At 45.1% G+C, this 71199-nt stretch overlaps 2 protein-coding genes, 1 long non-coding RNA gene and 1 pseudogene across 17 annotated transcripts; all 4 read left to right on the forward strand.

Moving 5' to 3' along the window:
* The first annotated feature begins 20440 nt into the window (after positions 1-20440).
* LOC123139532 (DNA (cytosine-5)-methyltransferase 1) lies at positions 20441-25978 on the forward strand. 2 transcript variants are annotated; one of them, XM_044559321.1, is made up of 20 exons: positions 20441-21037; positions 21120-21216; positions 21703-21810; positions 21893-22024; positions 22109-22208; positions 22664-22818; positions 22898-22963; positions 23045-23257; positions 23353-23411; positions 23489-23555; positions 23638-23967; positions 24051-24119; positions 24198-24284; positions 24354-24441; positions 24566-24687; positions 24763-24867; positions 25033-25076; positions 25168-25237; positions 25316-25419; positions 25510-25978. In XM_044559321.1, the coding sequence occupies exons 1-20, from the start codon at positions 20559-20561 to the stop codon at positions 25712-25714; spliced, it is 2700 nt and encodes an 899-aa protein (XP_044415256.1). In that variant the 5' UTR covers positions 20441-20558; the 3' UTR covers positions 25715-25978. The 2 variants fall into 2 exon arrangements, with proteins under 2 accessions (XP_044415256.1, XP_044415255.1); XM_044559320.1 differs by having other exon boundaries at positions 24198-24441.
* Positions 25979-26202: 224 nt separating this feature from the next.
* LOC123139530 (uncharacterized) lies at positions 26203-34945 on the forward strand. 13 transcript variants are annotated; one of them, XM_044559308.1, is made up of 11 exons: positions 26203-26808; positions 26889-27117; positions 28339-28449; positions 28533-30829; positions 31583-31655; positions 31796-32286; positions 32380-32475; positions 32558-33577; positions 34020-34165; positions 34455-34558; positions 34655-34945. In XM_044559308.1, the coding sequence occupies exons 1-6, from the start codon at positions 26648-26650 to the stop codon at positions 31943-31945; spliced, it is 3021 nt and encodes a 1006-aa protein (XP_044415243.1). In that variant the 5' UTR covers positions 26203-26647; the 3' UTR covers positions 31946-32286; positions 32380-32475; positions 32558-33577; positions 34020-34165; positions 34455-34558; positions 34655-34945. The 13 variants fall into 13 exon arrangements, with proteins under 13 accessions (XP_044415243.1, XP_044415240.1, XP_044415249.1 ...); XM_044559305.1 differs by having other exon boundaries at positions 32569-33577; XM_044559314.1 differs by having other exon boundaries at positions 32569-33577; positions 34020-34134.
* A 2952-nt stretch (positions 34946-37897) lies between these two features.
* On the forward strand, positions 37898-45391 carry LOC123139534 (putative disease resistance protein RGA1; annotated as a pseudogene). Its single transcript, XR_006469597.1, has 2 exons — positions 37898-38213; positions 42354-45391. The product of XR_006469597.1 is annotated as a putative disease resistance protein RGA1 (transcript).
* A 14377-nt stretch (positions 45392-59768) lies between these two features.
* Positions 59769-60278, forward strand: LOC123134967 (uncharacterized). The gene is made up of 2 exons (XR_006465785.1): positions 59769-59884; positions 59981-60278. It is a non-coding gene; the product is annotated as an uncharacterized lncRNA (long non-coding RNA).
* The last annotated feature ends 10921 nt before the right edge of the window (positions 60279-71199 follow it).

Here is a 71199-nt window from a genome sequence, read left to right on the forward strand (position 1 = left end):
CTCCCCATGCGCTCCGGTGAGCCCTGCCACCGCTTGCCTCTCCCTTCGCCTCGCGCCCTTTCTCCTTCTCTCACCTCTCTGACGCTCTCTGTGTTTGTACACAGGAGTAGCAGCCGCCATGGACGCCAGTCCTGCCGCCGACCTGCCAAGTTCGTCCCGCCAGAGTTCCTCATCGCCGGGAACCGCCTCCCCAACCCTCAGATTGCCCGATTCCGCCGCGTCCGCGGGTCCCTTGCCTCTGCATCGCGCCTCTGCCCGTCTCCTGCATCGCCGCCTGAACCTGCTGCTGTCACCTCTGTTCTTCAGTTACGAGAGCAGCAGCAGCTCGCCCGCCCGCTCGCATTGACCATGCCGCCAGCGTGCCTGGGCCACCGCGTCGCCCCTCACCCGCTTCAGCCCAGCAGCCTCCAAGGCCCAGCCGCGCCAGATCCGGCCTGCTTGGCCTCCTCCCCACCGAGCCGGCCCATGAGGCCTGGTGAGCAGCCCCCGCCCCCTGTGCACTATTGGCCCTGCCAGATTCGGCCCAGTGTAGTTTTTATTCAGATCTGCGAATTTGTCTTTTATCCAGTGCATGCATAATTACAGGAGGATGCCATTATTTTAAATTGCTCACAAGTAAATAACCGTGCATCGGATTTAAATGATTTAAACATGTAAAACTCTTAGAATTTCATCTAGTTTCATAATATGTCACTTTCATCCATGCTAAATATGTTTAAATTGCTGTTTGCATTAATTTGCTTAAATCACATGCTAAAATGATTCATTTCATAACTAAATAACCGTAGCTCGGTTTTAAATAAACTTTATATGTAAATGGGGTGGAAAAATGCCTAGTTTAACTTGGTGCACTCATCTTGCATGTTTAACAACTCTAAAATATGGTTTAGGGCAGAACAGTACCAAACTTAAAATATGCACATGGGGATTTTCCGGAATTGTTGTTCGTTGTTCCGGCCTCATTTAAATTTGCCTAGATAGGTAGTTTAATTATGCTTCACCTCTTGCCATGTTTAACAACATTTAATATTGTTTGGTAGCTTAAACGAGATCAAACTAAATAATTGCTTGTGGTGTTTCGTCAATATGCAACTCGTTGCATATTGAGCTTCACTTATGTAGTTTTGTTTGTGCACTTTGCCATGCCATGCCTCATTAAACCGGACATGCATCATACTTGTTTGTGCATCATGCCATGTTTATGCTTGTGCATTTACCATGTTGTTTGTTTCTTTCCGGTGTTGCTTCATAGTTCCGGTAATGTTGCGATTGTGAGGATTCGTTCGACTACTCCCGTTCGTCTTCTTCATGGACTCGTTCTTCTTCCTTGCGGGATTTCAGGCAAGATGACCGCTACCCTGGATCTCACTACTATCATTGCTATGCTAGTTGCTTCGTTCTATCACTATGCTACGTTACCTATCTTTTGCTCATCAAACATCCCAAATTGCCATGAACCTCTAACCTTTGACACCCTTCCTAGCAAACCGTTGCTTGGCTATGTTACCGCTTTGCTCAGCCCTCTTATAGCGTTGCTAGTTGCAGGTGAAGTTGAAGATTGCTCCATGGTGGACATGATTTTGGTTGGGATATCACAATATCTCTTATATTATTTATGCATCTATATATTTGGTAAAGGGTGGAAGGCTCGGCCTTATGCCTGGTGTTTTGTTCCACTCTTGCCGCCCTAGTTTCCGTCATACCAGTGTTATGTTCCCGGATTTTGCGTTCCTTACGCGGTTGGGTGATTTATGGGACCCCTTTGACAGTTCGCTTTGAATAAAACTCCTCCAGCAAGGCCCAACATTGGTTTTACCATTTGCCTCACCACCACCTACTTTTCCCTTGGGAGTCGCTCTCTCGAGGGTCATCTTTATTTAGCCCCCCCCCCCCGAGCCAGTGCTTGTCTAAGTGTTGGTCCAAACCGAGCAGCCTGCGGGGCCACCTCGGGGCAACTCGAGGGCTGGTTTTACTCGTAGCTTGACTTATCCGGTGTTGCCCTGAGAACGAGATATGTGCAGCTCCTATCGGGATTGTCGGCACATCGGGCGGCTTTGCTGGTCTTGTTTTACCATTGTCGAAATGTCTTGTAAACCGGGATTCCGAGTCTGATCGGGTCTTCCTGGGAGAAGGTATATCCTTCGTTGATCGCGAGAGCTTATCATGGGCTAAGTTGGGACACCCCTGCAGGGTATAATCTTTCGAAAGTCGTGCCTACGGTTATAGGCAGATGGGAATTTGTTAATGTCCGGTTGTAGATAACTTGACACCAGATATGAATTAAAACGCATCAACCGCGTGTGTAGCCGTGATGGTCTCTTTTCGGCGGAGTCCGGGAAATGAACATGGTTTCTGGGTTATGTTTGACGTAAGTAAGAGTTCAGGATCACTTCTTGATCATTGCTAGTTTCACGACCGTTCCGCTTGCTCTCTTCTCGCTCTTATTTGCGTATGTTAGCCACCATATATGCTTAGTCGCTGCTGCAACCTCACCACTTTACCCCTTCTTTTCCCATTAAGCTTTGCTAGTCTTGATACCCATGGTAATGGGATTGCTGAGTCCTCGTGGCTCACAGATTACTACACAACAGTTGTAGGTACAGGTTTTGCGATGATCATGACGCGATAGCGATGGTTACTTGTTTTGGAGTTCTTCTTCTGCTTCTTCTTCGATTAGGGGATAGGTTCCAGGTCGGCTGCCTGGGCTAGCAGGGTGGATGTCGTTTGAGCTTCTGTTTGTGTTTCATCTGTAGTCGGATGTTGATATTGTGTATGATATATTGTTGTATTTGTGTGACATTGTATGCCTCTTGTATGTATTCCCATCTATTATGTAATGTTGATGTAATGATATCCACCTTGCAAAAGCGTCTCAATATGCGGTTCTATCCTTGGTGGGACCTTTGAGTCTCTTTAGGATAGTATCGCATATTGGGCGTGACAAGTTGGTATCAGAGCCTCGACCGACCATAGGAGCCCCCTTGATTATTGGCCGTTGTTGAGTCTAGAACAAAAATGTTTTGAGTCTTAGGATTATATATATCGGAGAGTAGGATTCTTTTTACTCCTCAGTCCCTTCGTCGCTCTGGTGAGGTCTCCTGACGTAGATGTTTTGACTTTCCTCTCCTCAAATTTCACTAAAAAAAATTTAGGATCACGCGGGTATCTTGGAATTGTTCCGATGGTTTTGTGACGAGAACATTGTTCTTGGTGCCTCCTGTCTATTATGTGGCTTTGACCCAGGGAGTTGAGCTCCGAGGTGTTGTCGTCACAATTTTATCATTGCAGTTCCGGAATACCTGAGTTTTGCCGACATCGAAAATCTCTTTTATGCAGTTGTTGGTGATATAACCTCGACGCCACCCAGTACTAGGGCGGGAGTTCGGTAGTATTGCCATAACTCGTATAACGGATGCTTTTTGAAGGTTGAGGTACACGATTTCCAGAGTTTTCTTGGTTATGTGTTGACGGATGGATACAGCTAGATATAGGGATTGTTAGTTTGGGTGAGATATATTGCTTCCCCTGTATCCCCAACACCAGATTGCATAACCAGAAAGTTTCGGGAGTTCATAGGTGGGAATTCAAGTAGCTCCTAGAATATCTTTCCAACAGATGCATGATATGGGATTGGGTAAATCTCTATCATATGTATTTGTTCCGGCTTATTCTGCAAGCCAAATCCTTTGTTTTGTTTTATTTGTGGTATTCGAGTTGCTTCGAAGTCAAATGTTGAATCCATACCTTTCATAAATGGTGTTCTCATATTGCTATGCGAATACTAATCCTTCTTGATCATCGAGGTCGTCATGTTAATTCTTTTCCAACCAGTGTGCTTCTCTTCAAGTGGATTCGATCATTTTCAACATCTGCAAGATCAATTCTAAGTTTTCTCAACGGTGTTTGTTTCGTTCATCCCAAGTTGTCTTTGTTTTTCCCCACCCTCCCACCCTTTTCTTCAAGGACTCATTTTTCTAATCAAGTATCCATTTATTCATGTGGAGTCACTTCACTCTTTTCAATCAATGTTCTGATCCGGTGATCCCTCGTGAAGATGCTCACGAGCTTCAAGTTCATCATCCTTCGTTCTTTTTTCTTCTCCGGTGGATCCAATTCAAGCTTTCAGTGTTCATCATATTCCTTTCCTCGTGTCAAATGTTTTCTCATGCCGGTGCACCTCTCAATCACTCACCTCTTGCTATTCATTTGTTCCAGAGTGTTGAAGATATCTCAGAAGATTTGTGTCTCCATTCTTAATCCGTTCGAGATATTTCGAGGTTTTTCTCTCTTTCAAGCTATTTAATTCTACCGGTGCAATCTCTATTTCAACCAATCCTTCAACGGTGTTTCTTTTGAGTGGGCCCTAACCCACAGGTGTTTTCCAGGATCTTACCTGACTCTTCTAATTTTCTCGGAGCAATTCCCAAAGTCTTTCAAAGTTTGACGTAAGAATGGGTTATCATCAGTCATATGTCTTTCTCCAAGATCTTTCAAATTCTTTTCATCATTGGTTCAACCTTTCCAATTTTCATTCCGGAGTGCCTCAACAATTGTCATGGTGGTTCTCATCATCATTCTCAACATGTGAAGACCGAAGAAGAGTTTTCCTCTAAATCTTGTCTGTCCTCTCGAAGATTCATGGTTCTAGCTTCATATCATCCTCTCGAATTATTCCATTTGTCAGATATTCTTTTCTTATCCTATCCGGACTATTTCAGGAGTTGATTTCTGTTTTGCTTCACTGGAGGCCATCGTTCTAGAAGAATTCTTCGCCCTCACATTTCAGCTATCGTTATCCAATTATCCCGGTGCTTCGTTCAAGTGTTCTTTAATTAGCTCATGATCTCTTTGTTCTTTTGCATCTAAATCCCCTCTAGCATATTTGTTCTTATAATTCTTCCCGGTGATTCATTCTCTTTCATCAGTCATTTTCCGAATTCTTACGGTGGTTCGTTCAAGATTTCACTTCCTTTGTTATCATATCAAATATTCGTTGTTTCCAAATCCCACTGGTGGCTCCATCAATACCTTCTCAAGTTTACGCTATATCTTTCTTAATCCTTTTTCAATGGGAATAAGTAGTATGTCAAATCCGTTGCTTGTCATCAATTAAATTTGATGAAGGATAAGCATACAATAAATCTTATTTTTATTTCCTCGAGGTGACTCAATCCTTTTTACGGAGATTATTCATGATGAATAAATTATTGATTACAAGTGATTCATCTTTCTTTCCAGAGTTGGTCATCATATCACATTCTCGGTTCGAGAGGCTTCATCTTTCTTTTCGGAGTTCCAAGCTCTCTCAATTATCTCGTCGCGAAGCTCCATCTAAATCATCGCAAGGGTTCACCTTGTGTTTTCAACCTCTCTTTCTTTCTATCATCCTTTTATTACCGGAGTTCTTCATGGAGGCTCTACATGGTGGTTCGTCAAGGATTCCTTTCATTCTTCAATTGTTCTTCAAGATTTCTCTCGAAGTTATGACCCGCCAAGCTACACTCTAGAATAAACATGGTGCTCAACACATGTTGTTTCTAAGGAGTTCAAGTATTCTTCTTCTTGTATTTTCGAAGTGCAATTCTTTCTACCTTAGCTTTTGAGGTGGCTTATATCATTCTTGGCAATTTCCATTCATGTTTCGCGATTCACATGTTGTCAAGAATGAGGTATTTTAAATCCATCAATCTCTTCGTTGGAGTTATCTTGTGTCATATTTCACCTAAAGCCTTCCCTAAGGAATGTTGCTATTTGTGGTGCTTATCAATGATCCGAGTTTTCTCCTATCCTCTCGGCGAAAGAAGTTTTCATCTCTTCTTTGATCTCAAAAAAGCAATTGTTTTTCGTTAGTGGCAGAATTTCACCTCAAGCATTAAGATGTTTCCATAAGCCCACTACAAGTTTATTCATTTCGTTGTTGGTTTTACAACAACTCCGTTATGACCTTCTCGGAAGGATGCTTTCTAAGTTCTTTTGTGGCAGAAGTTGGCATTTTCTTCTCCATTCTGTTATTCGAATGATCTATCTTCTATTCTTTCTTCTGGAGGCATTGTGATGTTGCTCTTTTCACTCATCAGCTCGAATTGTGAGGATCATGTTTTTCGTGCTTATCCATTTAACTAGAGTGTTGTGTCATCTCTTCAAGTGCTTTTCATATTATCAAGGTTTCCTTCTTCTTTCAGTCGGAGTGCTGCCCAAATTTTATAAATCTTAATCCTTCTCTATCTAGTTTTAACCGGAGTGGTTTCAATATCTATCTTATCATGAAACCTCTTGGTTCTCATCGTATCCCTTTTTCCTCTTTTCTAATGGAGTGTTTTCAACTTTGCTCATCTTCGTTCTTTTCTTTCTTTCATTTTGCTCAACATCTCAAGGTTCATGGTTTCACTCGTTTGTCGAAGAAGCAACTTAGTTTTACCTCTTCTCTTCCTCTTCCGTTTCTCTCCGGTGCCATCCTAGATCTCGGGACGAGATCCTCTCGTAGTGGTGGAGTGTTGTAACGCCCTGGATACAACTTTCCATATTCGTAACTCCAACTCTTGCCTTTTCCGGAGATGTGTTTTGATATTTCCTTCGTGGTTGGGTTTTTGTCTTTCGTTTTGCATTTTGTTCATGTCAGGCATTTCATCTCATGGCATCATGTGCATTGCATCCGCATGTTTTCATAAAACCTCGTAGCCGTTCGTAGTTACCGCTTCTCTCTTTATCTTCGTTGACCTGTTGTCAGACCGCTTGTCTTCGTTGACCATTCTAAGACCAACCACCCACTCGCACGCGATCGCCTTGTTCCTCTGCTCAGCCACCGACCACCTCCGCAACCTAGTCCGAAAACTTCTCCCGGACCCGACCCGCTCGGTCATCATCGTTGGATCCGGATCATCCCCAAACATCCCGGAAGTATCTTCGGTTATTTGTTGGACTCTCCCTAACCTATTTATTTTCGACCGTTCGATTTTAATCGGAGGGTCCGTTTTGCCCTAAGCTAACCAACCTACCTATATATAACGTCCAACCCTAGAAACTAGGGATCTTGTCCCATCCATCCTTCCCTCGCGCTGCCACTCCACTTGTCTCCCCTGTTCCTCGGGATCCTTCCCCGATCCAGACAACCAGTCCCCTCCTTCCTAATTTTTCAACGCTGCCCAAACGCCGCAGCCATCCATCCTTTCCGATCCAGGCGCAGCTCACCCCGAGCTCCACTGCCTGCACGAGCACCCGCGCTCCCGCAGGAGAGAGCCAGGGGCTCGATCCCCTGCTCATACCCAAGCTTCTCCCTACATGGCCCCGTCGCCGCCGGCGAACCCCACCACCTGGATTGCGCCTCGTTTTCCCCGTCGACCAGGCCAGTGCTCCGCCGTCCCACGCCCTTCCCTCTCCTTCCTTCTCCCATCTCGTTTCTTCTCCTCCTCTCATGATTTCTCTCCCGTGGATCACAGGAACCTCACCGCCGCCGTTCGAGCTCTCCGGTCGTGCTGCTAGGAACAGGTTCCAGCGCCCTGATCTGCCTTCACTGCGTCGCCGCGCGACCACCTCGCCTTCTTGTCGGCCTCCTCCTCCAACCCACCGTGTCGAGCAGCAGCTCGTTGGAGCGCAAGCTAACCCGGTCCGCCTCCCTCTGCCCATCGAAGCCACCAGGATCCTGGTTCCGCTGCGAGTAGCTCTTCCTCGCCTCCCCATGCGCTCCGGTGAGCCCTGCTGCCGCTTGCCTCTCCCTTCGCCTCGCGCCCTTTCTCCTTCTCTCACCTCTTTGACGCTCTCTGTGTTTGTACACGGGAGTAGCAGCCGCCATGGACGCCAGTCCCGCCGCCGCCCTGCCAAGTCCGTCCCGCCGGAGTTCCTCATCCCTGGGAACCGCCTCCCCAACCCTCGGACTGCCCGATTCCGCCGCGTCCGTGGGTCCCTTGCCTCTGCATCGCGCCTCTGCCCGTCTCCTGCATCGCCGCCTGAACCTGCTGCTGTCGCCTCTGTTCTTCAGTTACGAGAGCAGCAGCAGCTCGCCCGCCCACTCGCGTTGACCGTGCCACCAGCGTGCCTGGGCCACCGCGTCGCCCCTCACCCGCTTCAGCCCAATAGCCTCCAAGGCCCAGCCGCGCCAGATCCGGCCTGCCTGGCCTCCTCCCCACCGAGCCGGCCCATGAGGCCTCGTGAGCAGCCCCCGCCCCCTGTGCACTATTGGCCCTGCCAGATTCGGCCCAGTGTAATTTTTATTCAGATCTACGAATTTGTCTTTTATCCAGTGCATGCATAATTACAGGAGGATGCCATTATTTTAAATTGCTCACAAGTAAATAACCGTGCATCGGATTTAAATGATTTAAACATGTAAAATGCTTAGAATTTCATCTAGTTTCATAATATGCCACTTTCATCCATGCTAAATATGTTTAAATTGCTGTTTGCATTAATTTGCTTAAATCACATGCTAAAATGATTTATTTCATAACTAAATAACCGTAGCTCGGTTTTAAATAAACTTTATATGTAAATGGGGTGGAAAAATTCCTAGTTTAACTTCGTGCACTCATCTTGCATGTTTAACAACTCTAAAATATGGTTTAGTGCAGAACAGTACCAAACTTAAAATATGCACATGGGGATTTTCCGGAATTGTTGTTCGTTGTTCCGGCCTCATTTAAATTTGCCTAGATAGGTAGTTTAATTATGCTTCACCTCTTGCCATGTTTAACAACATTTAATATTGTTTGGTAGCTTAAACGAGATCAAACTAAATAATTGCTTGTGGTGTTTCGTCAATATGCAACTCGTTGCATATTGAGCTTCACTTAATTTGTAGTTTTGTTTGTGCACTTTGCCATGCCATGCCTCATTAAACCGGACATGCATTATACTTGTTTGTGCATCATGCCATGTTTATGCTTGTGCATTTACCATGTTGTTTGTTTCTTTCTGATGTTGCTTCTTAGTTCCGGTAATGTTGCGATTGTGAGGATTCGTTCGACTACTCCCGTTCGTCTTCTTCATGGACTCGTTCTTCTTCCTTGCGGGATTTCAGGCAAGATGTGCGCTACCCTGGATCTCACTACTATCATTGCTATGCTAGTTGCTTCATTCTATCGCTATGCTGCGTTACCTATCTTTTGCTCATCAAACATCCCAAATTGCCATGAACCTCTAACCTTTGACACCCTTCCTAGCAAACCGTTGCTTGGCTATGTTACCGCTTTGCTCAGCCCTCTTATAGCGTTGCTAGTTGCAGGTGAAGTTGAAGATTGCTCCATGGTGGACATGATTTTGGTCGGGATATCACAATATCTCTTATATTATTTATGCATCTATATATTTGGTAAAGGGTGGAAGGCTCGGCCTTATGCCTGGTGTTTTGTTCCACTCTTGCCGCCCTAGTTTCCGTCATACCAGTGTTATGTTCCCGGATTTTGCGTTCCTTACGCGGTTGGGTGATTTATGGGACCCCCTTGACAGTTCGCTTTGAATAAAACTCCTCCAGCAAGGCCCAACATTGGTTTTACCATTTGCCTCACCACCACCTACTTTTCCCTTGGGAGTCGCTCTCTCGAGGGTCATCTTTATTTTAGCCCCCCCCCCCCCCGGGCCAGTGCTTGTCTAAGTGTTGGTCCGAACCGAGCAGCCTGCGGGGCCACCTCGGGGCAACTCGAGGGCTGGTTTTACTCGTAGCTTGACTTATCCGGTGTTGCCCTGAGAACGAGATATGTGCAGCTCCTATCAGGATTATCGGCACATCGGGCGGCTTTGCTGGTCTTGTTTTACCATTGTCGAAATGTCTTGTAAACTGGGATTCCGAGTCTGATCGAGTCTTCCTGGGAGAAGTTATATCCTTCGTTGATCGCGAGAGCTTATCATGGGCTAAGTTGGGACACCCCTGCAGGGTATAATCTTTCGAAAGCCGTGCCTGCGGTTATAGGCAGATGGGAATTTGTTAATGTCCGGTTGTAGATAACTTGACACCAGATACGAATTAAAACGCATCAACCGCGTGTGTAGCCATGATGGTCTCTTTTCGGCGGAGTCCGGGAAGTGAACACGGTTTCTGGGTTATGTTTGACGTAAGTAGGAGTTCAGGATCACTTCTTGATCATTGCTAGTTTCACGACCGTTCCGCTTGCTCTCTTCTCGCTCTTATTTGCGTATGTTAGCCACCATATATGCTTAGTCGCTGCTGCAACCTCACCACTTTACCCCTTCTTTTCCCATTAAGCTTTGCTAGTCTTGATACCCATGGTAATGGGATTGCTGAGTCCTCGTGGCTCACAGATTACTACACAACAGTTGCAGGTACAGGTTTTGCGATGATCATGACGCGATAGCGATGGTTACTTGTTTTGGAGTTCTTCTTCTGCTTCTTCTTCGATTAGGGGATAGGTTCCAGGTCGGCTGCCTGGGCTAGCAGGGTGGATGTCGTTTGAGCTTCTGTTTGTGTTTCATCCGTAGTCGGATGTTGATATTGTGTATGATATATTGTTGTATTTGTGTGGCATTGTATGCCTCTTGTATGTATCCACATCTATTATGTAATGTTGATGTAATGATGTCCACCTTGCAAAAGCGTCTCAATATGCGGTTCTATCCTTGGTGGGACCTTCGAGTCTCTTTAGGATAGTATCGCATATTGGGCATGACAATATACTTTAACTGAGATGTGAGAAAACATAAACCATTACATTGTCTTCCTTGTCCAACATCAACTCTTTTAGCATGTCATACTTAATGAGTGCTCACAATCATAAAAGATGCCCAAGATAATATTTTTGTATGAGAAAACCTCTCTTTCCTTATTACTTCCTATTAATTGCAATGATGACCAAAACTATGTTTGTCAACTCTCAACAACTTTTATGCCTCATACTTTTTATGCGTGAAGTCATTACTATCCATAAGATCAATATGAACTCTTTTATTCTTTTTATTCTTTCTACTTCCTCAAGATCATGGCAAGATAGAAAAGCCCTTGACTCAACACTAATCTTTATTATAGATAGCTCACGGACTCGATTACATAAAGAGATCACAAAGCAAAACTCAAAACTAATTGATACTAAAACTTCAATCTACTAGATCAAGATACTACTAAAAGGATCGAACTAAATAAAACGGTAAAGATAGGAGTGTGATGGTGATACGATACCAGGGCACCTCCCCCAAGCTTGGCAGTTGCCAAGGGGAGTGCCCATACCCATGTGATTATGTCCTCGGAGGTGATGGAGGTGGTGATGATGATGGTGGATAATCGCACATCGAGCGTAAAAGCTCCTCCAACTTGCGGATAATGCCCTTAAGTCTGACGATACAATCCTTCAACAAAATATTCTCCTATGTGAGATACTTATTTTGTATGCGAGCTAACTCAATCATCTTGAAAGCTTCAATCTCAGTTGGAGTAAAGAGGTTAGGTAAGGGTTGAGGGATGTCTTCTTCTTTCACCGCCGGAGCTTGAACCTCCATGGCCTTCTTGATCCCTTTATCCTTGTTGATCTCTTTCGGTTCTTCTCTTTTTAGCTCTATCTTCAATAGCCAAGCATCCTTGTATTCATTGTTGAAGGAGGGCGACGTCATAGTGCTCTAGATACGGTGGTCAAAGCCTTCGGGAGATTATACAATGAATTTTTACCGACCAATATACGTAACGTGCAAGAAAACGGAGTCTGGGAGGCACACGAGGTGGCCACGAGACAGGGGGGCGCGCCCAGGAAGGGTGGGCGCGCCCTCCACCCTCGTGGAGGGCTCGTGTCCTTCCCGGACTACTTCTTTCTTTCCAAAATTCTTAAATATTCCAAAATGGATAAAAATTGCCATTAGAATTGTTTTGGAGTCAGTTTACTTACCGTACCACATACCTATTCCTTTTCGGAGTCTGAAACGTTCTGGAAAGTGACCCTTATGTATTCCTTCGGGGTTACGGTCTCAATAATATTAGTTTCAACATTGATTGGATTACCTGAGATATAATGTTTGATTCTTTGACCGTTCACCACCCTCGGACTCGTGCCTTCAAAGTTGCTGATTTTTATGGCACCGGAACGATAGACCTCCTCGATAACGTAAGGACCTTCCCATTTAGAGAGAAGTTTTCCTACAAAAAATCTTAAACGAGAGTTGAACAATAACACATAATCACCTACATTAAACTCAGCTTTTGTATCCTTTTGTCATGCCAACGTTTGACTTTTTCTTTGAACAGCTTGGCATTCTCATAGGCTTGGGTTCTCCATTCATCAAGTGAGCTAATATCAAACAACCTCTTCTCACCGGCAAGTTTGAAGTCATAGTTGAGCTCTTTGATAGCCCAATATGCTTTATGTTCAAGTTCTAGAGGTGAATGACAAGCTTTTCCATAAACCATCTTATATGGAGACATGCCCATAGGATTTTTGTATGCAGTTCTATAGGCCCATAATGCATCATCAAGTTTTTTGGACCAATTATTTCTAGATCTATTCACAGTCTTTTGCAAATTTAATTTGAGCTCTCTATTGCTCAACTCTACTTGACCACTAGACTGCGGGTGATAAGGGGATGCAATTCTATGATTAACATCATACTTAGCAGGCATCTTACGGAAAGTCGCATGAATAAAATGTGAACCACCATCAGTCATAAGATATCTAGGGACTCCAAACCTCGGAAAAATAACTTCTTTAAGCATCTTAATAGAGGTGTTATGATCAGCACTACTAGTTGGAATAGCTTCTACCCACTTAGTAACGTAATCAACAGCAACTAAAATATGTGTGTAACCATTAGAGGCAGGAAAAGGTCCCGTATAATCAAAGCCCCAAACATCAAATGGTTCAATAACAAGAGAATAATTCATAGGCATTTCTTGACGTCTACTAATATTACCAATTCTTTGACATTCATCACAAGATAAGACAAACTTACGAGCATCTTTGAAGAGAGTAGGCCAATAAAAACCAGATTGCAATACCTTATGTGTAGTTCTATCTCCAGCGCGGTGTCCTCCATATGATTCAGAGTGAAACTTGTGTAGGATCTGTTCCTGTTCATGCTCAGGTACACAACATCTAATAACACCATCTACTCCTTATTTATAAAGGTGTGGGTCATCCCAGAAGTAATGTCTTAAATCATAAAAGAACCTTTTCTTTTGCTGGTATGTGAAACTAGGTGGTATAAATTTAGCAACAATGTAATTAGCATAATCAGCATACCAAGGAGCAGTACGAGAAGCATTAACGACCGCTAATTATTCGTCAGGAAAGCTATCATTAATAGATAGTGGGTCATCAAGAACATTCTCTAACCTAGACAAGTTGTCTGCAAAGGGGTTCTCAGCTCCCTTTATATCAATAATATGCAAATCAAATACTTGGAGCAAGAGAACCCATCTAATAAGTCTAGGCTTAGCATCTTTCTTTTCCATAAGGTATTTAATAGCAGTATGATTAGTGTGAATAGTAACTTTGGAATCAACAATATAAGGTCTAAACTTATCACAAGCAAACACAACTGCTAAGAATTCTTTTTTAGTAGTAGCATAATTTCTCTGGGCAGTATCAAGAGTTTTACTAGCATACTGGATAACATTCAATTTTTTGTCAACTCTTTGCCCTAGAACAACACCTACAACATAATCACTAGCATCACACATAATTTCAAAGGGTAAATTCCAATCAGGTGGCTGAACAATAGGTGTAGTGATCAAAGCTTTCTTAAGTATTTCAAATGCTTCTACACAATCATCATCAAAGATAAAAGGAATATCTTTCTGCAATAAATTGGTCAGAGGCCTAGAGATTTTAAAGAAGTCCTTAATGAACCTCCTATAAAAACCGGCATGACCAAGGAAACTTCTTATACCTTTTATGTCCTTGGGACATGGCATCTTTTCAATAGCATCAACTTTAGCTTTATCAAATTCAATACCTCTCCCAGAAATCTTATGCCCCAAGACAATGCCTTCATTAACCATAAATTGGCACTTTTCCCAATTCAAGACGAGACTAGTGTCTTCGCATCTCTGCAAAACTCGATCAAGGTTGCTCAAGCAATTATCAAAAGAGGATCCATAAACGGAGAAATCATCCATGAATACCTCACAAATCTTTTCACAAAAGTCAGAGAATATAGCCATCATGCATCTTTGAAAGGTAGCAGGTGCATTACATAAACCAAAAGGCATACGTCTATAAGCAAAGGTACCGAAAGGGCAAGTAAAATTAGTTTTTGATTGATCCCCCGCTGACACAGGTATTTGAGAGAAACCGGAATAACCATCTAGAAAGCAGAAATGTGTGTGTTTGGATAGTCTTTCTAGCATTTGATCAATAAAAGGTAAAGGGTAATGATCTTTCTTAGTAGCTTTATTTAATTTACGGAAATCAATTACCATCATATAACCTGTAATAATTCTTTGCGAGATCAATTCATCTTTATCATTAGGAACGACAGTAATACCTCCCTTTTTAGGAACACAATGGACAGGGCTTACCCAATCACTATCAGCAACGGGATAAATTATACCTGCCTCAAGGAGCTTTAGTATCCCCTTTCTTACCACTTATTTCATCTTAGGATTCAATCATTGTTGAGGATCTCTAACTGGTTTGGCATCTTCCTCCAATTTAATTTTGTGTTGGCATAGCGTGGGACTAATGCCCTTGAGATCATCCAGAGTATATCCGATAGCAGCACAGTGCTTCTTCAGAGTTTTCAATAATCTTTCTTCTTCTTGCTCTGAAAGGTTAGCACTAATAATAACAGGATATATTTTCTTTTCATCAAGATAAGCATACTTAAGATTATCAGGTAATGGTTTGAGTTCAAACACGGGATCACCCTTGTGTGGAGGGGGATCCCATAGAATTTCAACGGGTAGGTTGTGTTTCAGAATAGGTTCCTGTTGAAGGAACACTTTATCTATTTCCCTTCTTTCATTCATAAACATATCATTTTCATGGTCTAGCAAATATTGTTCTAACGGATCAGTAGGAGGCACGACAATAGAAGCAAGACCAATAATCTCATCCTTACTAGGTGATTCTTTATTACGGGGTTGTCTATGAAACTTAGCAAAATTAAACTCATGAGACATATCCCCTAAGCCAATTTCAACAATATCCTTTTTGCAATCAATCCTAGCATTAACAGTATTCAAGAAGGTCTACCAAAAATAATGGGACAAAAGTCATCTTGTGGGGAACTAAGAACAAGAAAATCAGCAGGATATTTAACCTTCCCACACAAGACTTCAACATCTCTAACAATCCCAACTGGTGGAATAGTATCTCTATTGGAAAGCTTGATAGTAACATCAATACCTTCCAATTCAATGGGTGCAATATCATGCATAATTTCTTTATATAAGTCATGGGGTATTGCACTAGCACTAGCACCCATATCACATAAGCCGTGATAACAATGATCTCCTGTTTTAACATAAATAACATGCATGCCTACAACAGGTCTATGTATCTTAGCATCTGGTCTAACAATATTAGCAGTCTCACCACAGAAATAAATAACATGCCCATCTAAATTATCATCCAAGAGATCTTTAACCATAGCAATACTAGGTTCAACTTTGATTTGCTCAGGAGGTGTATAAGTCCTAGTATTACTCTTACGAACAACAGTCGAAGTTTTAGCATGATCATTTATCCTAACAGGAAAAGGAGGTTTCTCAACACAAGTAGTAGGAACAATAGGATCACTATAAGTGAAAGTCTTTTCTTCAACTGTAATAGGTGCAACTACTTTTACTTCAATGGGAGGATTATAGTTAAACCACTTCTCCTTAGGGAGATCAACGTGAGTAGCAAAAGATTCACAAAAACCAGCTACTATCTCAGAGTCAAGTCCATACTTAGCGCTAAATCCACGAAAAACATCGGTATCCATAAAAGATTTAACACAATCAAACTTAGGTGTTATACCTGACTCCTTACCATCGTCGGAACCCCAATCTTCAGAGTTGCGTTTAATTCTTTCCAATAAATCCCATTTGAATTCAATAGTCTTCAGCATATAAGAACCAGCATAGGAAGTATCGAGCATGTTGCGATCATTGGGAGAAAGTCGAGCATAAATTTTTTGAATAATCATTTCTCTGGAGAGCTCATGATTGGGGCATGAATATGACATTGACTTAAGCCTCCCCCAAGCTTGAGCGATGCTTTCTCCTTCGCGAGGCCAGAAATTATATATGTAATTACGATCACGATGAACAAGATGCATAGGATAGAACTTCTGGTGAAATTCCAACTTCAATCGTTTATAATTCCAAGATCCCATATCATCACATAGCCTATACCATGTCAATGCATCTCCCTTCAAAGATAAAGGGAAGACCTTCCTTTTGACAACATCATCGGGAATACCTGCAAGCTTAAATAATCCACAAACTTCATCCATAAAGATAAGGTGTAAATCGGGATGCAATGTTCCATCTCCTGCAAAGGGATTAGCTAGTAGTTTCTCTATCATACCCGAAGGAATCTCAAAGTAAATATTTTCAGTAGGTTCAGTAGGTTGAGGAGCAACTCTTTGCTATTCCGGTCGGGGTGAAGATACCCCGAGCAAGCCCCTCAAAGGATTAGTTTCCATAGTAACAAGTGACAGAAAATTTCAGCACACTATATAAATGTTTCCTTACCAAGTTCCACTCACAAAAGGTGCTTCACTCCCCGGCAACGGTGCCAGAAAAGAGTCTTGATGACCCACAAGTATAGGGGATCTATTATAGTCCTTTCGATGAGTAAGAGTGTCGAACCCAATGAGGAGCAGAAGGAAATGACAAGTGGTTTTCAGTAAGGTTTTCTTTGCAAGCACTGAAATCGTAAGTAACCGATAGTTTTGTGATAAGATAAATTGTAACGAGTAACAAGCAATGAAAGTAAACAAAGTGCAGCAAGGTGGCCCAATCCTTTTTGTAGCAAAGGACAAGCCTGGACAATTTCTTATAATGAGAAAAGAGCTCCCGAGGACACATGGGAATTATCGTCAAGCTAGTTTTCATCACGCTCGTATGATTCGCGTTCGGTACTTTGATAACTTGATATGTGGGTGGACCGGTGCTTGGGTACTGCCCTTACTTGGACAAGCATCCCATTTATGATTAACCCCCATTGCAAGCATCCGCAACTACAAAAGAAGTATTAAGGTAAACCTAACCACAACATTAGACATATGGATCCAAATCAGCCCCTTACGAAGCAACGCATAAACTAGGGTTCAAGCTTCTGTCACTCTAGCAACCCATCATCTACTTATTACTTCCCAATGCCTTCCTCTAGGCCCAAATAATGGTGAAGTGTCATGTAGTCGACGTTCACATAACACCACTAGAGGAAAGACAACATACATCTCATCAAAATATCGAACGAATACCAAATTCACATGACTACTAATAGCAAGACTTCACCCATGTCCTCGGGAACAAACGTAACTACTCACAAAGCATATTCATGTTCATAATCAGAGGAGTAATAATATGCATTAAGGATCTGAACATATGATCTTCCACCAAGTAAACCAATTAGCATCAACTACAAGGAGTAATCAACACTATTAGCAACTCATAGGTACCAATTTGTGGTTTTGATACAAGATTGGATACAAGAGATGAACTAGGGTTTTGAGAGGAGATGGTGCTGGTGAAGATGTTGATGGAGATTGACCCCCTCCCGATGAGAGGATCGTTGGTGATGACGATGGTGATGATTTCCCCCTATCGGAGGGAAGTTTCCCCGGCAGAACAGCTCTGCCGGAGCCCTAGATTGGTTCCGCCAAGATTCCGCCTCGTGACGGCAGAGTTTCGTCCCGTAAGCTTGCCTCCGATTTTTTCCAGGGTAAAAGCCTTCATATAGCAGAATATGGGCACCGAAGGGCCACCAGGGGGCCTAGGAGACAGGGGGCGCGCCCAGTAGGGTGGGCGCGCCCCCACCCTCCCGGCCAGGGTGTGGGCCCCCTCTGGTGTTTTCTTCGCTCAATATTTCTTATTAATTCCAAAATTGATTTCCGTGGAGTTTCAGGATTTTTGGAGCTGTGTAGAATAGGTTTCCAATATTTGCTCCTTTTTCAGCCAGAATTCCAGCTGCCGGCATTCCCCCTCTTCATGGCGAACCTTGTAAAATAAGAAAGAATAGCCATAAGTATTGAGATATAATGTGTAATAACAGCCCATAATGCAATAAATATTGATATAAAAGCATGATGCAAAATGGACGTATCAAAGACTGTGTCTTCTTCATCTCTTGTTACCATTGATCCGATCTCACAGCTCAGGCACCCTACATTGATGCTTTCATTGAGAGCCCGATGTGGGACCGCAAAGGATCAATGGGTCATCTGCAGATTGACAACATTTTTTTTCTGGACAACAGATTCATGTTCGCCGTCCCTGTCTCCTCGAGTGTCACTTTGACGATTGTTTCGGTGGAATTATGAGGAATTGAGTATAGAACAACCTTGGAAAATTTCACCGTGTTCCGATGGAGGGATCTCTGGCAAACTCCGATATACCGGAGCCCTGTCGAATCTGGATGAGAATCTAGATGAGTTTAGGGCGAGGGGTCCAGCATACAGCTCGGAGATCCTTTAGCAAATCCCACCGTTCACTGGCTGCGGAATTACTATATCAACACCCCCTCAAAATTTCAGCTCGATTCGACCGTTCAAACTCCGGGAAACGTCCAATGAGTACATCAATTTTCGGATTTGTTTTTTGCGCGAAGAATTCGACCCGAGTTCATCTTTTTGACGAACGGGTTATCAGACGTCCTTTTTGAAGATTTTTTTTTCAAAGTATTGTATTTTGTACACAAACGTGTGCCGCAAAATTGATCCTTTTCCGAGGAGATCTTCATTGTCACGTCAGTGTAAAACCAGGCGGACAATGTTGCTCCACGGTTGCCGACCTGTGCTAGAAAGGTCGTCGCTTTGTCAAGCCGAGGTCAACCTCATTGGATCATCAATCCGGCGAGGCGACCAAGAGTTCAGCATGGCGAATTCTAAGTCATCACCAACATCGTCGCCCTACTGATTACACAGGGAGGGCATACCAGTGTCGCCGCGCGGTCACTTCGTCAAGCTGACATCGACCGTGTCACAAACTTTGACTTGCATTGGCATTATTGTGCCACCTCTTCTTCAGGTCGATGTTTTAACACACCGACCTGCTTTGACATGTCGGCTGACATGGGGACTTCAGCGTCACCGGCCGACCAACTTCGTCACGTCGGCTAGACCAGGGGCTTCCTCACGAGACCTTTCGAAGAAACTGTGCACTTTTTTTTGGCACATCCTATTTGGCACCTCAGGCGCCCCGATATAGTACAATTGGCAAACGGGTGCACACACCTCCTGCGAGCTGGGCCGACCCATCTAAAGTTTTCCTCTTCGGATTTTAACCCGCAAAAACTAGGCGCGTAACGGGATCGAACTGGACACCTCACTGTTCGAAGGAAGCACAACAACCACCGGGCTATCTAACCCGCTTTTGCACAATTATGTTGATTCTTCCTTTTATTTATTTCTTTAGTTCAGTTTTTCTTTTATCTTGTTTCTTTTACTTTTTTGTTTTCTTAAATGCATGTTTTTTTTCCTTAATTCATGTTTTTTTAAAATTAGATGAATTTTTTTCAAATTCGATATTTTAAAAATTCAATGAACTTTTTAAAATAAGATGAACTTTTTTCAAATTCAATGAACCTTTGCAAATTAGATGATTTTTTTCAAATTTGATGAACTTTTTTTAAATTAGATGTTTTTTTTTCAAATCCGATGAACTTTTTTCAATTTTGTTTTTTTAAATCAGATGAACTTTTTTTCATAATCGGTGAAACTTTTTTCAAAATTGTGAATTTTGTCCGTGAACTTTTCCCAAATTCATGATCTTCCTTTTCAAATTCTTGAACTTCTTTCAAAATTAATTCGTTTAAAATTTTCGTTAGTCAATGTTCACGAAAAGAAGCCAGACAAGCGATCCGGCTGCTTGTGCGCTTACGGGGCCGGCCCAGTTGGCAGCGAGCGCCAGCGGGCGAACCGGCGCCTGATTCGCCAGTTAGGAGCTTTTTCTTCTTCTTCTAAAAAGGAAGGAGCTCCCCAATTTTCTCACATCCTCCATTCGTTTTCTCTTGTGTTGAGGCTCTCAGCCTCTCACACCTATGTTTTTTTTACAATGCTTTCACACCCTTCCTTCCCAGTTTTCACACTGTGGGGCCAGGTGGGGTAAAAACCCTGCCCTGTTTCACACGGCGGTGCGCGTGTGCCCCACCCACCCACCCACGGCCCATCATTCAGACAGGGACGACAGAGCGCGGACACACAGACGGTAAAATTCAAATCCCGAATCCCCCCGAAAATTCGAACCGTCCCGCGCTCCCCACGCGCTCGCCCCCCAAAAATTTCGGCTCCGGGCACCCCCTCCCGCCCGCTATTTCCATCGCCGCCCGCCCGCCCGCCCCGATTCTAAAACCCCCAGCCCTCCCCCCTCCCACCCCCATTCCAATCCCAATCCCCAAACCCCCAGCCGCCTCCCCCCTCCATCCCAGATCCGGACACTCCCCCGGAACCCTAGCCCGCCGGCCGCACGCGACCCAACCATGGCGCCGCCGAGCTCGCCGCCCTCGGCCGCCGCGCCCGCGCGGTCCTCCTCGCGCAAGCGCTCCGCCTCCGCCAAGGCCGCCGCGCCCGAGGAGGCCACGGTCACCAAGCGGCCCCGCAAGGGGACCACGTCCGGCAAGAAGAAGCCGCCGGCGCCCAAGGCCAAGAAGCAGCAGAAGGCCACCAAGGCGCCGCGGGAGAAGAAGGAGGAGAAGCCGGCGCCGGAGGACGAGGTGTGCGGGGAGGAGCCCGACGAGGAGGAGCTGGCCCTCGGGGAGGAGGACGAGCCCTCCGCCTCCGGCGAGCAGCAGCAGGCGGGGCAGGCGGCGGCGGCCAAGAGGCGCGTCGCGCAGCCGTCCAAGAAGGCCCGGAACGTCGCCGCCGGAGACAAGGAGCCCGAGTTCCTCGGCGAGCCCGTCCCCGCCGACGAGGCCCGCGCCAAGTGGCCCCAGCGCTACCAGCGCGGCTCGCCCAAGCGGTGCGTGCGCCGCCCGTCCCGGATCTGATCCCCGGCTTTACATTTTTCTTGGTTGTTGAGCCTTGTGTGTTTGCCCTCGCAGGCCCGAGGATGAGGAGGACATGAAGGCGCGCGTCCACTACCGCTCCGCCATGGTCGACGGCGTGGTCTACGCGCTCGGCGACGACGTCTACGTCATGGTAAAAGATCCACTCCGCCCCTTCTTACCATAAAAGTGCCTGCTTTCCTCCGTGAAACTGTACTTGGGTTCTGATGCTTGCCTCGTTCAACGGAGCACGACGGAAAGCCCTGTTTTTTTTCATCAAAATAACAGTAATTGCTCCAATTGCATAGACTAGTTACTGCTAAGGCCTGACACACATAAAAATGCTCCTGATAGGATTTGAAACGGATGCACTCTAAAAAATACTCAGATTTTCTTACAAAATGTCTTTCCATTTCTGGCATTAAGATTTTTCTAATTATACAGTGGATACTCTAAATGTTGCTTAACGTGGATTTGGTTGGCAAAGTTTGTACTACTTGTTTTCACATTGTTCTTCACTGTGAACTGAATTATTAGGCAGAAAATGTATAACAACCAGATAGTCGAGCTCTTGTAATTTTAACATCCTTCAGTAATCACTTCCTATCTTAAATTGTTATCTGTTTATTGCTATTTATAGGCTGGGGAAAACGAGGCTGATTACATTGGCCGAATAACCGAGTTTTTTGAGGGTGTTGACAAGACCAGCTACTTCACCTGTCGTTGGTTCTTCCGTCCAGAGGACACGGTGCGTATTGATTGACCATTGCTGTAGTATGCACTGTCTGTACTAATGCCTGGATAGCTTATGAATACCTGTTATCTTGCAGGTCATATCTAGAGCCAAATTTGTCAATGATCACACGCATGACCCAAAGCGTGTCTTTCTCTCCGAGGAAAAGAATGATAATCCACTTGACTGCATCATATCGAAGGTCAAGATAATCCATGTTGATCCCAATGTAGGTGCCCCTGTTCAAAACTTTGTCAAGTGTTAACGCGCCATTTATACATTGTTTCTCACTGTATGTTCTCCTTGGTTTCAGATGGACCCAGCAGCCAAGGCCAAACTGGTGGCTCGCACTGACTTATACTATGACATGTCATACACTGTTGCTTATTCTACATTTGCTAACATCCCATCAGGTAATTGCAGTTTCTGTTATTGATCTGTGCATTGTGTGCTGCTGCTGCATGTTTCCCATAATGTTGTTTATATTTATTTTAGCTCCTCTACAGTTCATTGCAAGGGGTGCTTTGGTTTTTGGTTAACTTGTAAGCCTTGAAAATAATAATAAAAAGATATTCTTTCACCATTCCTTGGTGATCGTAATCATGTCTGGTTCTGAGTTTTGTCACTTGAATGTGTATGTAACTTTCAACATATGTTGCTGAGCTAAAATTTCTATGATCCTCCAATGTTAAATCTAATCAAAGTTGTTAACTTGTGATCTAAAAAATGATTACTTTATGACTAAATGGCTTATTAGTGACAGATAAACTGGTTGACAGATTCACTCCTAGAATTTAAACAATTGATTTGCCCCTGTATTCTTCCATCTTATGATCAATATTCACTTTGCAATTTGCATTTTCTGTAGACACCACAGAGAATTCTGGTATTTCTACTGATGCTGATTCAGAGAATGGGGCCCCAGTAAAAACGGCATCCCTCCTTGACCTGTATTCTGGTTGTGGTGGAATGTCAACAGGGCTGTGCTTGGGTTCAGCGCTTGCTGGCCTGAAACTTGAAACAGTAATAAGCCTGCCCAACATTTTGTTTAAGACTGTTTTTGTCATTTCTCAGCACTAACTCTTCTATTTCTTCTTTATAGAAATGGGCTGTTGACCTGAACAGCTTTGCATGCAAGAGCCTTAAATATAACCATCCCAAAACAGAGGTGCGGCTTCTAAATTTCATTCTTAGATTCTAGTATTTGTTCTTTAGACCTGGTATGAAAGATCTTTATCTCTGATTGTAGGTTCGAAATGAAAAAGCCGAGGATTTTCTTGCACTTCTTAAGGAATGGGCAATTCTATGTGACAAATATGTCCATAGCAATGATTCTGATGCGGCAGAACCTGTTGAGGAAGAGGAAGCTGATGAGCCTCTTGGAAAGGATGAGTTTGTGGTTGAAAAGCTACTTGAGATCTGCTATGGTGGCACCGGGAGGAAAAATGGAATCCATTTTAAGGTGCTAATGCATTCTCTTTGGCCTTCCCCTTGTGGTAGTGTTAGTACCTGTGGTTTTTATGCATAGATCAATTTATCTAATATAATCTGTTACAGGTTCAATGGAAAGGATATGGCCCAGAAGAGGATACCTGGGAGCCCATAGAAAACCTGAGGTAGGTACCTCATTTGCTGTATGCTCACAGCATTCTAATTTCAGTTTGCAGTGCACTGACTTTTGTTTTGTACCTAGTGACTGCCCATTGAAAATTAAAGAGTTTGTGCAAGAAGGGTACAGGCGAAACATTCTACCCCAGCCTGTGAGTAACTTTGTTTCTCTCAGTTTTTTGGTTCCACTCCAGATTGTCTGATTCCATTTACTTGTGCTGTCAAAATCCACAGGGTCAGGTTGATGTTATTTGTGGTGGCCCGCCCTGCCAGGGGATAAGTGGGTTCAACCGATTTAGAAACCGTGACAACCCTTTGGAAGACGAGAAAAATCAACAAATGGTTACCTATATGGACATTGTCTCTTACCTGCAACCAAAGTTTGTCCTGATGGAGAATGTGGTGGACATTCTGAAATTTGCTGATGGCTATCTTGGTAGATATGCATTGAGCCGTCTTGTATCTCTGAACTACCAAGCCCGCCTTGGAATGATGGTAGCTGGTTGCTACGGGCTTCCTCAGTTCAGAATGCGGGTGTTCCTTTGGGGAGCTCTCCCAACCATGGTTTGTTCTGTTTCTTCGTCACTATAAATTTCTGCTACAAATATGTTGCCTCATGGAGTGACATGACGTATTTTGCCTGCCAGGTCCTCCCAAAGTATCCTCTCCCTACTCATGATGTAGTAGTACGTGGTGGTGCTCCAAATGCTTTCTCGGTAAGTCTGATCACAAATTTAATGAAATGATGAATAGGGAGAAATGTAAATCTGCTGACTAGCTTGTTTCATTTGCAGCAAAGCATTGTTGCATATGATGAGACGCAAAGACCGACCTTGAAGAAAGCTCTCCTTCTTGGTGATGCCATTTCAGATTTGCCCAAGGCAAGTGCCTTTCTTCCCTTGTTCATTTCTTCCTCTTCTACATTTGTTCTAACATCCATTATTATGCAGGTAGACAACTATCAACCTCATGAGGTAATTGAATATGGTGGTCAACCCAAGACTGACTTCCAGCGCTACATACGACTTAGTCGTAAAGGTAATACATATAGCTCTACCAATAATATGAATTTCATCTTCTTTGCATTGTAAACGGCCTTTCCCTTTTCATTTCAGATCTTAGTTTCTGTCTTATGCCTGAATTTTGTTCTTGCTGCTTCCAGATATGTTGGACTATTCATTTGGTGATGCCACTTGTCCTGAAGAAGGAAAGCTCTTGGACCACCAGCCTTTGAGGCTAAACCAAGATGACTATGACCGCGTCCAGCAGATTCCGATAAAGAAGGTAGGTGACCGAATAGTTTCAGTGCTTGTTCTCCCCCTTTGCCTTCTGTGTGACCATGCTGGACCTGTCTTCCAGGGAGCGAATTTCCGTGACTTGCCAGGAGTCAAGGTCGGAGCGAATAACATTGTGGAGTGGGATCCAGAAGTTGAGCGTGTCTACCTCAAGTCCGGCAAACCTTTGGTACAGATTCCACTGCCTAATTCCTTTTTGAATGTTTGTATGCTGGTGCAAATTCTGTTACATAACCTAGGATGCTACCTGAACATAGGAGTATAGGACAATTGCTGCTAGTAATGAAAGTTACAATGTACAATTGCTTAAATGCTAGCTTGTTCATGTGCACAGGTTCCTGACTATGCAATGTCCTTCATCAAGGGCAGATCACCAAAGTAAGTGCCTTTGAATGTCTTCTTTCATCTCTCCATTTCTCCAACTGTACATCTTATGTTACTCACACAATGCGTTATGATGTTTTTGCAGGCCGTTCGGTCGGTTGTGGTGGGATGAGACAGTTCCCACGGTGGTGACTAGAGCAGAGCCGCACAACCAGGTCAGTTTTGGCGCAACTTCCAATGCCGTCAGCAATCAGTTTTGTGCTTGTTGCTTAGTTTGTTTGTGCTGCCCGCAGATCATACTGCACCCGAATCAGGGACGTGTTTTGACTGTCCGTGAGAACGCAAGGCTGCAGGGTTTCCCTGACTACTACCGGATGTACGGTCCCATGAAGGAGAAGTAAGTTCCTCTATGCTGTTGAAAATTGAAAACTGAAACCATTGCGAAAAACTGGAGACAGAAACTGAAACATCTCGATGATGGTTGCAGGTACATCCAAGTCGGCAATGCGGTGGCGGTCCCTGTTGCAAGGGCACTGGGCTACTCCTTGGGCCGAGCATACCAGGGTGAGGTGGATGTGGGGTATGATGCGCTCTTTGTTCTCCCTGACAGCTTCACCAACATCGGGCAGACCGGTGCGAGGGCGAGGGCCTCCTCCGTTGGCACCCCTGCGGGCGAGGTTGTCGAGCAGTAGAGCAGAGCCTATCTTCTGTTGTGTTATGTGGGGTGGGGGTTCGAGTCTAGTCCATTTGTCGCGGGAACTAAATTGCTGCAGCATGTAAGGATTGCTCGAGTTGTTGCTGTGTGTCAGCTGGTTGAACTTGTGATCGTTGAGATCCTTGGTTCTAGATGAAGAAACTAGTAGTAGTATGTTGTTGCATTGTTGCTACCCATTGACAATTATTATTGTCTGTTGCTCCATCACTGGAATTGGTCTGGTGTATGTGGGATTTGTCTATTTGCTGGAGATTTACTGGCAGTTATGTTATTCTAAGCTCAAATTATAGATTTGGGCATGGAATAATGGTTGATTAGTACTCCCTTTGCAAAGAAACATAAAAGTGTTTAGATGACTACTTTAGTGATCTAAACATTTATATTTCTTTATGGAGGGAGTACAAAGTTAATGTAGGGGATTCACACATGTTGATGGGTGTGTTGTAATCCTTTTCAGCTGCACTTAGTCAAATCATGTCTAACATAACTGTATGAAAAGAAAGAATAAAAAAGGTGCAAAAAAAAGTCTTCTGCTTTTTAAAATATACGGGTAAAAAAAGAGAGAAAACATCAGAGGGAGAGAAAACATTTAGCAAATTTTCTATTTGAAACAACATTATGCTTTATCTAAAAAATGGGAAAACACACCACGGTCGATAGGTCACATGCCTCTTGCAGATAAAGCATAACTGTGATCCCAGGGGTCGTCTTCTCCGGCGAATCAACCATTTTAATTGGGAACTCTATCGCCGAGTCATCGATTTTTTAATTTAAAACGAAGTTACACAAAGGACATCATGTGTACAGCAATTATGAAGGGAACACAATAGACAATACAGTAAAAATTCAACAAAATGCAAAACGGTTAATAAAACTTGCAGAAAACCATACACATACTAGTAGAAATCTGATGTACCAGGACAAAGAAGGGAACATTTTGCAGTTTTGCCCCTCAAACTCCTCCGGGTCTCTCAATGCCGCCCCGCTCCGGTCGCCGCCTCGCCGCCCACTGGCACTGGGTCGTCGACGCCCTCGCCGGCGACGAGGCCCTCGACTTCTCCCTCATCCAAGGTAACACCAGACCCTAAGAGGATCCATTGCGTACCCCGTTCGCCTCGACCGGCGCCTTCGGTCATCTCACCTAGGGTTAGCTATCGGTGCTCCGCAGCGCTGGTGGGCGCCTCGCCGGAGCCCCTCGCGGGCGCGCCGGAGGCAACGCGGGAGAGGTTCGCGCTCCGATGCCTGCGGGAGGTCGCCTCCGTCGCCGCCCAGGGCGAGGTCCCGGTTGCTGCGGCGGCGGCGGCGGCGGGGGGCGGGACGATGCTTAGGGTTGATGCCACCCGCTCCTGCGAGGAGTTGCTGCTCGAGCTACTCGGACAGGTATGCAGCGTGCACTCGTTCTGGTTGTTCAGAACTTCAGATTTCTGATTTACCTTCTGTCACTGAAGTAATATCTGCGTAGTGGAGTGGTTGAAGTTTCATTCATCCAGGTGGACAATTCAAGATGCAACATACCGTCGCTGCATTTACTACTCAGTGATGTTGCTAGTTGAATTAAATTCTGCCCAGATCCTGATGCAAACTCAACCGGAAATCATAATCTTGATTACTTCTTGCAAATCATACACTCATTCAGACTTGATTCTCCCAATGGCCAAAGTGTGTAGCCCTTGCAGTTAAAAGTTGGAGATGACAGGCTACACTGTACAGCAATTGATCCCATGGATAGTCCTGCTTACTTAATTTTTTTGTGCGCGGTACACTGAATCATAAAGTGATTGTGTCTAGCGACAATAGCTGTGAACATAACATGGGAAGACCTTGTATATTGTTTGTACTCTGTAATAACATTTGTATATTAAGGGCTCAAAATATGGCAGCATTCTAAATTCTGACTGGCATCTCATTGCTGGTATTTTAGTCAAATAGTAGTGGGCTCTTGTGTTCTCTGTGGAGAACTTATCTGCTTCTACCTGATGAGTTGTTCACTGATCCATTGCTATAGTTCACCAATGTTGCTATGCTAGATGATGTTATTATTTGGGCTCATGTTTTCTTGTGATATGAAATATGATATATCCCTATCAATTATGTCTCAAGTCCTGCCAAGTGCCAATGGTATTCTAGCTACTCCATCCGTTTCTAAATATAAGTCTTTTTAGAGGTTCCACTACAGACTACATACGGAGCAAAATGAGTGAACCCACACTCTAAAGTATGTCTATATACATCCGTATGTAGTCTATAGTGGAATCTCTAAAAAGACTTATATTTAGGAACGGAGGGAGTAGTTATACATTTACGATGTCCCCAAAGGTCAAAACAGCATCACTTTACAGATTAATACATTCTTCAATTTGTGGAAGGAGCAGGGATGTGGTGGATGCCATGTTAGATACTTGCATCAGATAATTATGCATGTGTTCTAATGGCTACACTTTTTTTTTGTGTGTGTGACTAAGCTCTCCTATATTTTGGCAAAATAATCATCATATGTTTTGGTGTCTTTAATGTGTGGAAGCTAATACATGCTGCAGTTTAGTTAGTGCCTAGATGTTTATCTTCTTGAGGTTTTGCTTTACATGAATGTAACATCTGCAGGTTGGTAGTTCAGGAAGCTTGGAGAAAGATATGGTTCTGCCTTTTATCAAGGATATCCAAAAGTTTATATGTACCAAAACACCGGCTTTACCAGAAACTTCTTTTGAGTTGGTATGTGAAAACAGTTATTCTCAAAACTGTAAATAAAAATGCACTCGATTCACGTATGATTAAGCTTCTCGTTTTATGTTCAGCTTAGAGAAGTGAACCCAGAGATCGCATCTATGGTCCCACCGTCCCCAATGGAGCAGGGTGGCAAGAACAATGACAATGACCGGTCGTTCTGCAGCATCAACCCTGATCATGTAAATACAGAGAGGCATGGGTGCCATACAGATAGTTCTGATTTTCAGCGACAGAAGGATCCTATGGAGCGAACTCCAGATTTGCATGAACCATCTAGGCTGCACAATAGGTGTTACGATCGCCCTCAAGAAGATACCATTGGTGCCATTGGTGTCAGTGTCAGATCCGCACAAACGAGTCCTAGTAAAGATAGTAGAAACATGTCCATTGCAACTGAGCCTGCTTCAGCTAGCTGCAGTGGTGCTTTGGTCCGAAGTAATACTGAACTTATGTCAAAGCAGGATGCGGTGGAGACTACCATGTCCCAAGAAAAGAGTCCAACTACCATTCTTCAACGAGAATCCTGTGGAGACAAGTACAGAAATCCATGCCGCGATAATGATGGAGAGAGACCACATGGTCATGACACCAGCATTCATTTATCAAAGAAACTCAGTCATGAAGGATTGATCATGCAGGCTATGGTGGCTCTAGATTCTGAGAGAGCTGATGCTTTACGGACAAATATATCTGAAACAAATCACTTGCCTGAGTTTGTTTCTGCAGATGTTACAGGCATGATGACAGAATTACATGGCAGAAAAACTCAAAGGAATTCACCACAACATGACAGTGGCGAGACAGCAGTTCAAGTTATGGATGATGGTAGTGCCAGGATTCAGCCAGTGGAAAAGGATCCTGGTCATAATGAACTGAATCTGCAAACTGCTGGTGTTTTACCTTCTGTAAGCTGCAACAGGGCTGTTCAAGGAGATAAATCTGAAACCAACCTTCAACAAGAGAATGCTACAGGGCATTCTAAAATATTTGAGGAGAAGAATGGCGATAAGGCTCATCTCGAGGTCAGTTGTGCTGACAAAGCTAATCCAGCACTACTTGATGATGTCAGCATCTTGGAAAATAATACATCCGGTGGTAGGCAGACTGCTCTAGATTCTCCTTGCTGCAATGTGCCGTCCTCTAGTCAGGATAAAGATGCCAATCGTGCCATCAAGGGCCTTACGGAGCAAGATTTGTGCATAAAATGTGGTAAAGATGGACAGTTGCTGAAATGTAGCAGCTGCTCATTAGCCGCCCATGATGGCTGTTTTGGTTCACCAGTGACTTTTGATGCTTCTGGCCAGTTTCATTGCCCTGTATGCTTCTATACTAAAGCTACCGAAGCATATCAAAAGGCTAAAAAAGCATATTTGGAAGCTAGGAAGAACCTATCTGCTTTCCTTGGCACAAAGCAATTCCCAAAGCTACATGAACAATCTACTGTAAAACAACAAACAGCTACCAACAACAAGGATCACTTGAATGAGTGTAATACATCCAAAAGGCAAGGTAACCATCAATCTGAAGCGGATAATCTTTCTCATATGGACGAAGAACCTAGTCAGCAGAGGAATAAGCAGAGAACTAATGATACAAGTGTTGCGTGTCCTGAGGATCAGTTGAATGGGTGTAATACATTCGAAAGGCAAGGTAACCATCAGTCTGAAGCTGACAACCTTTCTCATAAGGATGAAGAACCTGGTGAGCAGAGGAAGAAGCAGAAAACAAATGATACAAGTGATGCATGTCCCAAGGAGGATCAGTTGAATGGGTGTAATACTTCCGAAAGGCAAGGTAACAATAAGTCTGATGCATATAACCTTTCTCATAAGGATCTAGAACCTGGTCAGCAGAGGAAGAAGCAGAAGACAAATGCGACAAGTGATGCTTGTCGTGAGGAGGTAGTCACTGAAAAGGCATCTTTTGGTCTGAATTCTAATATTGCACCAAATAAAGATTCTGTACTCCAAAATAAAAGAAAACAAGTTCATGTTACAGAGCATGAGCAGTCTGTGGAAAATGCAGAAGCCCATGAAGATGGTAACGGCAATTCATTTTGTGAACCGCAACATTCATCTCAGAACAGGTGTAGTCCTGTTGTCAGTCAGAATGTTGAGGCTGATAAACATGTCAGTCTTACAACTTCTCATGAGTGTGAAAGTTCCGATGAAATAGAAGCTACGTCTTCAAATGATTCTGGCAAGCAGTCGTCACCCCCTTGGCGAAACATGAGACACCACAAAGCAAAATTTCAAGAAAGGGAGACTGTAGTATCAAAAAATTCTAAAAAGGCATTGGGATGCCAGGATCAGCACATGCCTTCACCATCAAGAAAACGGAAGTGTGCATATCCACCCAAGCGTTAGTAAGTGTTATGACGGTGCTTCATAAACACTTCTTTTCCTGATTCTATTCTTTGGTTTAATTAAAAATGTCTTTGAGACTGATTAACCTAGAATTAAGTGACATTGAACATCTTTTTGGACTTGTGATAAATAGAGTTGTAGGGTGGATGTTTATGAGATCAAACCTACTGAGTCCCAGTGCTCTTGCACTAGCACTTTCTATTATTCGAAGTTCTTAGTTCAACACCATAGATAGTATGGTGCTAATTAGCTTCATGATGATCGAAACTTTAGGAGATGTTGTATCTCTAGAGGAAGTGGCAACTCTATGTCATGATATTGATACAAGGGTAAGTTGCCTCTGTATTCATGGTTAATTTCAAGTTCAAGAGCTTTCGAGAACTCATGGTCAGAATGAAGTTACATACGGGATAGTGAAGTGAAGACTGTAGTTAACTGAATATGGTACTGAATGCTGGCATATATTAAGGCACGTTATTATTTTAAAGCTGTTTTGCACAAGCACAACTGGGCATTACTCTCGTCTGTGAGAGAATGCCTGCATTAACATAATCTGCACACATAGAATGGTAGTGGAAATGTATATTTTGCTATTTTTTCCTCATACTTCATTTAGAGTACTAATGTTTCTTAGCACAGAGTTCTATTCGGATGTTTTCCAGTTATTGTGAAATTCTCTGTATTTTGAAGTGTACAATTTAATAGCGTTTGTTTTTGCAATTCCAAAAACTGAGCCATATCTGTCTTTGCAGCTGTAATTCTCTTGCACCAGCTGGAAGGCGCTCAAAGCTCTGTTGGACAGAAGAAGAAGAGCAAGCTTTGAGGGTAAGCATACCCACCCCAGGCTGTTAAATTCATTACTTATGCTGAAATCTTGCACGACTGAACTTTCCTTGTTACCAACGTGTATGTACTCGTGTCCTTGCTGGCATACTAACATCAATTCATTGGCTATTCTGGCTCAGGATGCAATGTTAAAATTCACCCCAAAGGACGATGGGCTAATTCCATGGATTCAGATATTAAAATATGGCAGGAATGTGTTTCACAAGGCACGCCTCCCGAGTGATCTGAGAGTCAAATGGAGGAATATGAAGAAGAAATCAGACTCCTAGTATTGACTGGCCATCTGACACCTTATGCAGCAATTGTGCCATGCTTGCCTAACCCATTATTAACCTCCTCAAGCTAGCCACTTGTTCATCGGACACCTAATGTAGCAAAGGAGCAAGATGAGGAGGAGCTGGTGCTGCAGGTGGATATCACCTCGTCCTCGGGGGAGCAGCAGGAGTGGACGGAGCACGCGGCGGGCAAGGAGGCGCGTGGTGCAGCCGACCAAGAAGGCCAGGAACGCGTCTGGTGGTGACAAGGAGCCTGATTTCCTCGGCGAGCCCTTCAACGCCGATGAGGCGCGCACCAAGTGGCCACAACGCTACCAGCGAGGCCCTGCAAAGAGGTATGTACGCCGGTATCTGTCCCGGATCTGCTCTCTGGCTTTTCCCTTCGGTGGGTGGTCTTGTGTTGATGAACCATGTGCGTTGTTGCATAGGCCAGATGAGGAGGAGGACGTCATGGCGCGGTGCCAATACCGCTCTGCCAAGGTTGACGACGTAGTCTACGCGCTGGCGACGACGACTATGTCATGGTAACAGATCTACTCTGCATCTCCTGTTCCCTGGCTTTCTTCTACCAGAAAAACTCCCTGCATTTCCTGATTGCAAAATAAGTGTATCTGCAGGCTATCTATGCCATGACTGGTTGCAAGCCTGTTAAACGTGCCTGCTCACTAGCTTAGCGTGTTCTCCCTGAACTTCAAATACACCGAGGAAGTCTGCTTTCCTCCGTGAAACTCATGTACTTGTATTCTGTTGCTTCGTTTGTTCAATGTAGCACGGGGGAAACCCTTGTTTTTGTAAAATAATGGTAATTGCTCCGCTTGCATAGAGTAGCTACTGTTTACATCTGTATACAGATGGCTTGCCACATGCATAAAAATGCTCCAGATAGGATTTGAAACGGGGTAGTTTAGAACATTTGGATTTTCTTACAAAGGCCCTATTCATTTCTGGCATTACGATTTTTCTGATTGTATGATGGATGCTCTAAATGTTGCTTAACCTGGACCTAACTTGCAAAGTTAGTAGTACTTGTTTACACCCTGTTCTTCACTGCAAACTTGCATGAATCTATGGCTCTTTATCCAAAAAGTTCCACTTGGATTAAAATGCGTAATGACCAGATAGTTGAGCTCTTATATTGCTATCACTCTTTAATAATCACTGTCTATCTTAAATCGTTATTTTCTTTTGCCATTCACAAGCTGGGGAAAATGAGGCTGATTACATTGGCTGAATAACTGAGTTCTTTGAGGGTACCAACGGGTGCCACTGCTTTCTTGGATGCGTTTGGTTGAAGGTGTCGTATGAATGGGTTGGGACCGTTCAATTTTTTTGGGATTGAACCATTCAATTCATGTGTTTGGCTGAATATAAGTGGTGAGCTAATTATTTAGGACGGGACCACCAGTCATGCTCACATAGTCATGCATGCAAAGGGTGGCCATTTGATTCAACCGATTTGGTTGGGTGAAACGGTTCAGCATCTTCATGGCATATTCTCTTTTTTTGGCTCGAACCATTCATGTGCTTTATAACCAAACATGTCTATTTTCTGAACGATCCCAACCCATTCATGACCGCCCTTGCAACCAAACGCACCTGTCGTTGGTTCTTCATCCAGAGGACAAGGTGCGTATTGATTAAGCATTGTGGTAGTATGCACTGTCTGTACTAGATAGCATAGAACTAATGGAAAATTCGAATCTGAACCCGAGCTCATCTGCACCTGCGCTCACGAAAAGATCAAAATAAATACTATTTTTTTAAAAAAAATTCCAAAAAAATTTGGGGTGGTGGACAATTTGATGCGTGAGGTACGCTCCAATTTTTAAAACATTTGGACTTCTGTGCAGCTCTCAGCAAAAAAGATAAATCGGAGGTCTGTAAAAATGTGTACTGTTCATATACTGTTCTGGTCTGATTTGTCTTTTTTGCTGAGAGCTGCACAGAAGTCCAAATGTTATGAAAATTGGAGCGTACCTCACGCATCAAATTGTCTACCACCCAAATTTTTTTGGAATTTTTTGATTTTTTTTGAATATTTTACTAATGTTTTTTTGACCGGGTGCAGATGCACCCGGGCACCGAAACGCCGCTCTCAGGTGATATCCAGAACCAAGCTTGTCCAAATGCAGGTGTCTTTCTCCGTGAGGAAAGAATGATAATGTGCTCTACTGCATCCGAATGTAGGTGTACATGTTCAAAACACGCGCATGCGTAAGCCCACACACACATACATTAGTATTTGATTTGGTGAGATGTTAATAGTCATTAGCTGAATATATAATATGATTTGGTAAGATTCACCAAATCTTGCACTTTAAGTGTATATGTATTGAGTCAATGAGTACTAATTTAATACATATCATCAAATCAAATAAACACAATATATAAATATATTAATTCACTTATTGGCTATTAATTTCAATAGATTCACCAAATCTTGTACTTTAATGTGGTGAATCAACTATAAAAAGCCTTGCCCATTTTGTTTGTTCTCCTCCAGAACTCACAAATCACACAACGACCGACAACAAACACTGCAACTAGTTAAGATGAGGGCTACACAGGCGTTGCTCCTGGCCCTCGCCTTACTCATGCTAGCATCAGGTACTCATTTGTTCTTGTAATACATTTCTGCACAGTTTCATCCGACGAATAATGGCCATGTTGTGACCATCCTTTTTCTTCGTGGAGATTTTGCAGATGTGGTAACGGAGGCGTCGATGGATGGCGGCGTTAAAATCTTGAGGTGTGCGGCAACCAATATACCATCACCACAGCCATGTGACAACTTCACTTGCGAACTCGCATGCTTCAACCTTATAAAGTTACCCAAGCAAGGCAAGTGTACCGATTTCGGGTGCAAGTGCATGATATGCGAATACACCCCTCCAGCTAAGATGGCATGACATGTTCAATGGAATGATGCGAGGAAATCGAAAATGGTGTAGCAGCAAGGTTGTTCACTAATAATCGACGTATTTTGAAGAATGATGGATTTGATCTAGCTTCCTGAATGGTCTAAAATTGTGAAGCTGTTGCTACATAATGTTTATGTGTACTTTCTTGGGGCATATTTATGTTAGAATATTTGGGCTTGGCCCAATGGTCTCGGGTCCCAATGGACCTGAATTGAAAATAATAATTTAGAAAATTCAAAAAGAGTAAAAAATTCCTGAAGCCTTTTGGAATCAAACATGATCAGGTATTACACTCGGCGCGAAAAGTTTTGTGAAGGAATAGTTTCGAGCCTTTGACTGACTCCATGGCCAAGAAAACAAAATTGTGAGTACAAAAAGTGTGAATAGTAACTTCTATATAGTGTTGATTTTTTTCCGCCTAGAATATCATGACAGTCATTCATTCTCGAAACGTTTCACATGAGTGTAACACCCGATCATGTTTGGTTCCAAAAAGTTTCAGGATTTTTTGATTCTTTTTGATATATTTTTTCAATTCGATGTATTGGCACCCGAGACCCAAAGATCACCTTCAAGTCTCCCAGGTGTCGCTCCTGGCCCTCGCCTTGCTCATGGTGGCGTCAAGTACTCATTTGTTCTTGTACAAATAATACGTTTCTTCACAATCTCATCCAACAAATAATGGCCATGTTGTGACCATCCCTTGGAGGTTTTGTAGATGTGGTAACGGAGGCGTCAATGGACGGCAGCCCTAAATTCAAGTAGAGGTGAATAATGCGACTAAATCGCAAATGATGTAGCAACAAGGTTGTTTACTGGTAATCGGCATATTTTGAAGAATGTTGAATTTGGCCCGGCTTGACTCTGGTGGAGAGTGCTCTACAAGGTTATGGGAGGTACAGTGACTCTGGCAACAATCACTGAACCCTGCGCCGACCCAACACACATGTCGCCCGAGCCGAAGTCTCATACTGCAAAATCTCCACAGCAGTCTGTAGGCACTGACCTCATAGTAGCCCATAAAGGAACAATAATGTTGAAAAAGAGAGTATAAATACAGTTGACAAAAGGCTGCAATTAGCTGTGAAAAACAAATGTGTTCAAAACTATGGTACTCCCTTTGTTTTGAGATTTAAGTTTGACCATAAATTTAGATGGGCGACCGCGGCGGGAGCAAAAATGATACCATTGAAAACTTCTTTAGCATACGAATTCAATGATATAATTTTGCTCTTGCCGCAGTCACTCACGTTGGCTAAATTTATAATCAAAATTAAATCTCAAAAAACGACGGCGCACTATATTAGAGCAACTCCAACGCGTCGACTCATTTCGTCCGCCCGCGTCCGTTTGGGTCGGCGCCGACAGAAAAGTCGGCCCAACGCGTCGACCCAAACGGACGCGTGTCCGCTTTTCATCCGCCTGCCGACCCATTGTCGGTCCAATTTTTACCGAAAAAGGGTTTCCCCCCGCTTTGTATTCCAAAGCACCAACACCGATCACAGAGCAGACGCTGTGGCGAGCAGCACAACAAGCCAAAGAAAAAATTGTCGGTCCAATTTTGAGCCTCGTTTACGACGCAAAAGTATTTTCGTGGACGCTTCTGAGGGTTCTGAAATGTATGTGAATATATAGGACGAAGAGGTAGGTCAAGGGATCCCCAAGGGGGCCACAAGGCTGGGGGTGCCCACCCCCCCCCCCCTAGGGCGCGCCCTCCACCCTTGCCGCCGCCTCGTGGCTCTTCTGGCTTGGACTCCAAGTCCTCTGGGTGTCTTCGAGTCTAAGAAAAATCATCGTGAAGTTTTATTTTGTTTGGTGTTTCTTTTCTGCAAAACTCAAAAACAAGAAAAAAAAACAAAAACTGACACTGGGCTTTAGGTTAATAAGTTAGTCCCAAAAATAATATAAAATAGCATAATAGTGCATATAAAACATCCAAAACAGATAATATAATAGCATAAAACAATAAAAAATATAGATACATTAAAAACGTATCACGAAGATCGAAGAAACGGTGGCCAGCACATCCGCGCCCGCCCACCATCATCGAGGAGAAGTAGCACATGGGAGACCGCCACCGCTTGGGTGCCATGAAGGCTAACAACAAGGCGAGGTCGGCGTACACAACCGGTTTGTTGCCCTGTCGCAGGCCACCGTCGTCCTCTTTCCCTCCGGCTGAAGCATAGCCCGGCGGTTCCACTCTGATGAGCGGTGTTGCCGAACATGGGAAAACGAGCCGCCCTTTGCGCTGAAACATATATCTTCGGGGCCCACGGCAGTCCGATGAGTGGTATGTCAGACATGGGAAAGACAATGGAGATCCGTCGTGGCCAGTTGTAGACTAGTCAACGGTATGGGTGTCGTGAGAATGAATATTCGCCGGCGCCGGCCTTAGACTAGTTCTACCTTAACCTGATATAGTTTTAGCTAAAAATTATCCTAAAATTTAATGGATTTCGTCCGGTTATTTTAGACAGTGGTTGAAACATATGCGGACGACTCTTTTGAGATGCCCTTATGGCATGTATAATGATGCTATCTTAGGAGTGTCACGTAGGATAAATAATGAGATTGAGAAGAGAGAAATCATAAGAAAAATGCTTGTCTTCTTTTGTTGAGATGATCTCTTAGCACAACATGTCTCATCATGTTTTTAGGAAAAGCTAGTTATTGAAGATAAGGCTATAAAAGATGATCCATTGTGAATATTTTCTTTGTTATCTTTAAATTACATGCAAGACTTAAATAAGACTATCTTATTTTTTTTCCGGGTTAAATAAGACTATCTTATCAACCATTGTACATTGCCCTTAGCCTCTTTAAAAAAATCGAGGGGCAATTTGCTGAACTGGCTCCCCTTTTCTTTTCGTCATGATTTCAAAGTGGTTGGCCATCATTATATTGCTGTGGTACCGGTAGACACCGCCGATTTATGAGCCGGTAGAATCGGCTGGCTAAATTTATAAAGCTAACTAACAAACGTACGATCGAGTTAATGGTGCTTGCCTGCGTGTCGACTGTCGAGTGCCAATTTGCCAGCATTGCAAAGTATCATTGGCACTGTGGCACACTACCACACCACACATATATGCGAGAACCGATCCATCTTGGGCGGCTAAACCATTTGCAACAGCTGAGGTGCATGTTCTCCTATGTCAAACAGTGTGTGACGACTGAGGCACCTGCGATCTCCGCCACCGCCGGCGGCGGCTAGATGTGGCACGGCTCTCAGCAGGGGCGCCGCACCGACACAGCAACCGCCGTTCGTCCACGCTGGCTGTCTCCTAGAGCGCCGTCCCGAGTCACTGCACTACGCGCGCCATCCCGATCCACTCCACCAGGTCAGGGTTCACTCGAGGTTATTCTTTTCTTTAAATTTTATACTTCCTTCCTCCCGAATTACTTGTTGCAGAAATCGATGTATCTAGATGCATTTTAGTTTTAGATAAACCCATTTCTATCATTTTTGCAACAAGTAATTCCGGGAGGACGGAGTATCTGCTGGTACTCCATCCATTTCGAAATATTTGAAGATTTAGACCAAGTCCATAGATAAATATTTTTCTTGCAAGACATAGATAAATATATCAACATCTACATGATCAACATCATCAAAATAGTATTATTAGATCCATCATAAAGTATATTTCCATGCTATATATATGTGTGTATATATATTTGATGCTATGGATATTAGTATTTTTTATAAATTTGGTCAAACTAGGGAAAGTTAAACTTCAAATATTTTGAAACAGAAAAAGTACCTTTTAAATGGTCCATTTAGTAGTCCACTGCCTATGGTTTCATCACGTTCCCAATTCTTTCTCCGCGGTGAAAGTGACTTGGTTATCCCGCAAAAAAGAAGAAGAAGAAAGTGACTTGGTTGGTCTAGTTTATACATAAACTAGCAAGATAATCCATACATCCCCGCAAAAAAGGATAATACATACAAATGACTTTTTTTACAAAATTGTTGGAGTTAAAAGTTCAACACAAAATAACACAAATTGGCCGTATATTGGTTTTATATATAACCATTTTTCACAATAGCGCTTCTACTACACAATGTTGGATCATTATTTTTCGTACGAACATGCTTGTGTAGAAATATAAATTATGGTTTTTCAAAGAAAAAAGTTCTTGTAATATTATCTTCATAAATAAATATCCAAAGTACAAACTGCTTATTTGCACCTATTATATGTCCTCGAGCCACAAATGAAGGGAGTCCTAGGTTTGTTTTCTCATTACACATGCTGGCATTTTTTATCCTATTTTCTCCCAACAAGTAAACATTTTTATCCTATTTAATTCGTTCATACATTGCTGTTTATATATCATTCAAATATAAGATTACTTTTAGCAAAATAAGTACACCTAAAGGAAACATGGTTTAATTTAAATATTATTTAGAGAGAAATCCATATTATAACTCCAAACTCTTTCATTTGTCTAAGATTCAACTCTGAACTCTGAAACCTATTTAAGAATCAACCATGGACTGTCAAAACTGGCTAAGAACCAATCCTCTCTCTCCTAAAACGGCTTTTCGCTGAGTAAACCTGGTTTTGTCCCGTTGACCGGCCAGTCAGCATCCTAGTTAGTAGCTATGTCAGCGCAATCACTTAACCCATTTTTGGTCAAACTATGTAAGCAAATTATTTTGAAATTATTTTGTAAAATCAACACTAAGATAGTGATCATTATGGGAAAGTTTCACACAATTGGGCCGAACATATTTGAAAATACCCTGAAATTATAATTTTAACCCCTTTTGGGCAAATTTTGTCAAAAAAATGAAAGTGTCCAGAAAAAATTAAAAATTACCGTGTATTAGTGTGAAACTTTGTGTGACATTTGACCAAAAATGGTCTGAAATTGTAACTTCAAGGTATTTCTAAATCTGTTTGGCCAAATTATGTGAAACTTTCTCAGAATGATCACTATATTAGTTTGAGTTTACGCTAAAAAATATATGTTAGTGTTTGGGTTGAGATTTAAAGCAGAGGGTTAAGCGTACCAAGTCCGTAGAGAACTGCCCGTAGGTCTCGCGTTCCAGCTATACCTGGACATGGGAAGCCCGGCCCGAAAAAGCCCGACCCGACGCTGCCCTCGGGCTCGGGCCTAGATTTTGAGCCCAAAGATCGGGTTGGGCCGGGCCTGGGCCCGTCGTTTTTGCATTTTCCTGAAGGTTGGGTTGGGCCGGCCCAAAGCCCGACGGGCTTTTAGGTGTTCAGGCCGGGCTTGGGCCCAGAAAACAGGCCCGATGGGGCCGGCCCAGGCCTGGGTTTTTTGCGCCGGCTTGGCTAGGCCCGGCCTGGCCCGAGGTATGGCCAGGTATAGTTCCAGCTTACCGTCGCAGATAAAGCGAGGAACCCCCTGGAGATGGAGGGGGTCGATGTCACGCCGCCGCATATCACGCCCATTCTGGCTTGGTGGCCGACGTGCGCCCTGAGGCTGCTACTCCCCCAACTCCACATGGTCGAGCCTGCTCCCTCAGCCCTCCTCCGTCGCCATCTGAGCCCCCTGCGTCGGGCCGGCCGCTGGAGCCACTGCGAAACCAAACATGGTTGCCCCAGTAGATGGATGCATCATGCACGGGACCAACACGGATCTCGCCTGCCTCGCTACACGCTACCTCCGTTCACGCTTTGCTGGCCCTGGGCACTTCTCCATCAGCGGCGCCAAGGCACGGAGCTTTCACTCGGCAACTCATCCGTGCCACCATGAGGCCGCCATGAGGAACACGAGGTGTCAGATCCCGGATCCGGATCAAGATGCCACCCTCCGAGAGAGAGGGCACATCCAAGCTACCCGTCGCAACACCTCCCATTGCCCACACAACCTAGGAGGGGAGCCACCACCACCACATTGATGCCCGCCAAAGAGCAACCATGCCAACCATCACCCGGGGCCGCCGCCCCAGCATCCTTGTCGCGAGATAGCATGCGTCGCTCACATCACAACGCACTCAACCACGGTAGGAAGAGCGACGACACACTATCTACTCCTAGCCTGACATCGGTCCCCGAATATGAGTTGGTGCCTCCACTGTAGGAGGCACCAACACCTGCGTCCCTAGCCAATCTAGGTGGACTGGTAGGGACACGACTCCAAGAGTGTCGATGGACGCTGCCGAGCCAGCCTTAGCCCTTGGCCAGGCGAGCTCACACGACGCCATGTCCGTGGTCATCAGCGCCGATCCATGCACCGACGCGATGCTAACACGACCCACCACCATCGAGCACCATACCCGCGAGCACATCCCTGGCCAAGCCCAACCTCTCCTACCGGAAGCACTTGCTTTGACCCACCCCGGGACCTGACCTGGCCTGCCCGAGCTCGAACCATAGATCTGAACCTTCCCCGTTGCGCGTGCGGCCGGCACCTTTGTCACCTGCTCAGCCCCGCGCACCGTCAGTCCAAACCCAGGAGAAGGAGGCAGCCACCATCACTCCACACCCCATCGATAGACACCGACCTCCGTGCCGCAACCACACCGACGACCAGTGCAAACCACCACGAGCTCCCACCCTATGTCGACTAGCCCGAAGGACAGGAGAACCCTAGCCGAAGCCAACACCTGTCACCGGAGGGGAGTCCCATCTAGGGGCCGCCAGCATGATCAGAGGGGAGCCCCGCGACCCCAAGGAGCCGGTGGCCAGATCTCGACAAACCAGACCGAGCCACCACAACCACCCTAGGCGCCCCACGCAGCCCTCCATGCCACATCCACACGACCGTGGGAATGGAGCACGCATGAGCCCCTGCCGCCGCCCCCATCGTTGCGTCGCTGCGCCCTGCTGCCCAGCGCGTCGCCACCAACCGGAGGACGCCCACCCACACCAGCCCTCGCCAACCGAGGGGAGAGGACGCCCCACCGCCACCGCCGCCGCCGCCGACCGTGCTTTGCCCGACGGCGGCGAGTGGAGGAGGTGGGAGGAGGGGAAGAGACCGGCGGCGTTGGGGTGGCCCTCCCGGTCGCCCGCGGGAGCGACGCGGTATGGTTACTGGTGTAATCTAGTCACTTTGCGGTTTAGTTTTGTGGTGCCCCTTTTCCAGAATTTTACCACCATACCCAACCCCAAAACTTCAATTACTCTCTACAGTTCCTTGGAGGGGAAAACAAACTACTTTCTACAGTTGTTTATATCGATTAGGATCCAAAATTCACTTGCTAATTTGTTTCCTTAATTACTTGACTGATCAGCTAAATTGTATGTCCACCTTCCCAGCAGCCTGTGTTTTCATTTCTTTATCCATGGGGAAAGTGGTTTCGTTGGTCTACTTTATAATTTATATGCAAGTTTTAATTCTACAGTAGTTTATTTGCTTGTGTACATATTGAGTACAAGTTATTACTACTATTTTGCCCTTTAGCGAGTAAGCAAAGCATGCATGTAGAGTTTATAATCATTTCTAGGATAAATGTACTCACCGTATATGGACACTGATTTGAGTACTTTACTATGTAATTGTAGTATCCACGTGAACAAGATGTTCTCCGTGGCGTCAGTGGTATCAAGCCTTGCAACCTCCGTTCTTGGAAAGGCTGCATCCTTTGGTACTGACTGGGCTGTTAATGAGATCAAGTCAGCCTGGAACGCCCAGGAAGAGCTTCGCAAGTTGGAAAACTCATTGAAATTTATCTGTGGTGTTCTTCGAGATGCTGAGGACAGGGAGTCAGCTTCTCATGTCCTTCACGAGTGGCTGGACTGTTTGAAGGATGCGGTCTATGACATAGATGATCTTTTGGACGATGCGTCCACCGAAGCTCTCATGTTACATGTTCATAAGGGTTTATCTCGCATTGAGTCTATGAGCCTTCTCGTTACTGGTCCATTCAAATTGAGTCACAAAATAGAACAAGTTCGTAAAAAGCTTGATGAGATAGCAAAGGACAGAGGGCAATTTGGTTTAAATGAGCAACCAATTATTGACAGACGGATGTTCAGGAGTAGCAACAGGGAAACTCATTCCTTCATCACCGAATCAGATATTATTGGAAGAGCTGAAGCCAAAAACAAGATAATTGAAAAGATATTGACAGCTAAAGACTCAAAACCCTTGTCTGTTCTTCCGATTGTCGGTTTAGGAGGAATTGGAAAAACTGCTTTAGCAAAATGGATTTACAATGATGTTCAGGTTACCCAGAATTTTGAGATGAAATTATGGGTTTGTGTATCTGATGTGTTCAATTTAAAAAAGATCTTGGATGATATAATACAATCAGGTACAGGTGAAAGCAACATGAAGCTAAATCTAGAGATGCTGCAAAGGAAGTTGTGTGCACTTTTGAAGGAAAGAAGATATTTTCTAGTCCTAGATGACCTCTGGAATGATAAACTTGCAGACTGGGAAGAGCTGAGAAGGCTGCTATCTAGTGGTGGAAGGGGAAGTGTCATTATAGTTACCACACGCAGTTCAAATGTTGCATCAATGGTGAAGACTATGGAGCCATATGACGTGGCAAAACTGCCAGATGATAAGTGCATGCAAATATTTACCCGGTACGCATTCAGAGGTGAGGAAGAGGACAGGATGGACCAACAGTTAGTAAGTATTGGGGAGTCCATTGTGAAAAAGTGTTGTGGTGTTCCTTTGGCAGCCAGGACGCTGGGTTCCCTATTGTCAAGATGTCGAGATGTTGAAGAATGGCGACACGTTCTGGAGGACAATTTGTGGGATATGGAGCAGAACACCGATGATATCTTGCCAGCATTGAAATTGAGTTATGATGCACTTCCACCTCATCTACGACCATGCTTTTCTTGCTTGTCAGTTTTTCCAAAAGGCCACACAATTTACCAGGACATTTTGATTATGTTTTGGATGGCTCTGGGATTGATTCGCCCATCTAATAAACGCACTCAGCTACAAACTGGTGAGAAGTATTTTAAAGAACTACTTGGGAGATCTTTATTCCAGGATCAGTGCGTCCTTTCTGATAACAGGGTTTTTTACTGTAAAATGCATGATCTTATTCATGACCTTGCAACCTTGGTATCCCAAAAGGAGCATGCCATTGTAAGTTCTGAAAAGTTAACAGTCTCTGAGAGTGTCAGGCACCTAGTTTGGGACCGCGAGAACTTCTCCGTAGCACTCAATTTTCCTGAGGAGCTGATCAAGCTTTGGTACCGTGAGCAAATCCTTCATTGATGACCTTTTCTCAAGTTTTACACTCCTCCGTGCCGTGACATTTTTTGGAGTTGACTTTGAAGAACTGCCGAGTTCCGTTGGAGATTTGAAGCACCTGAGGTACCTGCTTATACAGTTCAATGGCAAGCTCAGATTATTGCCGGAGCCTTTATGCAAGCTGGTGAATTTAGAAATGCTTCATCTCTATGGCTGCAGCCAGTTAGAGGAGCTCCCAAATGAAGCTCGCAACCTTGTTAGCCTTGTATACTTGAACCTCACATCAAAGCAGAAGTATCTAAGGCTGTGGGGTTGGCCCTCTCTCGCGATTCTGAAAATGAGCTATTGTTATGAACTGGTATCATTGGAGGAGGGTTTTGACAGCTTGAGAGCCCTCCGAGAGCTACTCATCTTCGATTGTCCGAAGCTGGCCGCTCTCCCCTCCAGCATATGGCAGCTCTCCACACTTGTTGCATTGAGTATTAGTGGCTGTGGAGAGCTAGATTTGATGGTGCCGGCTGGGGAAGCCTCGGGAGGACTACATAGTCTTCAGAACCTGCATCTTGGTCGTCTTCCAAAGTTGGCACACCTTCCAGAGAGCTTTAAGTCTGCTTCTTCCTCTCTTCAATATATTCAGATTGTCAGTTGCGAAAACCTGGAGAGGCTGCCAAGCTACATCCAAGACTTCCGTTCTCTTAAGAGAGCCGTGATTAACGGCTGCCCTGAGCTGAGCAAAAGATGCGCGGCCGAATCCGGAGAGGATTACCCTTTTGTAAGCCATATTCCCGAGGTGTATATGGAAGGGACTCTGCTATCGAAAGCAGGCCCATCTGCTGGAGAATCCTCTTCACTCGAATTAGAGCTAGCTTTTGGAGAAGCAAAGCCATGGCCTGGGCTCCTAGCCCCCTCGGGTAGGGCCGGTAGGTGTGTGTCCGAGTTCAATTAGAGTCTAATACGTATATAAGGTAGCAGGATTTGGAAATAAGAAGGTTTTGTCCCGTAGAAGGTTTTCCCTGTTATTTCCAAATCTGTACGAGTCGGTTTCTCTTTCTTTTTTAAGTTGGTTTAGTCTCCAAGTTGTATGGAGATACAATTACTCCCTCCGTCCCGTGATACTCCCTCTGTCCTAAAATAAGCCACATTCCCGAGGTGTACATCGATGGGACTCTACTGTCAAAAGCAAAGCTCACCTGGTGAAGAATGTTCTTCGCTCGATTGAGTTCCTCGGCTACCTATTTATTTTATCCGTTAGACTTACACGTGGATTCTTTGCTGCATTTGTATTGTACCATCCATATTATGATTTTTCTTTGCGTGTGATATTGCCCTTTTCAGGCAAAAAACTGTAATGTTTGTGATGAATAATGCCGCTTTTGCTGCTGCTTGTAATCTATGTTAATTCAGCGTCATCTAGACATCCCTACTGGTGGCCGAAATATTTTGTGATCCTTCATTTCCTTGGGCCTTTATCATGCTAGTGCGTATACAGTTGTTGTACATTTTGTTGTAATCTATCTACTGAATGAAATGAGCACCAAAGCATGTACTAGTATGTTAACAGGCATGATATGATATCCACGCAGGAAGCAAATCCTCCAACGACGGGGGCGGGGACTGGGCTTAAGCTCTGTCTATCCGAGGAAGTACTTACAACATTTGGAGTTGGTTCCGTCACAGGATTTCGGTTGCATAAAATCCATGCAGTTTCAGTTAAACTTATGATTTTGGGCCGCGAATTGCCCGAAATCTTCTTGGTTCTTGGCAGACAAAACAGGGGAGAAGGGGCATCCAGGTGAGCTGCAAAACAGAGCACACACACGCATGTGATTTTCTCCGTTTTAGGAAACTCCTAACTGTGCTGCGTGGCAGAAAAGCAAATCCAAGTAATACTCCCTACTTGGCAGTTATAGTGCTTATAATATTTGTAGGAAGTCAAAATTCATAAATTTGGATTAAGTTAATAGAAAATCCATCCGGTATTTTTGTGCAAGAATACACACAGGTACTTACTTTTCATATTCTTGAGTCCCGCATTTTTTTTGAAGGAACGAACTATTCCGACTAAAGAACAAAGAAAGGACCCCTAAAAAAAGAAAGGAAGAAACGAGGTACCGGGCTTGGGAGGCTGTGTGTGTGTGTGTGTGTGTGTGTGTTTCATGTTTTCGGTTTTCTTTTTTTAAAAACACTTAACGTAAAACATTTGGAAAAAATGCTAACTAAGCATTTGAAAAATGTTAATTATGTATAAAAAATGTTACTCATGTATACGAAAAATGTATGCACAAATATACAATATGTGTTAAAAAAGTTGATCAAACCAAGCATTTGAAAACATGTTAAACAAGTATTTTAAAAATGTCAAACTTGTATTTGAAATTTTCTAATCAAGCATTTGAAAAGTGTGTATAGGAAAAATGTTGACCATGTATTAAAAAATACTAATCTTGTACTCCCTCCACTCCTAAATATTTGTTTTTCTAGAGATTTCAATAAGTGACTACATACGGAGCAAAATAAGTGAATCTAGACTCTAAAATATGTCTATATACATCCGTATGTGGTAGTCTGTTTGAGATATCTAAAAAGACAAATATTTAGGAAAGGAGGGAATATGTGAAAAATGTTAATTAAGCATTTTAAAAATGTTAAAAATGTGTATAAAAAAACTTGACCTTGTTTAGAAACATGTTAACCAAGACTTTGAAAAATATTAAATGTGTATAAGAACCTACTCGGGCGCGTGTGCCAAGGAACCTACTCCGGTGCCCCGAACGTCACACGTCCGTTCCTGTGCCGACCGGTATTAAACGCCTCGCCGGCTAACTCCTCACATTTGCCCACTATATAAACACAGTCAAGTGCCGGGCTATAATTACACTTCACCTCCGCTCTCCATCTCCTGCTTGTACGACACCGCCATGGCCTTCGGCAAGTAGAAGAAGGAGTTCTCGGACATTGCAGCAGCCTGGGCTGCTCGGCGAGCCAGCCTTATACATATTGGCTTGCTGGCAAACCCTTCGGATCCGATGCCACCGCCATCGCCAGCCCCTCCTCGCCCGTCCAGGCTGGCGAACGCCGTCTCTCGGAAACTCCGATGCGAGTAATGGCGGCAACACGTCAGGCAGGTGGGGAATAAAGCCATGTCTGCGGAGGCCGGCACATCCGCAGACAGCGAGGAAAAATGATCATGGGAGCCCGCCTGCGCTTGGTTCCCACAAAGACCGCCGCCACCGTGTTGCCCGGTTACACACCAATGACTTGTCCGGTGAGCGGGGGTGTAGACCACAGCGCTCGTCTTTCCCCGCCCAAAAACCAACCCTGGTCCTGCTTCGCATGAGCGAAGGAAGGGTATTCTTCCCCTCCCACCGAAGCATATCTCTTCGGGCTCACAGCAGTCTGATGAGCGGGTTATGGGACATAGGAAAGACATGTCATGGAAGTGGAGATTCGCCTTAGCCAGCATTAGACTAGTTTTACCCTTGTCTGGTATAGTTTAGTTAAAATATGTCCGAAATGTATGCGGATAGCTTTGGATTTGCGTCTCCCGCATCTGTGTCCGCGAACGAATGCGTTATCTGGTTTGCAAGTCACTGTTGGATATGCCCTCGCATAATAGAATGGTAACATGACTAACATGTTAAGAGGATGCATGAACGAGCTAACCCTACCCCGCTCCCGTGCGGCGCCGCCGCGCCGCACCGAAGCGCCCCCGCCTGCTGCCTCCCGTTTCACTCCAGTGCATCTCCTCCCCCTGCCACCACCGCCGAGGGCGTCACATGCAAAGCCCGTGTGCCGCAGCGGCGAAGGCGTTTCTCCTCGGCCAACGGTTCGATCGGTCAGGACGGTGGCGGCCCGTGATGGCCGGATCTACAGTTGTAGGTGCGGGGCTGCGGCAGCCAGGCAGGTGGTGGCGGGCGACGACAGGTGTAGCGGCGGCCGCTTGGGCATCGGATCTGGGCCTAGATGGGCTTTGGCGGGCTGCACTTGCTGATCTCGTGTACCGTCCCATCAATGGCTTGCAGCCCATGGGATCGACCCGCAACTCAAGGACGTCCGGGGCTCCGCCCCTAGGCGTGGTGGTGATGGCCACCTCCTTCGCCGGAGATGGTCGGCCTGAGCTTGGGTGGTCGGATTTTCAGATCCGTCATCTAGTTTCGGCTGCGAGTTGGGGAGACAGAGTTACTGGTGAAAACCGAGCCGATGGCGGCATTTTACGTCGTTACCTTGATGTAGGCATCGTCATGTAACTTCTGTCGACCCACTCATGCTGCTTCGGGGGAAACCTTAGGATCTGGTCTTCCAGATCGGATGATGACGGTACAACGGTATCGTTTCTCTCTTGGGAGCATCATTTGTAGAGCAGCGCTGGAAGACAGAGGCAGGAGGTGGAGCGGCTTCGTTTTGCACGAAGCTTCGGTGGAGTTGTCGTTTGTTCCGTCCGGCAATAATTACCGTTGCGAAGAGCTGGTTAATTTGCCGATTGCCATTGCCGAGGCGGGTAATCGAAATCATGAGATAGCTCCACGAATTGTTCCGTCCGGCAATAATTACCATTAGCACGGCTACGCCTACGTACTTTACTACACCAAAAGGCCCATGCTTTTCATCCAGAACGTACCTGGGACATGCCATATAATACGAAGAAACCTACGTACAACCTGTGAGTGAAGAAAGCCTGACGAGTAGTAGATCCGAAAAACAATGGAGCAACTCCAAGAACTATAGCTAGCTAGCTCTCGAGGGTGCTCCCGTAAAGTAAAGCCCGGTCGCTGCGCACATTAGCAGGCTGAAAAGCACCACCACACAGTCAAGATACACAGAGAGAGTGTGGTATCGTATATCGCTTCATTCAATCACGGATCTCGAAGCCCGCATGCATGCATGGCCGTCCGCCACGAGATAATAAGGTTCCTGATCAGACGAGACGAGAGGCCGAGATCGATCGATCCATCGCTCTCCCCTCGCTTGATTACAATCATGGGGCGCTTCAAATTTGGTGCGCCTTTCGCGGGCAGGGCACGGAAGAGGGAGCATGCCTGACCGTCTGACCGACTGCATGCCCGTGGAAGAAAGCGCGGTGATAGTTAATTGGGTTCTTTTCTTGAGAGGGGTCGGCTGATAATAATAGTAGCTCAAGAGTTCTTGTAGCCCCATCGATCGATCTGCATTGTGAACAGTGTCAGGCTGATGATGGATTGAGAGTTCATGTCAGGGTTCGGGTCACTCTTCACCGGGCCTACATACATGTAGGAAATGAGGTGATATGAATTGACGGATGCAAGGGCGCGTGGTCCGGCATACCGCCAACAAAGAGCTCGGCCCGCTGGCCTGGAAGCGGTCGGCGAAGTGTTGCACCGTGGAGGTGAAAGGTAGGCGCCCAAGCTTCGCCAGCCGGCTCCCGCGTATCGGCGGCCCGAAGCGTAAGAGACATAGCTCGTGGAAACGCTCCCACGGGGGCATTGCCGCCCTCGTCCTGCTCAAGGGCATAATACCACGTCTGTGCTGCGCCCCGGAGGTGGTAGGAGGCAATCCAGGTGCGATCGGACGCGAGCATGCGTTGCCCTCTGAAAAACCGGTCGCACTGGTTGAGCCAATTCAGGGGGTCCACGGTGCCGTCGTAGGTGGTGAACCCGAGCTTGGAGAAGCGCGGCGGCGTCTAGCCATGGATGACGTAGGGGTACGCCTCGTCGGCGCGGAGCAACGAGAACGACAGAGCCAAGTAGGTAGGCATCAGAGGGCCACCCTAGAACAGGCGCCCGTCGACACCGACATAGGGGACGACGGAGCTCGAGGGCTTGCCGAACTGTATGGCCGAGGGTGGTGCCGGCGGGGGCAGCACGTGCGGCTGGCATGAGGCCGTCGTGTAGACCGGCTAAATGGATCCGGCAAGCCAGGCGGGTAGCGGTGATGGCGATGTGGGGAACCGGACCTGGTGGATGGGCACCACCTGAGCCATAGTGGGGGCGCCCTGGGTCGAGGTTGCCGCCGGCGGCGGCATCAGCTGTTGTTGCTGCAGCGGCACGATGGGGGCGACGGAGGGCTGGTGCACGGCGGAGGCACCGGGGTATGCTGCGGGTGGCGGCTGCCACGACAACGGCTGCATGGCGGGGGCAACGGGGGTCGCCGAGGGTGGCGGCTGCCACGGCGGCGTGGCGGTGGCGAAGGGCACCGGCGGCTGCGGCCCATAGGGACTCGCGAGGAACGCACAGATGCCCGCGACCGCCTGGGTGAGATCCCGGAGGGCAGCCGTCATCTCCTCCGGGATGAAGACAACGGTGGTGGTGATCGGCGGAGGACATCGGTCCCAACAAGGACGGCGCACCGGTCGCAGAGGTCGCCGATGGCGGCGGAAGGGTGGCGATGGGAAGAGGTGTAGACATGACCGATCCCGAGACAACTGATACCAGATTGATATGAGCTGGGATCCTACCAGGCCTAGCCCTCAGGTTGTAGTGGTGGAAGGGAGGATGATGAGGTGTTGGGCGCGAGTGGCGGCAAGTCGGTGCCATGGTCGCGCGACTGAGGAGGAGAGGGCGCAGGGAGCGTCTAGGGTTCCGGCTCATGAAGGGATCCGGGCAATAGTTACTTGTTTCTTAATCTCAAAACGAGTCTTTACATGTGTATATACAATCCCTGATGTGCTAATAAAAATAAGATAAATTGGGCCGAGCCCTTAACTGCCTGCGCTATTGGGCCTCCTCCGGCTGTAGTGTACGCCGGTCATAACACACACACACACACACACACGCACGCACGCATTATATTTATTTGATTTATTGAGATGTGTCAAATGAATAGTCATTAACTGAATATATAATATAATTTTATTTCATAAGATTCACCAAATCTAGTACTTTAATCGAATATATATGCAGTTAATGAATATAATTTAATACATCTCACCAAATCAAATAAATAGAATATATATATATATATATATATATATATATATTAATTCACTTATCGTCTATTAATTTCACTAGTCCAAGTGCCCGTGCGTTGCAACAGGTGAAAAATATCGTAAAACTTGCCCCGTGCGATAATACGCGCTATTTGTTATACACAGGTCTAATAAACATCACTAATAAAATTATATTGTTACCGCTTTTCGAAGTATGAAGTGCAGACGAAGTAACCCTCTCCTCCAAGAAGAAAAGCTAGGGCTCCTGCCTCTCGCCGGTGCCGCCGCAGGTCCGCCACGTCTTTGATGGCCCTACGGCCATGGGGGTGCGGTGGATCATGGCAAAGGCTGGCGGGAGGGTTCCGATTTTAGTCGTTTCTTTTCGTTTTGTTAGCATTTGTGTCCTGTTCAGGAAGACGAGACGGCGGCAGGTCCCTGAAGATGGAATAAAAAGTCTCCCCGCCTAGCCCCTGTTCTGGTGGTGCGTATAGCATCGTTGGTGGGTGGGTGGAGGTGTGTCTCCGGCGGATCTATCTTTGATGGATTTGCTCGTATCTCGTTGTTGTTCGTCTATGTTCGTGCGTCTTTGGGTTGGATGCTTCCGATCTACGTTATTCTTCATAGCATATATGCCCATGCGTTGCAACGGGAGACTTACGCGGATTAGGCTCGAAGACATGTGCTTTACTATGATATGAATTAGAGGTGGCAATGTCGATAAACTGGATCGCGGGACACATGTTGCTGATGACAATAACAATGGACCGATTGATAGTAGGGTTATTCAAGACGGTAGTTCACAACATGAAACATGATACCCGAGTCAATTGACGAGGGTGAATTTGTTTTTACATTAATGATACAACGGCCTAAATAGATTTTATGCCATGTAGCTTGACATCATCGGTCAAACATAGTACATGCTTGATACACCATTAATTACTGTTTAGGCATCTGGATAGTGGAGATTGCTGGAATATGTCTTGTTTTTATATTAATGGACACTCTAAGAAATTCACAAGCTTACTAAAAGCCGGTTCTTTTGGGCGGCTTAAAAAAATAAGCTGCCTTTCTTCAGCTTAAAAAATAAGCCGTTCCCAAAACTTGTGGAGGCTTCTAAATTAGTAATCTCATAACTAGTTCAGAAGTCTCAATAAATAAGGAAGACGGCTTATGAAAAAAGTTAGGGAGGAGGCAATTTATTTTTTAAGCTGCCAAAAGAACTAGCACTAATAGGCATTACGAGAGTAGTGCGGACTTTTTTGTAAAGAAGAGCATCAACAAAAAGTTTTTATATTCCAAAGAAAGCTAAATTTTTCACCAGCCTGAAAGTGGGCGGCGTCTCGCTTCCATCGATATTTGGTCTACTCCGAGTTGGAGACGGGTCGCTCGCTCCGCTCCAAGTCCCAGACGAATTGTTTTTTCAGAGAAAAATATATTAAAATCAGAGATGATTTTGTAAGAACTAAAAGCTCATTATGGCTTCTAATTAAAAACTTTCTTGGGAGCACAGAGAAGGATGGTCATAGCGAGCACGTCCGACCGAGTGCAACCCGGCATCTCGCCCCCCTGTGCATGCATGCTTATTTAATCTATTTCCTTCTTCAAGACCGAAATCCTTCTTTCCTTCCTTCTTTGGATTCAATTCCATTTGCTTCCTTATTTACTTATCCACTCTTTCCATCCTTATTTTCCTCTCTTTTCCTTTCTTATCAGGAAAACTTATTATTTCCTTCCTTATTGAGTCCCGAAACTGCTCCTTGATACCCAGGAAACTCGAAGATATTTTTAAATTACGAATTTTGGATTGAAGGTACGATGTGGGACTATTTAAAATCCGTATGAACCTCAATTATAGCACAACGGGAGCTAGCTTAGTTGGTCAGAATCATGATTTGTTGGGCACGAGATTGCGAGTTCGATCCTGCGTTCTTGCTGAGATGTTCATCAACAATCCGGATCAGTACTGGTATGAAAGAAAGACGGATAATGCATTATTGATTAAGTTAAGATTGCGTCATATACATTTTTTTAAGGTTAACAGGTAAAATAACATCATATTCAGATTCTATATATTTTTCTAATCAAATTCCATAAGTAACATGTTAAATTTGAAGTTACGGTTTAGAAGATATGACTATTTTAAAAAAACATTTAATATGTACTGTGGTTTAATGTCAGAAACATTAGGGGTTTTCTATAAAATAGCATGACGGACTAAGAATACCTATTTCTTTTATTAGTGGGTACTAGCAAAAGAGCTCGTGCGTTGCAACGGAAGAAAAAAAATAACACATGCCTCTAACACTGTAACCACGACTCAAGACCCAATAGGTCGACGTCGTTTATTTCAACATTTCATCTTATCAGTGTTGCCGTTTATCCTTCTTCCCACCATCGTCGACGGACATGCATGGTTATATATGATTTCTTTCGTCTTCAATCTGATTTTACTGAGTTGTTTATTTTCAATCTGAATTGGCACTGGTACAAAAGAAAGACGGATCATGCACTGCTGATTAATGTTGTGTAAGCCCGACAATCGCGGTTGGTTTTCTCTTCTCTATTTCAAAGTTATAATCTTGTGAAGATTGGTTGCCTCTGCCTTTTTTTTTTGTCTCTGACTTGATGCTACAAATTGTGTATTGTTTTGCTCATAGTCCGTTGTATTTTGCACTTTGGTTGGAATACGAAATATCTGAAATGGTTGAATAGTGACTACTTTCACTGCCATGCACACAGTTCTGTTTTGGCCAAATTCCTTGGAGCGGGCAGTTTTGTTATTACTTTCCCTGTGCTAATACCAATGTGATGTACATGTACTAACTTTATGTGCATATTTTCAATGCACGGCGCTTGCTTAGACGCTTATAAGCAAAAAAAAAATACGTAAAGAGTAATTATGTAAGCGCCCTCTTACTCAACTCTGGCCGCTAATTAAGGCGCTAAATAAACTACGAAACCGGCGAGGAAAAAGGGGCCGATGCCATGCGTGGCTCCAGGATTCTTTTTTGATCTGGTGAAACTCGTCTGTGAGTAAAAAAAGAAAAGGAACTGCGGTCAACACGTGTGCACGCGAGCTTAACACGTTGGCTGGTCTAGAAAAAAACAAGCAGCCTCGGTGGCGCTCCTTCAGCCATGTATATGGACTCCTCGCTCGTAAGCCATTCATGTTGACAGCGGTTATCTTCCGCGTGGCTCGGCTCTTGCCGGTTATCCACTGCCGACCGCCCCCGAGGAGTTCCCGGTCTCCGTCGGCTGCGCCGGCCATGTCGCCGCCTGCAACACCTCGTTGCCTCTCCTTCTCCGTTCATTCTTTTCCCAAGTCCAGTCGCAGCCGCCGCCGGATCCGGTTGCCCTCGACCCAACGCAGGACGCCGCAGCCCCTACAAGTCCAGCCGCCGCCGGATCCGGCTGAGTTTAGCTTTCTGGTCGGTGCAGCCACTAAAAAAGCATTCTACACAAAAAAATCCCCACCGAGAAGCTCTCAATTGCGTTGCTCTTCTTCCACATCTCCATTCCTCTAGCACAGAGCTGCTCTTCTTCTTCTTCCCTCTATTCATCCATCCAGCGAGCCCACGAACCCACATCGTCAGCGCTGCTCTCCTTCTCTTCTCTCTATCAGCGGCTGCTCTCCTTCCTCTTCTATCCGTTCTCCAGCCACACCAAACTCACGCACGCCCGTGGCGGCTGCTTCGCGTTCGTCGCCCGGTTGCGGCGCGGCTGCATATCGTGTATGGGCTCGTGGTGGTCGGGCCGCGCGCACGGTGCTGGCTGGGCTTGTGGCGGAGGGTGCGGCAGCAGTGGCCTCGACCTTGGAGGCGCGGCAGTGGTGTGGCCCGGCCGCGCACACGGTGTTGGCTGGGCCTGTGGCGGAGGGCGCGGCAGCGGTGGTCTACTCAGGGTCGACGCAACAACGGTGGCCTGCTCAAGGTCGACCTTGGCGGCTGCTCGACGGGGCCGCGTGGATCTGCGTCGGGGCTCCGGGCTCCGGATCGGCGTGGTCGTGTCCAGCCCACCCTCCTCCGACTACGCCTTGCTGCGGGGCTGCGGGCCCAGATCTCGTCGGTGGACGCTTGGACTATTTTTTCTGAATCTTCACCTGGGCTCTCTTTTTTTCTTTAAGATTAGCCTAAATGGCAAATTAGCTGCAACCATTCTCCTCTGTAAGCTGGGCAGCTAGTGCTGCTATTTTTTTTATTCACGGTAGTGGTGGCAAAGAGGCGGAGGAGGTCCCGGCCAGGGGAGGCACATACGGCGGCGAAGAGAAGGGCCGCCGGGAGTGGGCACGCGTGAACCACTCGCAGTCGCCGGGGATCTGGAGGCTGGCCGGCGGAGATCGCCACCTCTGTTTTTTATCAGGCGGCGGAGGTGTCGAGGAAGAGGAAGACGGGATCGTGGGTTGAATTACTACAAATGCAGGGTCTTTTTTGTAAAAACAAAACGTTTTCTCAGATCCCCTTAAGAAGGGACTGCAGGTTTAATTATGAAGAAGTACAAGGACTTTTCTGTAAAAAAGCGAACGACGGACGGCAGAAACCCAATTCTTTTTATTATTAACTAGTACAGTGCCCGTGCGTTGCACTGGGTGATAAAAGTAGTAGAACCTGCTTGATGGGTCATTTTTCGCCATTTTTCATATTTAATTTCAATAAATGTTAAGCATGGAATTTTCTTTTTTTTAAAAAAACTTAATATTTCATTAAAATATAAACTCTATAATTTTTTTAAATTATCTATTTCTGTTGTACATTTCAAAATGGTTTTTGTAGTAATTGGGCGAATTTTAAAGTGCTTTTAAAAATTACGAATATTTTTTGAAATATTTTTAAACTATTTTTTTGTTAACTTTTTGGGCATTTTTGTTTGGTAATTTTTACAGATAGTTGGTAGTTTGGTTGGGAAGTTTATTTTTTACTATTTGGGCTTGGCCCAAACAAAGTAGTTAGCGTACATGGAAGGACCCACGAAGTCATCTTCGTACCACTGCGATCCCTAAAAAAATATTCTTACTATTGCGCCGTGAGGGCTCTTCCTTATCTTTCCCATTCTCTAGTACTCCCTTGTGCGCAGCCGCCGCGCGCTCCATCCGCTTCTAACTATCGTCGAAGATCTTCGCCTCGCCTGCCCTCTGTTCCCTCGGGCATCCTAGCGACGCAGCAATGAAGCACCGCCGACGATCGAAACAACAGAAGCTCGACTCGATACCTCCCATATAGCACTGATTATTTTTAGCAATGAACATGATTTGCTTTCAGTGAAGGGACATAGTACTACAAAATCTGTGATTTTGGAAAATAACAATAATAAGAGGACCATAGCAGCCACTGAAATGTTTGCTTTCAGTGAAATAATATAATATTACATCAGTAGCAATATATGTGATGATATTTGTACAAATAAAATAATAAGAGCACTGCAACTGCTAGTAAAAGTAATATTATCCAACATGATAATTTCAACCAACACACAGGACCACCATCAACCACAGCATATTGTTGAAGAGCACATGTCTAAATTTTATGAAAGCTAAAACTGAAAGTCATTTACAGCCAACAATGTGTAATTGACCCTACTGGTCTACATCTAATGAATTATGAAGCACCCTTTCTTTTGCTACATACCTAAAACTACCATCAGGGATGCAATTAAGCTAATTGATAACTGAATAAAGAGCAGAATATATGAAACTTCAATAATTATTCCAGCATCATGTCCCAGAATAACCAAGTTCAAGCCACCATGTTCAGGTATATGTAGTCAGCAACATGAAATTTCTTGGTTCAATCCTTGGCTAGTAACAACAATTTTTCAAAAAAAATATAGTGAAACAGGGGCTTGTATCACTGATTAGCTGAAACGTAATGCAAAATTACATAATAAAACAGACAAAGTAGCTGATATAAAGACTCCCGTGCATATCAGCCAAACTGAAATTGTGAGCAATCGAAAGTAGCACCAATTTTTTCAGAAAAAATATCTCGTAGCCTTTAGGGCGCAGGGAGGCAGGGCACCTTATAACGAACAAATGCCATGTGTACATGAGCTAAATATATTTATACTGATCTAGGGATACGATGAAACTATGCTTCCTTTTTTCTGACGGGGTGAAACTATGCTTGCTAGCACAGAAAGAAGTACATGATCGACAATGGCAAAACCTGATACAGTATAGAATTGTATACTAAGGGAAACTGAAAATGATTTACAAAATGTACAAGCTTTACTCTCCAGACTCTGCAAGCTATAAAAACATAACACACTCAGGCGCGGTTCTTCAAAATACAAAGTAGTAGCTGCGTTTGTTCAGAACAAAGAATGAAGCATTCATAACTTAGCTGCCATTTGCTTCAATTGAATAATACATGCTAGCTTGCTTATGGATGTGCCCAGAATATTCAGAGTGAACAACTCTGAACCTGGCTAAAAGAACAAAATCATTGGCTTGATTTATCTTATTATGTGTTCTGCATTATGGACACTGTGACATGAGTAGCAACTTGAGTAAAGCTTAACTGACAGTTTCATGTAACTATCAGAGAGCTACAAAATTTAATTTGTATTTCACAGAATTGCATGTACTCGAGGGCAGTTTCAATGAACTACACATCGGTCAAATTCCTATAAATTCCGGTCAATGAAATTGTTATAGTAGAAGGGTGTCCAAGAATAGAGAGAGACAGAGGGGCTAGGTGTTGAGATTGGAGTTCGTATTAGGAGAAGAGAAGTGAATCAATCAACAAATTTCAAGCCAATATTGCACTCAATTGTTCCTCCATACAACTTCCAGCATGCCCACAACACCATAATACAAAATATATGATGCCCTCTACCCTGAACATGAGCCTAGTAAAACTCTGGACTGTGTACCGGCAGGCACAATTGCAGACAGAGAGCAAGGGGACAGAAAAATAACTCAAACATGGGTCAAGGGGATACATAGCTACGTAGCTGATCAATTCTGGGTTGTAGGGATTTAAAATATGTTGTGTAGCAATTCTTGGGTACATAGCTGATCAATTCTGGGTTATAGGGAATTTGGCTGAGAGGAGAGAGATGGTAGGAATGTGTGCGTCTGATCTCCGAAAACTCTTATAAAAAGATTGTTTTGTGTCTAGCTGGTGGCATGCATGATTACATAGCACTTAGAGAACCTGATGGCTACAGATTTAATCGAGCTGTCGGGATAACAGAGGTAGCAACAGTTGAGTCATACATCTACCAAAGCTTTCATGTAGCAACTACCATATAGATCGCGTCGATTAGTTCTGGGCCATCACAGAAGTAAACACTCCAGCAATAAGGACATGAATCACCAAGCATGCATATTACAAATATTGAGCTGGTGTACTGGATGAAGAGCAACTACACTATTTAGTCTCAGCAGGCAAAAATATTGAACATACTAACAGAAGTGTGGCATCTATGAATCTAGTGGAAGCATTACAGACTTGAATCAACTTTCTGAACTCTGAAGAAAGCAGGTAGAACATAACTGAAACTTTGCTAAAAACGTTGTCGATGCTTATGTACTGAATAAAAAAACAGCTCAGCATTTGGGTGGGAGACAGAGAAACGGGGACAGAAACAGGGGCTACCCTTGATTTCATCGGCCTGTTAGTGATTTGGCTTTCAAGTGGCTACATAGCAGGATGTCGAAGATTGAGAACCTTACGTCGGTGGAGGCCGGAGAGGACTGGCCGTGGTGGACACGTGACATTGGCGCGTGCTCGCGGCCGGCCACGTTCGCCCAGCGGTTGATTTATGCAGACTGACATCCAACAACAGTGAATGGAGGCCGCGCGTGCAGGACCTGCTGGAGGGGCTTCAGGAGCACGGGGATGAGCACCTCCAGGCAGCCAGCATTCTCGGCGATGCTGGTGCCGATGGCTCAGCGCGGGCACCATGCGTTGTTGGCTACCTCAAAGCCGTGGCCCATGGAATCGGATCCGCTGCAGCTGGTTCCAGCCTCCAGGGAACAACCATGGCGTCCTCTAGTGCAGCCGCTCTTGAGCCCGACCATGTTGTCCTATTATGCTCGATCCCCGAACGCCTCCAGCCGCGAGCGAGGAGAGCGCGCTCGATCCCCGACACCTCCGCGCACCAAGACCCACCTAGCGCCGATGGCCGGCGAGCAGCAGCACCAGGACCACGCCGCACCTCACCTCTACCTACGGCCTCCCATCTCCTCCCTCCCGCCCTCCCTTTTCTCTCCGCTGTCGCCCTCCTGCAGACGCTGGACATGCCGCCGGTCGCGTGCGACTGGGACTATCCGGTGAGGAGCTCCAGCAGGAGCACGCCCAGGGAGTAGACGGCACCTCCGGGGCGCGGTAGCCGTCGGCTACCACGCGGACGAATGTCGGCCTGTAGGTGGAGTAGAGCGCGACGCCGCCCCTCACCTTCTCGTCCTCTGCCGCGCTGGAAAGGAGTCGGAGGTTGGGCCAAAGACACGTCCTCCGGACGCCGCGAAGCCTCCTGCAGCGCGCTCGCCCACGAGCCCATCCGGAGCTGTCGCCGCCGCGAAGAGCGCCGCCCCACCGCGCCGGAAAGGAAGCATGTGGATAAGATAGAACAAAGGGTCGCGGACCGAATTCTTACAAACGTAGGGTTCTTTTTGTAAAAATGAATCGTTATCTCAGATCCACTTAAACAGGGACTGCGGGTTGAATTCTCACAAGCAGAGGGGCTTTTCTGCAAAATCGCTGACGACGTACGACCAGAAGCAATAAGCGCTTTATTAGTAGGGAAAGATTAGGTAAAGATAAAGATAGATATAGATATAGATAAGACTCACCAAATCTTGTTATTTAATTCAGCGAATCAGCTATATAAAGCCTTGCCCATTTTGTTTGTTCTCCTTGAGAACTCACACATCACACAACGATCAGCAAGTCTTTCCTTCAACGCAGAAACTAGTTAAGATGAGGACCACCCAGGTGTTGCTCCTGGCCCTCGCCTTGCTCATGGTGGCGTCAGGTACTCATTTGTTCTTGCAATACGTTTCTTCACAATCTCATCCCACAAATAATGGCCATGCTGCGACCATCCCGTTCCTTCATGGGGATTTTGCAGGCGTGGTAACGGAGGCTTCAATGGACGGCAGCGCTAAGTTCAAGTACAGGTGTGGGTCAACCCTTATCCCATTACCAAAGCCATGTAACGACGACACTTGTGATATGGCATGCTTCAACCTTATGAGGGTGCCCAAGCCAAGGCAAGTGTGATGCTGTCGGGTGCAAGTGCACGATGTGCGAACCACTGTAATGAACAAATGGGTAGCAGCAAGGTTGTTCACTGGTAATCGGCGTATAAATAATGATGCGTTTGGCCTAGCTTCTTGAACTATATAAAATTATGAAGCTATGCTACATATGGTTTGTGTGTACTTTCTATCATGATCCCGGTAGTTGTAGATCAAGAGGGACATCTCTCACAAGTTCCACGAACAACTCTCTACACCACGGGGAACAATTCTCACCTTTCACAGGAACAAGTACAGAGAGAGGAGGGATTCGAGAGGGAAGAGAGGAAGGCATGTGCTGTTGATCTGGCTTCATCTGAAACAACACTCATCTTCTTCAGTTTCACGGAGCAGTGTGTTTTGGTGGTGTGTTTGTTTGGATGGGTGGTGTGTCTGTTTGAATGGACGGGGTTGGAGATGCCCTGAGCGGTCCGTGGATAAGAAAAGGGTCTAACTATAGCTCATCTAGATGTGAGATAATATCTTACATCTATGTATGGCATCAGAACTGTTTGTGGCCCCTTTTTGTTTGTTTGTTTGTTTCTCTTTTGCTTGTCTTGGGCCCGTTTGCTTGTCTCGATTTTTTTGTTTGGTTGTGCGGCTCCTCGGCGTTGCATCTGACTGTCACGCGCCACACAGGGAGCCCCCGACTGGGCTGATCCGTTAGCAAGCGTGGCGCGACGATGGATGTAGTCAATGACAGGTCGAACAATTCAGAATTTTTTCGAACATTTCTTGAAATTGCGATTTTAATTAAGAAGAACAATTTTTGAAATTGAAACATGTTTTCGCAAAAATGAGAACAAAATTTTAAAATTACATTTTTTTTGATAAATAATAATATTATTGCAAACTTTCAAACATTTCCTGAAACATGAACAAATTTTTAAAAATGCGTACACTTTTTCATAAGTTGAATTTTTAAAAAAAATTGCAAACAATTTTTAAAAAATGCATACACATTTTCATAAGCTGAATGTTTTTAAAAATTTGCAAACAATTTTCGGAAATGTGAACATTGTTTCAAACAATTTGAACTTGTTTCAAAAAATACAAACAATTTTTTTAAAACATGAACACATTTTTAATTTTTTTATAAACATGATTTTTTAAATGAAGCAAATTTATGAATTTTGAATTTTTTTCTAAAACTTGTGAATTTATGGAAAAAGAATCAGAAAAAAAAAATGAGATCGTCATTTGAGAAGTAGAAAAAAAATAAAAGGAGAGGAAGACGAGTGAAGAAAAAAATGATAAAAGAAAAAACAAAAAAAACATGAAGAAAAAATGTATCCTAGCTACTTGGACCGGCTCATCTGCGGATTGTTCCATGTCAAGAATGGACTTGCAACTGAGACAAAAAAGGGTCGGACCCTAGTTGCAAGTCGAGGGTGGACTCACAATTGAGATTAAAAAAGGTCGGTCCCTAGTTGAGAGTTGGGTTTGGACTTGCAACCGGGACAAAAAAGAGGTTGGACCGAGATGAGAGTCGAGGGTGAACTTGTAACTAGTACAAAAAACGTTGGGCCCCAGTTGTGAGTCATGGGTGGACTTGCAACTGGGACAAAAAAAGATTGGGCCCCAGTTATGAGTCGAGGATAGACTTGCAACTAGGACTAAAAAAGCTCGGGCCCTAGTTGCGAGTGGAGGGTGGACTTGCAACTCGGACAAAAAAAGGATGGACCCCAGTTGTGAGTCGATGGTGGACTTGCAACTCAGACAAAAAAAGATTGGGCACCAGTTGTGAATCGAGGGTGGACTTGCAAATGGGACAAAAAAAAGACCGGGCTTTCGATTTGAGAGTGGAATCGCAGTAGGGACAAAATAAGGTTGGGACCTAGTTGCGAGTCGAGAGTAGACTTACCACTCAGACAAAAAAGGTCGGGTCTCAGTTGCGAGTGGAGGGTGGACGGGACATAAAAAGGTTGGTCTTCAGTTACAAGTGGAGGCTGGAATTGCAACTAGGAAAAAATGTCGGGTCCCGATTGCGAGTCGAGGGTGGACTTGCAACTTGGACAAAAAAGACCGGGCCCCGGTTGCGAGTCGAGGCTGGACTTGCAACTAAGAAAAAAAATGTTGGGGCTCAGTTGCGAGTCGAGGGTGGGACTACAACTGGGAAAAATGTCAGACCCCAGTTGCGAGTCGAGTGTGGACTTGCAATTGGGACAAAAAAATCGGGCTTAAGTCGCAAGTCAAAGTTGGACTTGAAACTGGGACAAAAAATGACGAGCCCCAGTTGTTAGTCAAGCGTGCACTTGTATCTGAGTAAATAAAGGTCGGATCCCAGCTGCGAGTCCAGATGGACTTGCAATTAGGGAAAAAAGGTTTTACCTCAGTTGCATGACGATGGTGGACTTACAACTAATAGTTCCAGTTATGTGTCAATGGTGGACTTGTAATTGGGAAAAAATGACGAACCGAGTTGTATGTCGAGAGTAATTGAGACAAAAAAACAATTTCCTAGTTACATGTTGGGTGGACTTGCAAACCAGATAAACCGAGTTAATGTCAAAAATGGACATATAGTTAGGTAAGATAATCCGCATGTATGGCCAGTTGCGTGTTGAGATCACTCGTTAATTGATGGAAAAGAACATAAGGGAGAACTGAGAGTGTCGGTGGAGAGAGATAACCCCTGTTTATTTTTTATGGTCATGAGGTGACTCTTCAAACTATAAGGGAATCTTCAACGGCAACCCGTAAATTTCCTCCCGCATCCGTCCACGGACAGGGGGGCCCAGTCCGTGGACACAGATGCAGGAGGACGCCATCCAACCTTAGCCGCATACATCTGTCATTTCTAAAAAAAATCAAGTCCGCACGATCAAATAGTCGCATGCAAAGGGTACAGACATTCAAATAGCCGCATGCAACACTAGTTCAAATTAAAAAAAAGTTAAAATATTACATCCCAACATGGTTGTCCTCTTTCACCGCCCACTGATGCTCAATCAGATCTGACGTCAGCTGCTCGTGAGTTTGTCGATACCGAATTTGTTGATTTATTTGAATAGGCATTTGAATAAATTCCTCAAATGTGACCGGATTCTAGTCCGACAGTTGGATATGATCACCAATGTTCTCAAATTCCAGAGCTACGATAGCGTCGTCACCCTCAGCCTTGATGATCATGTTGTACATGATCACACAACATGTCATCACCTCTGATACGTCCATTTTGCATCATGTTTTCCTACTATTATTTATAGTGTTTTTGACCAATATAACACTTTGAGGAGTAATTCTAATGCCTTTTCTCTCATAATATGCAAGGTTTACATAAAGAGGGAGATTGCCGGTAGTTGGAATTCTAGACCTGAAAAAGCTATGTCAGAGATACCTATTTTGCACATCTCCAAATGAGTTGACATATTACAGAGATTTATTTTGAAATATAAAAAAATTATCGGAGAAAAGAAATACCAGAGTGTGCCACCCAGGTGCCCACTAGGCACCAGGGCGCGCATACCCCCCTGGCACACCCTGGTGGGTAGCGGGGCCCCTGGCCAGCCTCCGATGCCCATTTTCTGGTATATAAGACTATTTGGCCTAAAAAATAGAGGGATGACTTTTGGGGCGGAGCGCCACAGTCTCGGGGCGGAACTTGGGCAGGAGCACTTTTGCGCGGAGAGATTTCGCTGGGGATACTTCCCTCCGGGAGGGGAAAATCGAAGCCATCGTCATCACCAACAACCCTCTCACCATGGGAGGGCCAATCTTCATCATCTTCAACAACACCATCTCATCTCAAACCCTAGTTCATCTCGTGTATCCAATCTTTTAATCAAAACCTCATATTGGTACACGTGGGTTGTTAGTAGTGTTGATGACATCTTGTAGTTGATGCTAGTTGGTTTATTCGCTGGAAGATCATATGTTCAGATCTATTATGCTATTCAATACCTCTTTGTTCTTGAGCATGAATATGTTTTGAGAGTAGTATTGTCATAAGTAATCATGTGAATTTGGTTCTTGAGGACATGGGAGAAGCCTTGTCATAAGTAATCATGTGAATTTGGTATTCGTTCGATATTTTGATGATATGTATGTTTTTTTGAACACCATCTTATATTAATTAATCAACCAGTAAACTTACAATCATTCGATACAAAATTCACCACACAGGGCGGAACACCATTAACAAGAATACCATCAGATCTATTGTCAAAACTAAACTTTGCTATGAAATGAGCCACCTCATTCGCCAATCGACTAATCTTAGCCCATTGAAAGTTATATATCAGCTTAGATAAGCTGAGAGCTTCCTTCTTCAGATCAACCAACGCTCACCTATCAAGGCTCTTTGTTGCAAGAGCTGCTAGTACAAACGCACAATCGGTCTCTAAAATTATAGGATTGTGTAGAGGAATACCTATGTAAAAACGGCAATGCACACCCTTAGCTCTGCTTCCTCGACGCTCTGACATGACTGAATGAAGTCCCAAGAAGACACAACGACATTCCCCGTCGCGTCCCTAACCACCACTCCCACACTTGCAACTCTAATACTCTCCACAAAGCTGGCGTCCACATTAATCTTTAAGTAACTAGCCGGAGGGGGAGTCCAAGCCATCTTATCAGCCACATTATTAGATACCCCTCTTAAAGCATGCAATGGCCCTTTTCTTTTATTTTTTGAGTCCACCGGAGGCGCAACGTGACACACGACAAAAGACGACCAATGATTCTCCACAAAGCTAGCAGAAGCTGATACTGATTCTTTTCCTTTACCAAATATCAAGTCATTTCTCAAATGCCAAGTTCTCCAGAAAATGAATATAATTTGGTCACGCATAACAGGCTTCAACTGACTTAGAAGAACAATAAACCAATCATACCCAGAATATCTGAGTACGTCCTCCGCGGGCAACTCCCATATGCCCCTCATGGCCATATGCAGCGCAACCGCCTTCGGGCACATGACAAGAGCATGAAAAGTACTTTCATCCTCCATTCCACGAATAGTGCACATACTAGTATACGCTTGGTGATGCACTACTCTATTCACCTGAACAGCCAAGCTATTGGATGCAACCCTCCACGCAAAAATGCGAACCTTCTGAGGGACATTAGCCTTCCAAATGACATCCCAAATTTTCCTCTCCCCCAACACAGCATCACTACATTGCCCCTCGTCCTCCCTTTTATCCTTCAAGGTAAGCGCAAGCTTGTACGCACTTTTAACCGAGAACATCCCTGTTTTTTCAAAGTGCCATGCAACAAAATCACCATCCCCATTAGACTGAATACGCAGCCTTAAAATCTCCTCTGCGTCATAAGGATAAAACAAATGCCTAACCAAATTTTCATCCCACCTCCTAGGACCGCTCAGCATCAATTCCGATACCCATCTGACTCTTGTCCTATTCTTTCTGGCAGTAATTTTAAGTCCAGCCGATCTTGGGAGCCAATTATCTCTCCAGATATTAATGATATGTATGTTGTTGATTCCCTTAGTGGTGTTATGTGAACGTTGACTCCATGACACTTCCCATCTTTGGGCCTAAAGGAATGCATTGTGGAGTAGTTATTAGATGATGGGTTGCTAGAGTGACAGAAGCATAAACCCTAGTTTATGCTCTATTCCGTAAGGGGCTGATTTGGATCCATATGTTTAATGCTATGGTTAGATTTTGTCTTAATTCTTATTTCTAGTTGCGGATGATTGCGAGAGGGGTTAATCATGAGTGGGAGGCTTGTTCAAGTAAGAACAACACCCAAGCACCGGTCCACCCACGCATCCAATTATCAAAGTAGCGAACGTGAATCAAACAAATATGATGAAAGTGACTAGATGAAATTCCCGTGTGTCCTCAAGAACGCTTTCCTTATTATAAGAGACTGTTTCGGCCTGTCCTCTGCTACAAAAAGGATTGGGCTACCTTGCTGCACTTTCGTTACCATTACTATTACTTGCTCGTTACAAATTATCTTGTTATCAAACTATCTGTTACCTACAATTTCAGTGCCTGCAGAAAATATCTTGCTGAAAACCGGTTGTCATTTCCTTCTGCTCCTTGTTGGGTTCGACACTCTTATTAATCGAAAGGACTACGATAGATCCCCTATACTTGTGGGTCATCGACCTCCCACAAGGTTTCTGGATCCCATTATTTTGCAGGTCCACGAACAACTGCAAAACGGGCCTGCAGAACACCAAATGCCCTCTCAACATCCTTTCTAGTTGCTACTTGTCTTTGGGAAAAGCGAGCTTTTTTATGGCCATCTTGGTTTGAGATGGTGCTAACAGAGGTAGCCCATGGAGGATACATACCATCAACCAGATAGTATCCCATGTTGCACTCATGTCCAATGACAGTATAGTGGCATGGAGGAGCTTTTTCTCCAGTCAGCCTCGCAAACAACAACGATCGTTGTAGCACATTGATGTCATTGTGAGACCCGGGCATGCCAAAGAAAGCGTGCCAACTCAAAATATCATGTGATGCAGCTGCTTCAAGAATGATGGCGGGCTTCTTAAAATTACCTTGATATTGCCCTTGTAAAGCCTTCAGGCAGTTCTTGCATTTCCAATGTATGCAGTCAAGAGAACCAAGCAAACCTGGCCACTCTCTTGCTTATGAGATTACCAGGAACCTCTCGGTGTCCACCACAGTTGGTTCTCTCAGGTACCGAGGTCCGAACACCGCGACCATGATAGTTGCAAACCTGACCATGGCATCTCTGCATGTGCTCTCAGACATCCATAGGCACTCGTCGCACGAATCAGCAGTTGTGCCATAGGCAAGCATCCGGAGTGCGGCCATGCACTTCTGGTAACCAGAGAAACCAATCTTTCCCACGGCATCCTTCTTCAGGATGAAGTAGTCATCATAGGACCGGATGCCATTGTACACATGATCCAAGACAGTCTTGAGCATCCAAAAGCACCGACAAAAATGGTCAGCAGATAGTGCATCGGGGGCAAAGGTAGTCAGCCATCGGTGTCAAATGGCCACGCGCCCTATTGCAGTTGAGCACTCGATGACCCTTGATCAAGCCCTTGAAATTGAGAACATGCTCCTCCGCATGCTTCGCGTCTTCAAGGACCGCTTGCATCATTGCCATCTCATCGGAGTACTCCTCCTCATCCGACGAGCCGTCGAACGACTCAACATACTTCTCGTATATGTACTCCAAATCGGAATCCATTGCTAGAAAGAAGAAGGGACAATTGTTTTCAGCTTCGACTATTCATTGAATAGTTGCCGGTCGTGGTGAGAATTGCAATAGCGATGGTACCTGGCGGGACGGTCGGAGGACATGGGTTGAACAGAGACAATGGAGAAGTGGGGTGGAGGCCTGCTGGAGCGTTGGAGGTGATGGAGACGCGGATTTCCAGCAGGGTGTGGCGAGGTGGCCGGGGTGGTGGAGCGGCGGCGACGGCAAGAGAGAAAGTAGAAATGAGAGAAAATGGGGACGATGGAGTCGCGGGGTCCGGGAAGTGTTTTGGGTGGGCTTGGGGTGTCGGATTCCTATGTTTCACGTGTCCGGACTCCCACAAAGCTCCCTCATTTTTGTCTCCATTTTACGGGAGAAATCGCATCCGGACCGCCCCGCGGACCGATACAGGCCCGCGTTGGATGGCTCCCGCAGAGCTCCCTCACTTTTATCTCTATTTTACAGGAGAAATCGCGTCGGAACCGCCTCGTGGACCGATACAGGCCCGCATTGGATGGCTCCCGCAGTCCGGACTCCCGTAGCGCTCCCTCACTTTTATCTCTATTTTACGGGAGAAATCACGCCCGGACCGCCCCGCGGACCGATACAGGCCCGCGTTGGATGGCTCTCGCAGAGCTCCCTCACTTTTATCTCTATTTTACAGGAGAAATCGCCTCCGGACCGCCCCGCGGACCGATACAGGCCTGCGTTGGATGGCTCCCGCGGTCCGGACTCCCATAGAGCCCCCTCACTTTTATCTCTATTTTATGGGAGAAATCACGTCCGGACCGCCCCGCGGACCGATACAAGCCCACGTTGGATGGCTCCCGCGGTTCGGACTCCCGTAGAGCTCCCTCATTTTTATCTTCGGACCGCCATGCGGGCCGATACAGACCCGCGTTGGATGGCTCCCACGGTCCGGACTCAGCTCCCTCAGTTTTATCTCTATTCTACGGGAGAAATCGCATCCGGACCGCCCCGCGGACCGATACATGCATGTGTTGGATGGCTCCCACGGTTCTGACAAATGCGGGCAGTTTGCGGGTACGCCGTAGAGATGCCCTAATAATGTAGGAAAAACAAAACAAACAAATGGGCGAGCCCGCGCAATAAAGAAGGACATGAACAAGCGGACAAAAAGCACCGCAACGGACAGCGAGGTGGGATTAAGTTTACATGACAATTAAAGACGAGCAAACCAAATGATGTATGACTTAGATTGGACTTAAATGTAAGGTACTCCCTCCTTCCATCTATATAGAGCCCAATGAGTTTTTTGAGGCTAACTTTGACCAAGTGTTAAAGCAATAACATATGACATGCAAGTTACACAAAGTATACCGTCAAATTCGAACATGAAAGGAGCTTCCAATAATATAATTTTCATATTGTACATTCCATGTATTATTAATCTTATCAATAGTCAAATGCGGTCTTAAAAAATGAATTAGACCCTGTATAGATGGAAGGAGGGAGTAAGTATATTGCCACCGCTAAGAACTTAAATAATTATTCTTTTATATTTCTTTACGGAGAGGATGTGAAATAGCAATTTCGATAGAAAGAAACCGCAAGGAGAGGTTTCGGGCCCTCAGCCTCCCTGGCTTCACGTGCCTGTTCGATCGATGCGATCCAAGGGCGCGCTGGGCGACCGGCGGAAGCGGCCGATCAGTCGGTCGATGCAATGCCTTTGAACAGCGACCAAAGTGGCAGGCTGTCCAAGAACAGAGTCCAAGCGCTAACATGTTGGAAATAGCAGAAATCTCACGACAAAGTAAACTGTGATAGGCTTTCAGGCCGGCCGAAAGCCAAGTGAGCGCGTGGCAGATGAACTAGGCCTATATATCGATCTGGGCGCTGGTTTGCCGCCGTACCGTGCAGTGCCGCGGGTAATCCAAATCATGACAATGGCTCCACGAATTGTTCCGTCCGGCAATAATTAGCATTAGCACGGCTACGTACTGCCCCGAAAGGCACATGCTTTGCATCCAGAACGTACCTGGGAGGCTGGGACATGGCATATAATACGAAGAAACCTACGTACAACCTGTGAGTGAAAAAGGCCTGACGAGTAGTAGATCCGAAAAACAATGGAGCAGCTCCAAGAACTACTAAGTACTCCCTCCGTAAACTAATATAAAACCGTTTATATCACTATTTTTTAAGTTTACAGAGTATATCCTAGCTAGCTCTTGATGGTGCTCCCGTAAAGTAAAGCCCAGTCGCTGCGCACATTAGCAGGCTGAAAAGCAAGACCACACACTGTCAAGAGAGAAAGAATGTGCTATACAATATCTATCGTTTCATTCAATCACGGATCTCGACGCACGCATGCATGCATTCATGCATGGCCGTCAGCCACGAGATAGTAAGGTTCCTGATCAGACGAGACGAGAGGCCGAGATCGATCCATCGCCCTCCCCTCGCTTGATTACAATCATAGGGCGCTTCAAAGTTGGTGCGCCTTTCGCGGGCACGGCACGGGAGAGGGAGCATGCCTGACCGTCTGACCGACTGCATGCCCGTGGAAGAAAGTGCGGTGATAGTTAACTGGGTTCTTTTCTTGAGAGGGGTCGGCTGATAATAATAGCTCAAGAGTACTTGTAGCCCCATCGATCGATCTGCAATGTGAACAGTGTCTGGCTGATGATGGATTGAGTTCATGTGAGGGTTCGGGTCACTCTTCACCGGGCCTACATGTAGGAAACGAGGTGATATGAATTGACGGATGCAAGGGTGGTCCGTCCGGGGGGGGCAAGGGGCCGGACATGGGGAGGAAGAGCTTGTGTTTGTCTCACACTCTCACTCCGATATGCCCGCCCCATGCCATGAGAGATGAGAAAAGGCAACTATGTACTCCTAGCTTGTTCGGCCCCGGCATGCACTACACCTTCGGCCTGTAGGCTGTACCGCTGTAGTAATCTCTAACTTTACCATGCTTGCTTGGGGATGAGTGTGTTGAATGGCAAGCTAGAGAATAGTCCTACCATCGTCGTGTTCTCGTCGGACAGGGTAAATCATGCAGAGCTTGCTTGTTTGCTTAACTAGTTAGAGCAACTCCAAACGCGTCCGTTTGGGTTGGCCGTCTGCTTGGCGTCCGCCCTCCTTTTAATTTGCCGGCGTAGCCGGTTAGCCGTCATTTTCAACAAATATGCACTCATTTTGCATTATTCACGAGCACATAGTTCCACAACCAAATAAAACATAGTTTCAAAACCAACTAAATTAAGCATAGTTTTACAAACCCAATAAAAATTAAATTGTCTCAAATACATGTGAAAAGAAGATACATCTATTGGTTGCCAACAGGAGCCCACATATGCTCAACCAAATCATTTTGCAGCTGCATGTGAGTTTCCCAATCACGCATTTCATGATGAAATTGGATGAATTGTTCAAACGTTGCCGCTTCTCCATGCTCAGGCACAACATTCTCACCCTGAAACTGAAACCCTTGATCGTAGATACGTTCTGGACGCTCATCCTCTATGATCATATTGTGCATGATCACACAAGCTGTCATCACCTCTCATAATTTCTTGGTGTTCCAAGTCCTAACAGGATACCGAACGATGCACCATCGAGATTGCAAACACCAAAGGTTGAGCAAATCTTTTTCTCTTCTCTCTGACAAGGTTGAGGATGGTCTTCACAACAGTGGTCCACTGAGAATAGATACCGTCACCTAGGTAGTATCCTTTGTCGTAGTTGTGGCCGTTGATGGTAGCATTCACCGGCGGGTTGTTGCCTTCGGCAAGCCTTGCAAAGCCCGGCGAGCGTTGAAGCACGTTGATATCATTGTGCGATCCAGCCATGCCAAAGAAAGAGTGCCAGATCCAAAGATCTTGTGAGGCCACGGCCTCAAATATGACAAATGCAAGCCCTGGCA

This window comes from Triticum aestivum, chromosome 6B, assembly GCF_018294505.1.
Source record: "Triticum aestivum cultivar Chinese Spring chromosome 6B, IWGSC CS RefSeq v2.1, whole genome shotgun sequence".
NCBI lineage: Eukaryota > Viridiplantae > Streptophyta > Magnoliopsida > Poales > Poaceae > Triticum > Triticum aestivum.

Excerpts from the sequence above, each read along its gene's own strand:
- LOC123139532 (XM_044559320.1), top strand. The coding sequence starts at position 20,559 with ATGGCGCCGCCGAGCTCGCCGCCCTCGGCCGCCGCGCCCGCGCGGTCC. Across the intron at positions 23,556-23,637 it reads GAAACATTCTACCCCAGCCT|GGTCAGGTTGATGTTATTTG; the intron begins GTGAGTAACTTT and ends CAAAATCCACAG. Across the intron at positions 25,077-25,167 it reads ATCAAGGGCAGATCACCAAA|GCCGTTCGGTCGGTTGTGGT; the intron begins GTAAGTGCCTTT and ends ATGTTTTTGCAG.
- LOC123139530 (XM_044559308.1), top strand. The coding sequence starts at position 26,648 with ATGTACCAGGACAAAGAAGGGAACATTTTGCAGTTTTGCCCCTCAAAC. Across the intron at positions 26,809-26,888 it reads CGACTTCTCCCTCATCCAAG|CTATCGGTGCTCCGCAGCGC; the intron begins GTAACACCAGAC and ends ACCTAGGGTTAG. Across the intron at positions 27,118-28,338 it reads TGCTCGAGCTACTCGGACAG|GTTGGTAGTTCAGGAAGCTT; the intron begins GTATGCAGCGTG and ends TAACATCTGCAG.